Source organism: Esox lucius, chromosome 21 (assembly GCF_011004845.1).
Source record: "Esox lucius isolate fEsoLuc1 chromosome 21, fEsoLuc1.pri, whole genome shotgun sequence".
Taxonomy (NCBI): Eukaryota; Metazoa; Chordata; class Actinopteri; order Esociformes; family Esocidae; genus Esox; species Esox lucius.
In genome coordinates this window covers 4,896,772-4,968,860 of record NC_047589.1, presented here as the reverse complement: position 1 = coordinate 4,968,860, position 72,089 = coordinate 4,896,772, and the positions used below count along the sequence as shown (strand labels likewise).

Genomic DNA, 72,089 nt, shown 5'->3' with positions numbered 1-72,089 from the left:
TGGCACATTGTTCTTTTGTTGTCCTTGTTCTTATCGACCAAAAGGCCTCTCTGCCTTGATCTTGATGCTGTAGAAACTTTGACAGAAACACAGTCTCATCTTCTTCTATAGCGAGCCTCTATGTGCCCCAAATCTGTTGCTGTTGGGCACAAGGCTCAAAGTGCAATTCTAAGTTGTGTTCTGTCTCACTGTTGATTGGAGATGTGTTCCAGACTTAACAAGGAGGTCAGGCCTTCTGCATTTTCTCCAGCAAAATGTCCATTATGCCATGGATCTGTTTCTGGGACTCAGAAGGTGCCAAAGGGAAAGGTTGCAGGAGGTTTCACTTCACATTTTTGTTCCCAATTTGTTTCCATGCATTGAGCTAGAGGTCTGCAACACAGTCCTTACAGGAGAAAGTTTACAGGTTCTCCTGTTCCCTAATTTAAAGGCTACCTCAATACTAAATGAATACTTATTTAATAATGGAATGTGGGATTGAATGTCAGAACTACCAGAGTTGTGTAAAGTTATCACAAGTGATTGTCATGGTTGTGGTAGGACACAGGCGCAGAGTCAAAATGGTGGAAGTAATCCATGGGTTTTATTCAAAAAAGAAACAAATCAAAAGCAGCAACCAGTGATGTAGGGCCAACACGAAACCGAACCATACCGGGTGTGGCCACACATAGAACATAATTAGGGTCCCCAATTGGAGGCAACGATCTACACCTGCCTCCAATTGGGGAGACCAAAAGGATTAGAGGTGGCTAAAAGGCACCACCTTCTGTCCTGTCCTGACTATGGCCCCAGCCCAGTGCAGAGATGGCTAGGGGCATAGCCAGGACGTGACAGTGATTTACAATTATTTTCAACAGTGGACACAGATTGACATGTTTGGTAGCAGAACAAGTTACAGCAGCAGTATGATGCGTCTGAGCAGCCTCCTTCGTCGTTTTGTCTGCTGGGGTTACCTACGGACACCCTGATGTTGCCACTTTCATGCATGGGGCATTTTGATAATAGCAAGATGTAAGATTCTAGCAAGCTATAGCTTCTATAAAGTCTCCAACCTGTAGAGTCATACGTGTACCAGGAGAGTTAAGCATATGGACCTGGTACCACATCGACCCTGTTAAATGTTGTTTACAACTCAATTTAAATAACCTAGACAAGAGAGCTAATGACAAAGGCTGTACAGGCTTGGACTAGTCATGAATTTTTTTTAAAAATTACCTATTTTTTTTAAACACTCCAAAACAGAAACGTTATCCTTTGTTTCTCATAAAACCAAAACAATCATAAAACCAAAACAATGTTTAAATATGTGAGAAAGCATGTCTTTTTCCTGATATACTTTTGTTAGAGGACACAACACAGAGTACTGCTTTGCCAAATATGTGCCATTTTCTTTCCTTGCTTGGAAACTGCACAAAGGTCAATGGTTGGACATGTGGTGTTCATTACCCCACACATCCCCCATACATTTTGTCCATACATTCCTGTATGGGTCCAAGGAACATAGGGAGGGTGGAACATACATTGCTCTTATATGATTGGAAGACAGCCAATGTGCTATAGGTTTGTCTAGTATATATATATGCTGTTAAAGACAAAGACATTTGGAGAAGCACAGAGACATCTGGAAAGACCACGAAGAGAGAGATCGGAAGAAGGCAGAACATCTAAGAAAGACATGTACTATATTTTGTGAATAAACAACAAGGAACGCTTCTCCCCCTGACTTGGGTCCTTATTGTTCTACAAAAGAGCCATAAGCCAACAGTTGGTGCCGAGACCCGGATAGGTTGGGTTCTGAGATCAAATTCATCAAACATCCATCGTTGATCAAGAGGAGAAGATTGCTGACGGTGCACACCCATTTGGGAGTTGGTTTCCTCATCCTCTGACAGTGGTTAGTGAGTCAGAATCTACACCTTTTAAAGAACCAATGGTCAGGTTATATGTTGTGATAGTACATGCAATTGAGTGATATGTATCCAAGTACACTATCTGTAGTGTGAAATCTTCCCTGTTGTGATGGGAAGTGCTTACTAGACTGAGTAGTAAGTGACACATGTGTAAAGTCCTAATATAGGCCACTGTTTAGTGCAAAGCTTCGTTATTCATCTAGGAGTCCTTGTTATTTGGATAGCAGGTTGACACGTGTGTAGTAATTGCAATAATAATCTTGTACAAGTAAGGTGAAGAAAAGAAATGACGTCTTTAATTGAAAAAACTACATTAGAAAAAAAGGGGACTGCAGCCCCGACTAATATTACAATTGATGAAATTACTAAATCATTAGCTGATGACATAAAAAAAAAGCCTGAAATTAGATGAGTGTCTCCAGGAGATATTGAAAAAATATGCCATTGTTCCAGGAAAAGATAATTTATGGAATCTTTCTGATATACAGAAAACATGAGGAAAAATTCAGAGAATGTCTGATGGATTACAAAAAACACGCTGGTCGTTGATTGTATTATCAGAGATTAGGAAAAGGAATGATACATTTCTTAAAGATAACCATGAAAAAGCTGTGAGAAAGGAGAAAGAAAATGTTAGGGCGTTGGCTGAACAGAAGCAGAAAAAGGAGGAGGAACTGAACAAGCTGAAAGGAGAGAGAGTGGACAAAGCGGCTCCTCCCTCAGTTAAAATAACCCCCTCCTCATTGTACCCTCAAGCTGAAATGAAAAAAGCAGCCAAGGCATCAGGTATCTGGGATCCGACATGGAGTGACCTCCCTGGCTGGGACTCTTTAGACTCAGATGATGATTCTAATGATGACGAAATAAATGTCAGGCCTCTGAAGTCCAAGTTAGTGAGACCAGACAAAGGGGGAAAGAAGGTTTTAATGACCTATCATAACCCTGCTGAACCAAAACAACTTGATGAATGGTCTAAACATTTAAAACATCCCCGTGAAGTGGGAATGAAGACATGGGATGCTATTAAACGCTACAAGACAATCTACAATTTGCATCCCATGGATGGAGTGCAACTCCTTGGGTTTGTTCTGACAAACCGTGAATCCATTCTGTTACAAGACAAGGTTGTTACTGCATTAGGTGAGGACGGCCAAGATAACAGAAGTGGATGGAAGGCAGTACAGGCATATGTCAAAGACTTGACCAATGTCACCACAAATTGGGGAGAGATAACCAGATGTGTTCAAAAGCCAAAGGAATCATTCTTAGATTTTGAAGAACGATTTAGGGCTGTTGTGATCAGACACAGTGGTTTACCTGGAGTGGAGGATGATGATGCGCTCACTGACATAAAAAATGGCGCTATTCTTCATCAATTGATGCAATCCATACATGAAGATCTGAGAAAAACATATGTTGCTACTACTAAAAACTGGGATAAAGCTACATATGGAGAAACAGCTGATGCTTTAGCAAGACTGGATAGAGACATGAATCAACACAATGTCACTAGGCCACCTGTCATCAGATTGATGCAGGTAGAAAACGTATCTAAAGCAATTCAAAACCGACCAAGTAAGATACAAGGAGTGTGTTACTACTGTGGAATCCCTGGCCACAGGGAACAGGATTGTTATAAGAAGAACAAAAGGGCCAAGACCGGGTCAAACAGAAACCAAGGTACTTGGAAAAAGGACAACAATCCTAATGACACAATGCTAATGCAAAAATTTTAAGAACTCTCTCATGAGCAACAGCAAAGGTTGCTGGAAGCGGTGGAGGGAAACTAACAGACCCCCTCTTACGGCCCATCTCTGCTGGAGTACACATGAAGTCTGATGGGATATATGTGAATATGCTGGTAAACAACTACCCTATAGATTTTTTAGTGGACACAGGAGCTGAAGTTACTGTGATGCCCACATCCTATGTAAAACACATACATCCTGTGTACAACGGCAAGAAGATGAGAGCTACGGGTGTGGGAGGGGGGAAAACGGACATGCAACAAACAGAACCATTATCATTTTCTATTGGTCCAATGACGATTGATGCTGAGATATGGATTGGTCCGTTTGATCAGCCTATCTTGGGCCTTGATGTTATCATGAAACTGGACTCCACATTGGACATCAATGAAGGAAAGGTGACATGGCGAATCAAAAAGGTTGAAACAACAAATTTGAAAGACCACCCTATATGGACCACCAAAAAGAATGAGTGTGGTAAATTGGATATGAACCCTGTACGCCTTATAGGTGAAGCACCGCCTTGCACAAAACAATACCCTATCAGTAAAGGAGCCATGGCTGCAACCAAGGTAGTTATTGGAGATTTACATAACATGGGTGTTGTGGAAAAGACACATTCTGCATCAAATAGCCCGGTCTGGCCGGTGAAAAAACCAACAGGTGCATGGCGTGTGACTGTAGACTACAGGAACGCAAATGAAACCATTTCCAAACTCACCCCACTGGTGGCAGACACATCTACTATTTTCACCTCACTGTCGTCTGAACACTCAGTTTTTTCTGTGATTGACATGGCTAATGGCTTTTGGTCAGTACCATTACATCCTGATGTCAGACCGTGGCTTGCCTTTACTGTAGACGGTCAGCAGTATCAATGGACACGCCTACCGCAGGGTCTACACAATAGCCCCTCCATATACCATCAGGCGTTGCGGAAGCATCTACAAGACTTGCCTCCAATGTCCTCAGTTGTCATACAATATGTGGACGACATCCTATTGGCATCTGAAGATGAGATGACACATGCACGGGACCTCCGAACACTGCTGGACCATCTACATGCAAAAGGTCACAAGGCCAGCCCTGACAAAGCACAAATCATGCAGCCACAGGTCACCTATTTAGGGCAGCTAGTCTCACAGGGGAAGCGGGAAATGACTCAAAGTCGCACTGCGGCCATCCAAGCTGCAAAGGAACCCACTACCATTAAAGATGTACGTTCTTTCATGGGCCTGTGTAACTACAACAGATGTTGGGTGGATTCGTTTGCTGAAATAGCACAACCCCTCAATGATCTCCTGAAGGGTGACCCTGACTCAAAGGATCCAGTTCAGTTCACAGAACAACAGAAAGATGCCTTTGTCAAACTCAAGATGGCACTGTCGTCAGTACCTGCTCTGGGCATTCCTGACTCAGGACAGCCATTCACCCTTTTTGTGGCTGAAAAAGATGGCTACATGACATCAGTTCTGACACAAGACCATGGAGATCGCCAAAAGCCTGTGGGTTACTACTCTAAGAAATTGGATGATGTAGCCTTAGGCTGGGGTCCTTGTCTGAGAGCTATGCAGGCCACCTACATTGCTGTATCCCTGGTATCACCTCTTGTTCTTGACCAACAGCTTATCATCAAATGCCCACATGCTGTGCACACTCTCTTGACTATGAACCGAGCTGCACAGGTTACAGCTGCACGCTGGAACAAATGGTCCACAGTCTTAGAGGCGCCTAATATCAGCATACAACGTGGTACACCTTCTAATCCTGCCACCTTGATGCTCCCGCCTGATTCCACATTGCTTGAACACGACTGTTGTGAGTTGGTTTTGGACCAGCTCTGTGATGAATTCACGAAAGTCCATCCTCTTGTGAATCCTGAATTTGTTTTCTATACTGACGGTTCCAGCATTGTGGAGGGGGGAGAGAGGAAGGCCGGATGGGCAGTTACTACATCAAGTGATGTAGTGGCATCTGGTGTTTTACCAGTAGGAACATCAGCACAAGTTGCAGAGCTAGTGGCTCTGACAGAAGCATGTAAACAGGCTGAAGGGAAAACAGCAAACATCTACACTGATTCAAGGTATGCATTTGGCGTCACACATGATTTTGGAAAAATCTGGAAGAATAGAGGATTCATGACATCACTGGGGGCTCCCGTGAAGAATGGACCAGAAGTAATGGCACTACTGGAAGCTCTCCAGTTACCAGTTCAAGTTGCAATCATGAAAACAAAAGCACATGGCAAGATTCTCACAGAAGAGAACAAAGGCAATGATCTGGCGGATAGGGCTGCGAAGGCAGCTGCCAAGCGGACACCACTATCACCCAGACTCATGAGAAGATATACAGTGGACACTCTCCAGCACATCAAAGAAATGCAGAACAATGCACCAAAAGATGAAGTATGGGAATGGATGTCTGCAGGATGCAAACTCAACAAAGAAGGTGTGTGGAAATACAACCTTAGGTGGGTAGCACCAAACGCACTCCTCCCATACCTAATAACTCAGATTCACTCTTTGGGACATGTTGGCGTTGACAAAATAATCTACCGTTTCGTTGGAAAATGGTGGAACCCTGGTGTGCGGAAGGAAGCTGAAACTATCGTAGCAAACTGCAACATCTGTATGGGAAACAATACAAAGGGAAAAGTGAAAGCTCAGACACGTCGGGCACCTGCCCCGCCAGGACCCTTCAGACACTTACAGCTTGACTACATTACTCTGCCTAAGAGTAAAGGATTTGAAGACGTGTTGGTAATTGTTGACCGTTTCTCACGATGGGTGGAGGCTTATCCTACCAAGAAAGGGACAGCACAGCACACCGCAAAAGTACTGATTCGTGAAATAATTCCCAGATGGGGATTACCGGAACGATTGGACTCTGATCAAGGAACTCACTTTACTGGGAAAGTGTGTCAGGAGGTAGCCCGCCTCCTGGGCATAGACTGGCGACTACATTGCCCTTACCATCCACAATCAAGTGGTCATGTGGAACGCCAAAACCAGGTTGTGAAGAGCAGATTAGCAAAAATGCATCAAGAAGGAATAGCGTGGCCTGATGCGCTGCCTACCGTCTTGTGCAGTATAAGAGCTACACACAACAAGACTACAGGGTTAAGTCCGTTTGAGGTTGTCACAGGCAGGCCTATGTCACTACCAGGCACGCTAGACCTGAGAAAAGCAGATATACACATCATGAGTGATACTATGCTTAATTACTGTATGCAACTGTCAGAATCAGTAGCAGAGGCAGACAAACAGGTCAAGGAAGCGTGGGGAACAACCCCCGAGGGGGGACATGATGTAGTGCCAGGACAATGGGTAATGATAAAGAAACACCTTACAGAGACATTAGGAGCAAAGTGGGAAGGCCCTTACCAAGTTTTACTTGTCACTAGATCAGCAGTGAAGGTACAGGGTAAACCAAGGTGGATACATGTTACTCATTGCAAAGTGGTACAACATGACGAAGAGCAGAGCCTTGAGACTACAGAACCGGTTGCAATAGGCAACCGGGGGCCCATCTCGGGTGAAGATGCATAGAAAGGGATCAGAATCTGATACATTTTTATGCAACCACTGCAACCGTCATTTAGCTAAATTGAGGCTGATTATCAACCTTTTTCATAGAAACACCCATACTCTCACTTTCTCTCTTTGTTCTTTTTGCAGGTTATGCAGATTATCTACCTGACCCTACGACAACACTAACTGTATCCTGGTCTTTCCTGACTCTACACAGATAAAGTGACATATGGGATCAGCATCAAGACCATCCTAATTGACCAATGGACAGGAAGAAGGATTCTTCACAATTGTTATGTGCCAAATAGAACCATTGTGATTGATATTTGTGTTGGATTACATACTAGTTAGGAATTAGTTAGCCACTAGGGAAGTAGATTCTTACACTACTGAGGTATATAGATCACGATGTTCATGTTAATTGTTTCTTTGTGTTTCCTGGTGGTACAGTGTGGTGGTGCTCTAGTCCCAAACATTGATGCACATAGACACGAGGATGGCCATCATGGTATTAATACATTTTTGGCCCTTTCCCTACGATTTGCCAGGACGATTAACCTGAGTAGTTGTTGGATTTGTACCCATACACCGTTCACTGCTAAAGGAGGTATTCCCTTAGGAGTCATTCCATTCAATCAGTCTGAGATGTTAGGGATCTGGAGAGACCTCAGTTGGTTTACATTTTCTGTATGCAATAATTGGGGTGTTAATGACAGCTACTTGCACTCTCGTGGACCAAATTCTTCTGACCCCTGCTGGAGGGAACCTAAACAATCTGGATGCATTTTCGTCCAGGATCATGTAACATCTTTAGGTGTGCCTGTGAAATCATGGCGTCATAGTTACATGCCAGCCTTTGATAGAAACAGCCCTGATTTCTGGCGTCGTCCGCCACATATAGTAGTTACTAATCCACCTAGGGGATGGTTGTGTATACAGCGAGAACAATCCAAAAGCCTAATGGACCAATATTCGAATGCTTTTGTGTTTGTAGGTCGAAGTTATTGCAACCAAACAGCGGATCTCTCTATATGTGATGGTACTACTATCCCTGAGTGTTTGATGTATGCCAATATAACCCTCAAGAATGGCACTGAATCTGTATTTTATGCTAACACCTTAGGCAACTTAATAACTACGGGTATGATTGCTCCTAATGGAACTCATTTCATTTGTGGCCCCAATGCCTATCCATGGCTCCCACCTTTATGGCGAGGATCATGTTATTTGGGTTATGTAATTCCACATGTGAGACTGAGTACAGATTCTCCCTTTAAAACACGACATTCACGAGCTATTACAGAAACTGAAAGGTTTTTTGCTATTGCATTCCCTCCCTATGGCACAGCCATGTTGGCGAGAGAAGTTATTAGTATGGCTAGCTCTTTGGAGGCTTTAGCTAACATGACCTCTGAAAGTCTGAAATTGCAGTCAGCTGAAATGGTTGCCCTTCGTACTGTTGCAATGCAAAAAAGACTTGCTCTTGATTACATATTGTCAGCTCAGGGGGGAACCTGTGCAGTTATCGGGACTGAGTGTTGTACCTACATACCTGATAACTCTGAAGAACTGACTGATTTGGCTGGTAAGATCCGTGAGGAAGGTGCTAAATACAATAATTGCAATCCTGATGATTTAGGTTTTTCTACATGGTTGTCATCTATTTTTGGTAAATTGGGAGGTTCTCTGCTGACCATGATTATGCCAGTGGTGGTTGTAGTGTTGGTCTTTTTTATCTTAATAACACTTGCCAAGTGTGCTGTCGACAGGTGTCTGTCACTCAAAGTAAGGCGCATGATCCCACGGGACCTACACGAGTACAGGCCGTGCCCGTATCAGCTCCAGTGTGTCCAAGGTGGCTGTGATACCTGTGCTGACCAACAACGTTCTCCCTCACAGGATTGTGTTGTAAAGGACAAGAGTACCATCACACCCACCGTCTATCTCTAATTTTAATATGCATATATAGGTAACCACAAGTGTACCTCTTACGTCATTAGGATGTGAGATGAATTAGCTCGCTTTACTATTTGTATTATTAGTAACTGTTTTCTTATTTTTACATGGGTAGTGTTCTTATTCTTTACAGACTTGTTGTTATGACATGTAAATGTAGTGCTTTAATGTCATAGGGGGGAATTGTGAGAAAGCATGTCTTTTTCCTGATATACTTTTGTTAGAGGACACAACACAGAGTACTGCTTTGCCAAATATGTGCCATTTTCTTTCCTTGCTTGGAAACTGCACAAAGGTCAATGGTTGGACATGTGGTGTTCATTACCCCACACATCCCCCATACATTTTGTCCATACATTCCTGTATGGGTCCAAGGAACATAGGGAGGGTGGAACATACATTGCTCTTATATGATTGGAAGACAGCCAATGTGCTATAGGTTTGTCTAGTATATATATATGCTGTTAGCATATATATTTGGAGAAGCACAGAGACATCTGGAAAGACCACGAAGAGAGAGATCGGAAGAAGGCAGAACATCTAAGAAAGACATGTACTATATTTTGTGAATAAACAACAAGGAACGCTTCTCCCCCTGACTTGGGTCCTTATTGTTCTACAAAAGAGCCATAAGCCAACAAATATGTATAATATGTTAAAACAAACAATATTAAAAATAAAAGAGATCTGTGCGTGAGAACCAGCATATGTGGTGTAAGTATGGCAATTGCCACTCTGGTGTTTCTTTGAAGATTACAGACAAACTTAGCAAAATATAATGCATACTCAATATTGCACACTATTTTATCCAATGTATTTGTTGTCTATACTGAACCTCCTTCAAATAGCCAACAGGTGTCGCCAAAGAGGAATAGAGAGCAGTGACGTAATTTAGATGTCCGGCTATACCATTACAAGCCTGAATGGTTTAAATTCATAATAATTAGTCACATACACCTTTTGCTATAATTTTCAACAGAACACAAAAATAAATAACACAAATGTGGTGGTGCGATAAAAAGGCATGCAACCCAATCATTTGTTTTATTGGGCACACACATTCTCATTCTCACACACATCCAGTCTCCAACTGCGCACAAACAAAACATTCTTTGCTCACTTGCTCACACAAAAACATTCATTCAAGGTCGACCAATCATACTTCTGTTTAACAGTTTAGAGATTTTTAGTTCCCAAACCTAACATTTTTAGGTATCCTCAACTTAGTGTATCTTTGGATAGGGTTCCTCACCTAGTGTTTTTGGTTATCATCAACATAGCGTATCTTTGGATAGGGTTCCTCACCTAGCGTTTTTGGGTATCCTCAACATAGCGTATCTTTGGATAGGGTTCCTCACCTAGCGTTTTTGGGTATCCTCAACATAGCGTATCTTTGGATAGGGTTCCTCACCTAGCATTTTTGGGTATCCTCAACTTAGTGTGTCTTTGGATAATCTAATTTGAATTAGTTAATTTAGTTTGTATTTTAGGACCATCCTTGGTTTGGCACATAGGGATTTGCCTGCGAGGGGACTCTTAACCATTGAGCTTCTTTGGCAGTTCAGCTGCATTCAGAGACATTCAGAGACAGTAACTGGGCTGCGTTCAAGGGCCCCGTTTAACACCCACGGACCAGGTGGTTCTACCTGGGGCATTTGCCTGACGCTGATACAGGAGAGGGTGTGTTCACGCCACACTATTCATCAAAGCACAAAAATGAGAATGTATCTAATGGCAGTACCAGCAAAAAATATCAAATCTTGCCGCAAGAGAATCTGCAACAGAATCTTCACACATTCATTTAAGCAATGCCCCTTTTAGTCTCTATAGAAGGAACAGCTGATCTTAGAACAGAGTCATGGAAAAATACATAAATAGGGAATAAGATTTATGTTAGACCCCAATATACTGTATCTTTGTTAGACATTATGGTAATGTCTGAGCTAACAACATTGATAGAAATCATATGTTATAGCACTTAAACCAAAAACAGACTATATTTATTCAGTTTTCAGCATATTATATAATTATTGTCTTGATGATTAGTGGGTTTACAGAATTGAATGTTAGGTGAACATTTGAGGAGAAATATCACCAGATTGTAATGGACTCTCAGTTTTGATGATCTACATGAATAATGGTTGATGAGAAGACCAGAATCTTATTTGCATAGTGATGATGCTCTGTATAGACAGCACATGATTCAGTGATCTGGGAGTGTTTATAACCCTGTGAGTTTAACACTTCATGACTGAGATCTGTCCTTCATGACAACTGAACCCACAACAACCATGACATTTGTAACCATCTTTATCTGGACACTTGCTTTCTGCTTCAAGGGTAAGATTTTTTTACATGTATTGTTATAATTCAATCTACACAAAGGAAACATTTTCAGGACAATGTTTTTCTGTATTTTATTTTCTAATATTGATATATTTATTTCATTTTACAGAATCCAGAGGTCAGGTCATTGTGACTCTGACTCCTATAGTTGAAGCTGTTCTCCCGGGAAAGACAGTCTCTCTGAAATGTAGAACCAGCAGTAATGTGGATGGTAATTGTACCAATGGACAGTCGTGGGGCCATCAGTGTCTATCCTGGTACCAACAGAAACCAGGACAAAACCCCAAACTCATGATCCTCCAAGGAAACACACTCCATTCTGGGACCCCATCTTGATTCAGTGGGAGTGGGCCTGGGAGATCATATTTTCTCCATCATCATTATCATCATTGTAGTCATTATTATATACAAATATTGTAATTCTTAGTTATTTTAATCAATTAAATATATAACAGTAAGTTGCTAGCTGGGGATGATGTGGTCATAAGAGGGCCAGATTGGACATATAGCCATGACACCAGGATTTACACCCCTACTCTTAGGATAAATGCTGCAAAATCTTTAGAGAATCAAGACACCTATGACAAAGTGAGCGCCCAAGCAGGCCAATATCTTCTTCAGTGCTTTTGTGTTTTGATCTTCATTTCACCATCCAGGGACCAACCAGGACCGACTCTGTTTAGCTTCATATACAAAACATCATTGGGATGCAGGGTCCTATGTTGTTGTCATCATCATCATGGTTGTGACTTGTTACATTTGTCATGTTATGAAAGTGCATCAACCAAGTCACTGAAAGTATTGAAACACACATTATCAGTGTACATGAGTGAAGGTGATCATCTAGCATTTAATGAACTGTTATCATGAACAGGTTACTAGTCACAGTTGATGAGGCAGGACACAAGCGCAGAGAGAACAGGGACATTTAATATAATAATTTGAACTATAACCAAAGGAAACAAGACTAAAAGACTGAAAAAGAAAGTGTACACCAAACAAAGACAGACCAGACACACTGGGAATGGAGGAACTTACATAGGAACAGTGGTTATGGAAACAGGTGAGGGTGATTAACAACAGAACAGGTGTCTGTGATCCAAACCAGGGAGAGAGGGCACTGGATATCACTGGCACGACAAGCCTACTATGCCAGGATGTGACATTATGCTGGTCTGAACACAATACACATGTACAGTATATACACTGTCTAATATGAAGGATAATACACATTACTGTAATGTATTACTTAGTGGCGTATCTGGTATGTCTCCATCCCTAAATCCACCACAGAGGTTAAAAGCAGTCCCTCACATCTGGACCCATTGAGGAGATTTCAGAAGTTGAACATTCACAACTGTTGGACTGGTGGCTGTGGGAGTGAAACTAAGATTTACATAGACAGGGTTGGGTGGTTCTACATGTCCCAGAATAGAGCAGCACTGTCACCAGATGTTCACCCTGTTCCCAGGAGGTTGGAGGTAGAGAAAACTGTCACTATCTTTAAGTTGTGATATGAGTTATAAAATACATATAGCTAAATGCAGGTGTGATCATCACACTTTTGAGAGACCAAGATATTGAATAATTGTTCTTATTGTTCTACTTTAATTCTATTCAGTCTTATCTTTTATTCAAGCATATCAAAAACATTCAGAAATTGATGAATGCAAAGAGTACATGTCAACATGTGGCCAGACATCTGCTGTTAATCTGTGAAAATGTTTGTATCTTCCAGGTAAGGACATAAACAATAAGCTAAGACATATGAACTTGGATTTATTATTATTTATTTGTCATTCAATATTTGCAGATAAAGTACATTTGAATTCAATGAAACAACATACATTTTCTACTAAGGGAAATCTTTATTTTCATCTATTCATCAATGCATAAATTGTGACCATTTTATATATATTGTTTTAGTATGAACAATTTATTGATGAGAATGAGGTTCCACATGAGAACATGAATAGTAAGACATTTAACTATTCAAATAAACCACATCTGGCTTTATTATTCAATATTTGCAAAAAATATATATAATTCAATTCAACAAAAGACAACAACTTATATTTCCTACAAAGGGAAATCTTTATTTTCATCAAAGCATAAAATCAAATGTGTGTTATAATAGTACAAGCAGACCATATCATATCTATCAAATGTCCATCTACAGAGAGGATGGACACATGAACTCATGCAAAGCTCACTGTTAGTCTACATGAAAGTGATCAATAAGACAAAACATCTGATGTCAAAACAGAGTAAAAGCCAAAGAACCAGCTGCCTCTCTTCACAGGGTTATGTGACAGACAGGTCCTAACCAGAACAGTCATCCCTCCTCAGGGTCTTGATGACTGGAGTCTGGGAGCTCTTCTGGGCTTCACAGGTCACCTCTCCCACCTTGTTCCACTCCTGGGCAGTGAGAGTCAGGGTGCTGCTCCAGCTGTACAGACCATCCTTCTCCAGGACCCCGGAACTGGACTTCTGATTCTTGTTGTTCCCGTCCACTTTCCAACTCAAGGTCCAGTCTGAGGGGAAGCCCTTGCTTGCCAGACACATCAGTGTGGCTGTTGTTGTACTGGACAGCTCCTCACTTGAGGGGGGCAGGATTGTCAGGGTGGGAGCAGTGTTACCTGGGGGGAAAAAACACAAACTTCATCAACTAACAGCTAAAATACAGCTCCGGAAAAAATTAAGGGACCACTACACCTTTTTCTTTCTTTTCGAAAAAAGTCGAAAAGGAAGGTTTTGAGTGAGGAATAGAAGTGTTAAAATTAAAAGGCCACTGCAAACTGAAAGCTTCTGTTCCTCACGCAAGACTTTCCTTTTCAACTTTTTTGTAAAGGAAAGAAAAAGGTGTAGAGGTTTTTCGGAGCTGTATTTATTAAAGCAATACACATTTATTCAAGATTATAATTGGTGAATGGTAAGAGCATATGTCATGAAATGATTACTATACAAAGCAGATATATGAAACATGCAAGTATACAATTATTTATTTTACTCCCTAACTATTGAGTCCCTTTCACAAATGAACTATAACTTCAATTACCAACAGATTACGTTTTTAAGGCTTCAATAATACAAATCAGACCCAAATATACTAACAAATTATCATTTTCAAACATTGTATTGATTATTATTTGATAGAAATGCTAAATTCAAAGCAAAATACAAAAAAAGATCTCCAATTCTATGATTACAGCTTACAGCTCATGGAAATAAAAAATCAAGTATCTCAAAATATTAGAATAAAAAATGTACACTACAGAAATGCCGACCTGAGTATAGCTCAAATCAGCTAATTCACTCAAAACACCTGCAAAGGTTTTTTAATTTAGACACTCAATACTTGGTCAGGGCTCCTTTTGCACTGATTACTGCATCAATGCGGCGGTGCCTCCTCTGGTCACTCGTGTGGAGTCTAGTCGTGCTCTGGAGTGGAAACTCTGGAGATCTTTCCCAGAGAAGTACGACTGTAATCTGTGGGTTCCTTCTCCAGTGTGAGTTGTATTTCGGGGACCAGCCGATATCCGACTATGAGAAGGAGACCGTGATAATCACCCTTCTCACTGGGCGCACCCTACGGCACCTTGGGACAGTGGTTCCGGAGATTTGAGGGTGTTTCCCGGTTCATGGCCCAGTTTTGTTCCGTATTCGATCATCCCGCAGAGGGCAGGGATGGGGGCGAGCAGCTTCTGCATCTGAGGCAGAGTAACAGCACGGCCTCGGGAATATGCCCTCGCGTTTCTGATGTAGGCGGTGTCCAGCAGATGGAACGAACTGGCTCTTCATACAGCGAAAGCATTAATCTGGACACCTTCATCGCATGAGTGATCCCTTTTGATGGGCAGCTCCGGGACCGGGACTGCCTGGTGTGTTCCCATATCATGCCCCCTCTGGTGGAACCGGAGCCTATGGAGCTGGGAATCACCAGACCTGGCAGAGGAGAGAGAACACCGGTGTATTCAGGGGCTGTGCCTGTTCTGCAGGGAGAAAGGGCATGGAGAAGGGGGGCTCCTTGGCCCAGACACAGAGCAGGAAAGGGGACAGTACCCAAACTGAGCTACTCGGCACCATACTTGCCTTGCATTTAAGCGACATAGCCAGCCTGTTCTTATACCCACTTTGTCTGTCCGATGGTTCTTTCTCTCACCCAGCAACAGCCCTATTTTACTCCAGAGCCACAGGGAGCTTCATAGACCAGTCTCATGTTACTGCCGTTTGAGGTCCTCAATTCCCATTCAAGCACTGGATGGTCGTCCTGTGGGATCTGGTTCCATAACCCACGTGACCCGCCCTGTCACTCTTACCATCAACGGCTGCCGTCGAGAGAGACTGTCATCCTGGGCCTTCTGTGGCTTCAAAAGCACGACCCCACCATCAACTGGAGTAAGCGGAAGGTTCTGGGATGGTCAACGAGGTGCCAGAATGCCTGCCTGGCCGTCATGTGTGGAGCTACGTTGGTGGAAAGCCCAGTGGGCGCCCTCCCATTGAACATCCCACCTGAGTACGCGGACCTGAGCAGGGTGTTCTCCAGCAAAAAGGCCAGGTGTCTTCCTCTCCAAACCTCCTTGGACTGTGCCATTGACTTCCTCCTAGAGACCGCGCCGCCCATGAACAAGATACATCCACACTCCTTGGCCGAGAACAAAGTGTGGAGACGCTGGAGCAGGGGTACATTTGTCACTACTCTTCCTCTGCTTCAGCCAGCATCTATTTTGTGAAGAAGAAGGACGGGGGGCTAAGGCCTAGAGAGGACTGAACTCAATTACTGTGAAGTACCGCTATTCCATGTCCCTCGTTCAGTTGGCCATGGAACAGTTAAGGGGTGCGCACGTCTTCACTAATATCGATCTCTGGAGCACATACAATCTCATGCGTATCTGGGATGGAGACGAGTGGAAAACGGCATTCAGCACTATGAATACCTGGTGATATTGTACAGGCTAGCCAATGCGCTGGCGGTGCTCCAGGCTTTTCTCAATGAAGTGTTCCAGAAAAGTAATTACTAGAATCATATGGCTGACTTTAGCTAATATGTAGGCATTCTAACAAAGAAATTGGTACACTGTGTTCTTATGGCGATCACAGCCTGCATGAGGACTGTTACGCACACCTCCCGAAGGAGAGAGTGCAACACCCTGCTACACGTAAAGCACTCTAGGACTTGACAGAATGGGTATGGGGTCGTGGGTGCGAGTATGGACGACAGAGGCAGGATTACCGTTCACAGGACTATTTAATTAACGTAACGGTAATTCAGGAAAAAGGGGCTGGACAGAACCAAAGCAAAGAACATAAAAGTAAACCCAAACCCTCTAACCCTACCTTACCTGCCAAACAGAGATCTAACCTAACTAGCACCACTTGCGCCGGTGCTCTAACCAAACTACAGGGGGTGGTCTGCCCAGGTCTTACCTAGTGGTTTTAGACAGATTAAAGCTACGGGAGGTGTATGCCCCAGGGCCTCTTGCACAATGGCTTTCCCCTTCCCCCTGGAAACAAATGAAAAAGATTTTAATACAAACAATTGCCACAACACACAATGCACTTAAAGAGTCGAACACAAAAACTTGCCACAACACACAATGTACTTAATCATTAATCACAAACGTTCTTTCTACCTCACAGACTCAAAGCAACTGCAGGTGTGACTCTCCCGTGAGATACCAGAACTGTGGCTTATATGCAGGCTAAACCAGCTGTAACCACTGACGAGCTGGCGTAGGGGCTCTCCAATCAGCCCAAAACCGACCAATCAGCTGCAACCGGCGATCAGGAAGCCAATTAGCCTGCAACCACCACATAGAACACCAAGGGACAAAAACACATACGTAGATTTGCACCAAAACTGACCACCATTACGTGCGTCTTTAAATGGAGAATCCAACTCTTCCTTTGTTTGTAGGTCTAAAGTCCTTTTTGCCCACTCAGAAACGACACTTCTAGTATGCCATAACGCCTGAAAACATGACCTCTATGATGTAAGAATAATGGGTTAGGGTTATGATGCGCGTGAAAGCCACTGGCCAATAATAGCGATTACCAATGTAGTTTTTGTTCCATTTATGCAAGATAGCTCTTTGTTTTCAACCCAAAACATTTCAGAGCATATATTTGACCGTCACCAACGTGCTGAGGAATGGATATTTGTCCAGGAAAGGTTGTTATCTGACAACGACAATGACCATTCAGCTCAGACAGGTGACTGTATGAAGACCCATCCGGATTACAAGTATGTCGCTATTTATGATTTATAGCACCATATTATGTTGTTTATATTGTAAATATGATATAAAACATTTCTTCTGTTAACATAATATGGGGATGTTCTCTGGCATTTGGAAAAAATTTGAGTATCTTATTGATTTTAAAAGTAAAAGTAAATACAAACTGCGCTACCGGTCCTATGCTGCCAGCTGGTGGCCGTTGGGTGTCATTACATCAAAACAGAATGAAGTGTCTCTGTCAAAGTAATGAAATACGATTTGATATCAAAGGCACACATATTTTTTTAATTGTATTATTAATTCTCTCATTAGTTACACCCTAAAACAATGAAATATGACAGTAATGACATTGTGGTAACAGCAAATTCCATTGAAACTAAACATTATTGATTCAAAAAAAGATTATTAAACCATATCGCAGAAATGTTCTCTGTAGAACATTGTTTTTGCCTGTCCAACATTAATTCTATAACAGGTATCATGAAGTATTATATTTCTGTGTAATCATTACCCACTCAGCTACAATAAAAACATATAAAAACAGACTTCTGGGACACCATTTAGAAAATGTATGTGTAGGACCCAAAATGTCCAAGTAGTAAAATCTGTCAGAAAATCCCTTAGTACTGAAGGGGGCCAGGAGGGTTAATGTGACTTAATGACAAACTAGTATCACATCATCATCATCACTTTCTTCCGCTTATCCGGGGCCGGGTCGCGGGGGCAGCAGTCTAAGCAGGGATGCCCAGACTTCCCTCTCCCCAGACACTTCCTCCAGCTCTTCCGGGGGGACACCGAGGCGTTCCCAGGCCAGCCGGGAGACATAGTCCCTCCAGCGTGTCCTAGGTCTTCCCCGGGGTCTCCTCCCGGTGGGACGGGACCGGAACACCTTCCCAGGAAGGCGTTCCGGAGGCATCCGAAACAGATGCCCAAGCCACCTCAGCTGACCCCTCTCGATGTGGAGGAGCAGCGGCTCTACTCCGAGCTCCTCCCGGGTGACCGAGCTTCTCACCCTATCTCTAAGGGATCGCCCAGCCACCCTGCGGAGAAAGCTCATTTCGGCCGCCTGTATCCGGGATCTTGTCCTTTCGGTCATGACCCAAAGCTCATGACCATAGGTGAGAGTAGGAACGTAGATTGACTGGTAAATCGAGAGCTTCGCCTTGCGGCTCAGCTCTTTCTTCACCACGACAGACCGATACATCAACCGCATTACTGCAGAAGCTGCACCGATCCGTCTGTCAATCTCCCGTTCCATCCTTCCCTCACTCGTGAACAGGACCCCTAGATACTTAAACTCCTCCACTTGAGGCAGGCACTCTCCAGCAACCTGAAGTGGGCAAGCCACCCTTTTCCGACTGAGGACCATGGCCTCGGATTTGGAGGTACTGATTTTCATCCCCACCGCTTCACACTCGGCTGCAAACCGTCCAAGTGCATGCTGAAGGTCCTGGCTTGAAGGGGCCAACACGACACATCATCTGCAAAGAGCAGAGACGAAATCGTGTGGTCCCCAAACCTGACACCCTCCGGCCCCTGGCTGCGCCTAGAAATTCTGTCCATAAAAATGACGAACAGAACCGGTGACAAAGGGCAGCCCTGCCGGAGTCCAACATGCACAGGGAACAAGTCTGACTTACTGCCGGCAATGCGGACCAAGCTCCTGCTTCGGTCGTACAGGGACCTGACAGCCCTTAGCAAGGGACCCAGGACCCCATATTCCCGAAGCACCCTCCACAGGATGCCACGAGGGACACAGTCGAATGCCTTCTCCAAATCCACAAAACACATGTGGATTGGTTGGGCAAACTCCCATGAACCTTCCATCACCCTGTAGAGGGTATAGAGCTGGTCCAGTGTTCCACGGCCTGGACGAAAACCACACTGTTCCTCCTGAATCCGAGGTTCTACTATCGGCCGTATTCTCCTCTCCAGAACCCTGGCATAGACTTTCCCGGGGAGGCTGAGAAGTGTGATCCCCCTATAGTTGGAACACACCCTCCGGTCCCCCTTCTTAAAAAGAGGGACCACCACCCCGGTCTGCCATCCCAGAGGCACTTTCCCCGACTGCCACGCGATGTTGCACAGGCGTGTCAACCAAGACAGCCCCACAACATCCAGAGACTTGAGGTACTCAGGGCGGATCTCATCCACCCCCGGTGCCTTGCCACCGAGGAGTTTCTTAACCACCTCTGTGACTTCAGCCCGGGTGATGGACGAGTCCACCTCTGAGCCCTCATCCTCTGCTTCCTCAATGGAAGACGTGACGGCGGGATTGAGGAGATCCTCGAAGTACTCCTTCCACCGCCCGACGACATCCCCAGTTGAGGTCAACAGCTGCCCACCTCTACTGTAAACAGCGTTGGTAGGGCACTGTTTCCCTCTCCTGAGGCGCCGGATGGTTTGCCAGAATCTCTTCGAGGCCAGCCGATAGTCCTTCTCCATGGCCTCACCGAACTCCTCCCAGGCCCGAGTTTTTGCCTCCACAACCACCCGGGCTGCAGTCCGCTTGGCCTGTCGGTACCCGTCAGCTGCCTCAGGAGTCCCACAAGCCAACCAGGCCTGATAGGACTCCTTCTTCAGCTTGACGGCATCCCTTACTTCTGGTGTCCACCACCGGGTTCGGGGATTGCCGCCTCGACAGGCACCGGAGACCTTACGGCCACAGCTCTGAGCGGCCGCTTCGACAATGGCGGTGGAGAACATGGTCTACTCGGACTCAATATCTCCAACCTCCCTCGGGATCCAGTCGAAGCTCTGCCGGAGGTGGGAGTTAAAGATCTCTCTGACAGGAGACTCGGCCAGACGTTCCAGTACGCTTGGGCCTGCCGAGTCTGTCCAGCTTCCTCCCCCGCCATCGGATCCAACTCACAACCAGGTGGTGATCAGTTGACAGCTCCGCCCCTCTCTTCACCCGAGTGTCCAAGACATACGGCCGCATGTCAGATGAAACGACAACAAAGTCGATCATCGACCTGCGGCCTAGGGTGTCCTGGTGCCACGTGCACTGATGGACACCCTTATGCTTGAACATGGTGTTCGTTATGGACAAACTGTGACTAGCACAGAAGTCCAAGAACTGAACACCACTCGGGTTCAGATCAGGGGGGCCATTCCTCCCAATCACGCCCCTCCAGGTGTCACTGTCGTTGCCCACGTGGGCGTTGAAGTCCCCCAGTAGAACGATAGAGTCCCCAGTCGGAGCACTTTCCAGCACCCCTCCCAGAGACTCCAAGAAGGTCGGGTACTCTGCACTACGGTTCGGCCCGTAGGCACAAACAACAGTGAGAGACCTATCCCCGACCCGTAGGCGCAGGGAAACGACCCTCTCGTTCACCGGGGTAAACTCCAACACATGGCGGCAGAGCTGGGGAGCTATAAGCAAACCCACACCAGCCCGCCGCCTCTCACCTTGGGCAACTCCAGAGTGGTGAAGAGTCCATCCTCTCTCAAGGAGTGTGGTTCCAGAGCCCAAGCCGTGCGTAGAGGTGATCCCGACTACTTCTAGTCGGAACCTCTCAACCTCACGCACAATCTCAGGCTCCTTCCCCGCCAGCGAGGTGACGTTCCACGTCCCTAGAGCTAGTTTCCGTGTCCAGGGATCGGGTTGTCTAGGCCCCCGCCTTCGACTGCCGCCCGATCCTCTCTGCACCGGCCCCTTATGGTCCCTCCTGTGGGTGGTGAGCCCACGGGAGGGCGGCCCCATGTCGCTCGTTCGGGCTGGGCCCGGCCGGGCCCCATGGGGAAAGGCCCGGCCACCAGGCGCTCGTGAACGAGCCCCAACCCCGGGCCTGGCACCAGGGTGGGGCCCCGGCTGCGCCATGCCGGGCGACGTCACAGAACACAAGTTAGTTTTCATCATTAAGGGGTTTTTTGAACCGCTCTTAGTCTGACCCGTCGCCTAGGACCTGTTTGCCTTGGGAGACCCTACCAGGGGCATATAGCCCCAGACAACATAGCTCCTAGGGTCACTCGGGTACTCAAACCCCTCCACCACGTTAAGGTAGCAGTTCAAGGAGGGGGTATGCAAAGTGTAAATGCGAATACAATTTTTAACGCAAACCCTCTGGTCTTTGTTCGTGACAGAAATTGTTGTGTTTCCACACAGAGGCAGAGAGGAGGTGACATGCAACAATGTTTATTATGGGATAGGCAGTCTCGTAGTTGGCAGGCAGGCAGGCAAAGTTCAGACAATGGGTTAGATTATTGGGGTATAGAGGAATAGGCTGGTTTGAGGTCGGGGTCAGGCAAAGGTCGTAATGGGTGATCCAAAAGGCAGAAGTACCGGAGGGCAGAGTCAGGGACAGAAGGGGATCAGTACTGGGAAGGCAGAGCAGAAAACAGGTAACAGGTAACATGGGAAAACAAACGCTGGAAATACATGAAAAGACAAAACGATCTGGCAGCAGGCCAACAGAAAACACAGACATAAACAGACAAGGGTAACGGAACATAGACGCCCCCTGGTGGGGGGTGGAGACAATAATGAGACAAGTGAAACAAATCAGGGTGTGACAATGGTGGAAAAATCTGTCTGCCTGTCTTTGAAAAAACATAATTAATCCCTGAGTGCCTGATGTGGAACGCCCTCTCAAATTTGCTTGGGCTGTAGTTAAAGAACAGGGCTATTCATCTCAAGCACTTCTGGTTTTCATCCTTTTGCTTAGGATTGGGAATAAGTGACACCACTCCAACCTGAGGACAGGAGTATCCCATCTCTGAAAGTGACTGGGTTTGACCACTTTGTATTGGTTTAACTGGATTTTGGGCTGTTTTATAGATACTACAATTGCATTAGAATTATCAAAGATAGCAGTTCTCCAGGAATTTTTGATTTTGCCAGAGCTGAGATGCATACAGAGAAGCTGAGCAAAAAGCATGAAAGAACGTTTACTTACAAAGAACTTACTTTGGTTCATAACCAAAGTTGTGGGGATTGGATAGCTAACCTAAGGAAAGACCAAATGATTGGTCCTGAAAAATTGTCCGCCAATACGCTAGGTATGGCACCATAGGGTAGGGTAATTATTGCATGACCTTTTGGTCCTGTATTTCAGACCCTAGATAAACCTCTATAACACATTAAAATTCCAATAATATCTTATGACAAGACATATAGGGTGAATGTTAAACAGTAATTGAGTACATATAAGTTAATTGCTTTACTATTTAATGAAGGAGTAAACATGGAATTAAAATGTGTCAGTTATTTCACTATTAATATTACTGGTCTCCATGGATACATCCAAAGGGTGACCCTTTATCCATCTGGGAGGGATTTAGCAATTTTGTTGTCCATAAGATCCTGAGTTGGATCAAACATGGTGGCCACTGATCTCGGATCAGTGTGATAAAATATAAAATACTGACTGTACCTGAAAAAATATTATAAGAAGAAACTATCCTGATAATAACTATAAAAATGAGTCATTCACATTTGCTTTAATTTGCAGTAATCAGACAAATTATTTGAACTCATCTGGTTTGAGCTAAACATAGCCTACTGAACTTGCAATATTGTTTCAACTACCTATTTTCCACAGTCCCAAGAATACTATTTTAATGGAGAAATGAAATCCGATAAATTAATGTTACAAGACTAGATGCTTAGGACTGGATTTGGAAAGATATTACTCACTATTGCAATGTATAGTATTTACCTGGGCTTAATGTTAATAAACATAGCAGTGTATAGTATTTACCTGTGCTTAATGTTAATAAACATAGCAATGTATAGTATTTACCTGGGCTTAATGTTAATAAACATAGCAGTGGATAGTATTTACCAGGGCTTAATGTAAATAAACATAGCAGTGGATAATATTTACCTGGGCTTAATGTTAATAAACATAGCAGTGTATAGTATTTACCTGGGTTTAATGTTAATAAACATAGCAATGTATAGTATTTACCTGGGCTTAATGTTAATAAACATAGCAGTGGATAGTATTTACCAGGGCTTAATGTAAATAAACATAGCAGTGGATATCATTTACCTGGGCTTAATGTTAATAAACATAGCAGTGGATAGTATTTACCAGGGCTTAATGTTAATAAACATAGCAGTGGATAATATTTACCAGGGCTTAATGTAAATAAATATAGCAGTGGATAATATTTACCAGGGCTTAATGTTCTCTCACTGTGGGTCTGTCTTTCTTTCTCTCTACCTTCTATTTGGCTCAAGGTGTTAGAAATCGGCGGTTTCGTATAGTGGTCAAATAATGTAGAACCCGTATCAAATCGAGGGAGAAGTTCGCTCACGTTTATTGGAAAATTGCAGCACAGATGTCATTCGGTGAACGTTCCATTACCTTCTCACTGTAATGTTGGTTACCAGCTAGCCTATACATTAAGGGCGTTTTTAACTCAGACCATGTCTTTAAAGTCAACCCCCCATGCCATATGACCATCGTAAACATTCCTACAGAGTGATAAACAGAGAGGTTTCTGTTAGAGAGATAATCTAAACAGAGAGGTTTCTGTTGTTCTCATTATCTAGGCACATGCACTTTGAATGAAACATACATTCATATGGTAATTGTTAATGCTCAGATTCCACAAAGGTCATCAGGCCATGCATCTTTTGTCATGCTTAGATTAATTATTTGTTTATGTCAAGTACTGTATTAGAATGTGAGCAGTATTGCCTTGTTTAATGTTATTTTCAAATGTTGAAAATAGATTACTTTACAGATATTCATGTACTACGAAATCTTTTCTATGTAAGACGAAACTAATTGATCAGTATATTTACTGAATAATGGTGAATGGAGAAAATACCAGAATCTTATTTGCATAGTGATGATGCTCTGTATAGACAGCACATGATTCAGTGATCTGGGAGTGTTTATAACCCTGTGAGTTTAACACTTCATGACTGAGAGCTGTCCTTCATGACAACTGAACCCACAACAACCATGACTTTTATAACCATCTTCATCTGGACACTTGTCCTCTTCATCAAAGGTAATATTTATTAAATGCAATGTTGAAAAATTATTTAATCTACAGAAAGGAATGATATATGGTAATGCTATTATGTATATTATGTACAATGTGTTACTGTGTTTTATTCCATTAATAAGGGTGTCCTTATTTTATTTTCCAGAATCCAGAGGACAGTTCATTCTGACTCAGTCACCTGCAGTTCAATCTGTTATAACAGGAAAATCAGTTACTATGAACTGTAAAGTCAGCAGTAATGTGTATAACAATGATTATCTAGCCTGGTACCAACAGAAACCTGGAGGAGCTCCTAAACTCATAATTTACCGTGCTAACACACTTCAATCAGGGACTCCATCTAGATTCAGTGGCAGTGGATCTGGGAGTGACTTCACTCTGACCATCAGTGGAGTCCAGGGTGAAGATGCAGGAGATTACTACTGTCACGGTTACCACTACTTCAATAGTAAAGATGTGTTCACACAGTGATACAGAGCTGTACAAAAACCTCCCTCAGTCAGACTGCACAGTGACTGAACTGTTACAGCTGGGACCTACTGCAGGTGTTGAGGGGGAAGAGACAGTGACATGGAACACTGGTCAGTAGAGGAAGTCAACTTTGAATAATGTTAGAAAATATAATAAGATCACATGTTCTCCATCATCATCATAGTCAGGGCACAGACCTATATTGTGGGGTTTAAATTACCAATAAGGGCTACCCAGATATGCCAGCAGCCATTCACCCGTCAGCTTCTACACACACATCAGTTTCCACAATCTGCATCACATAGATGGACGACACATGTCTGCCTGTGTGAATGACACCTGCAGGTAGAATGGGGGCACCGATGTACTAGAAGGGCCAGGGGCTCAAGCACCCCTTGGGGTCTATCTGTGCACGTGTCTGGGGGACAGAGAAAATTACATGGAACACTGGTCAGTAAAGGTCACCTTTGAACAAGGTTAGAAAGCAACATACACATCACATATTCTCCATCATAATCATTATTATAATTATTGTCCTTATTGTCTTATACCATTTACAAAATATTGTAATTTAGCTATAGCTCATATTCACAGTGTCTTACATGGGAGAGGGAGTTCAAAGCAGACAATATACACTCACCTAAAGGATTATAAGGAACACCTGTTCAATTTCTCATTAATGCAATTATCTAATCAACCAATCACATGGCAGTTGCTTCAATGCATTTAGGGGTGTGGTCCTGGTCAAGACAATCTCCTGAACTCCAAACTGAATGTCAGAATGGGAAAGAAAGGTGATTTAAGCAATTTTGAGCGTGGCATGGTTGTTGGTGCCAGACGGGCCGGTCTGAGTATTTCACAATCTGCTCAGTTACTGGGATTTTCACGCACAACCATTTCTAGGGTTAACAAAGAATGGTGTGAAAAGGGAAAAACATCCAGTATGCGGCAGTCCTGTGGGGGCGTAAATGCCTTGTTGATGCTAGAGGTCAGAGGAGAATGGGCCGACTGATTCAAGCTGATAGAAGAGCAACTTTGACTGAAATAACCACTCGTTACAACCAAGGTATGCAGCAAAGCATTTGCTGCAATCCAGCATTTGCTGGAAGAATGTTGCCTGGTCTGATGAGTCTCGATTTCTGTTGAGACATTCAGATGGTAGAGTCAGAATTTGGCGTAAACAGAATGAGAACATGGATCCATCATGCCTTGTTACCACTGTGCAGGCTGCTGGTGGTGGTGTAATGGTGTGGGGGATTCTTGGAACACTTTAGGCCCCTTAGTGCCAATTGGGCATCGTTTAAATGCCACGGCCTACCTGAGCATTGTTTCTCACCATGTCCATCCCTTTATGACCACCATGTACCCATCCTCTGATGGCTACTTCCAGCAGGATAATGCACCATGTCACAAAGCTCGAATAATTTCAAATTGGTTTATTGAACATGACAATGAGTTCACTGTACTGAAATGGCCCCCACAGTCACCAGATCTCAACCCAATAGAGCATCTTTGGGATGTGGTGGAATAGGAGCTTCGTGCCCTGGATGTGCATCCCAAAAATCTCCATCAACTGCAAGATGCTATCCTATCAATATGGGCCAACATTTCTAAAGAATGCTTTCAGCACCTTGTTGAATCAATGCCACCTAGAATTTAGGCAGTTCTGAAGGCGAAAGGGGTCAAACACAGTATTTGTATGGTGTTCCTAATAATCCTTTAGGTGAGTGTATATTTTCTGTAACAAGAGGAAGTTGGTAGCTGGGGATGATGTGGTGAAAATAGGGCCAGATTGGACATTTAGTCATGACACCAGGGTTAACACCCCTACTCTTAGGTGCTGCAAGATCTTTAGTGACCACAGAGTCAGGACACTATTTTACTCTTCCATATGACAGTGAACTCCCTAGCAGGCCAATGTCTTCTTCAGTGCTTTTGTGTTTTGGAATTTGATCTTCAGACTAGATAGAAGAATGCCTCTTACTGGCCCTCCATCTCTTCTTTCAGCAACATCTCATCTTCCATCCAGGGACCAACCAGGACCGACTCTGTTTAGCGTCATATACAAACCATCAGTGGGATGCATGGTCCTATGTTGTTGTCGTCATCATCATTAGGGTTGTAACTTGTTACATTTGTCATGTTCTGAAAGTGTATCTACAAAGTTAATGAATATCCCCATATCCAAGTATTGATGTGATCATCTAGCATTAAATTAACTGTCTTCATGAACAGATTACAGACCATGAATACAACCTGATCCTGGATTGAAACATAAGACATGTCCAGTACATACACTAATATGAAGGATGTTGAAGTGTATGAATGTATGCTTATTTATGTTTAGATAACAAAAGAACATCTGTTTATTTGTACACAGGAAGTCACGTTCATGCATGACAGTTTGACAGTAATTAGCCAATGGGCTTTCAGTAATTCTGTCCTCTGTGTCTATAAAGCTGAGGTAAGACCGGGAAGAAATTTGAGATGAGATGAGATTGAGTTCATTAGACAGTGTGTATGTAGACTGAGTCTGTAACATCATGAACAACAGACCATCAAATGCTGCAATAAATAATTGAATGACTCTCTCTTGACAACCGGGTACACAATCATTATTTCACCATGGCTGATTTCTAACGAGGATAATATAAATGTTATCTGAAAAAATTAAGTGATCACTGAACCTTTTTCTTTCATTTACAGAAAAGTGAAATAAACAAAACTGCCATACATGGTTTCAATTCAGAAAGGCTGTACAGAATTGCATTTTAGAAAGGAGCACACATTCAGACAAATGCAGTTTCATGAAGACAAGATGCAAGCGTAACTATAGACTTGTTTTTACCTGATTGTAGAGCCAGCTGTGCCCTCAGCTCGACCTTCTCTTCAGTCAGCCGCTTGATCTTCTCCAATTGTTTGAAAGTAACAACAGTTAATTATTCACTCCTAAATATCTGGTTCTTTTACAATCATAACTCAATTCACAGTGTCAGCCATAATATTAATTCTTACCTTCATGTGCCGAGCTAAAACCTCCTCCAACCTCTGCCTTCTTGCCCTTAAAAATAAATTGAAATTGACAAATAAAATTGGAAGCAACATGCTTTAATAACAAGTTATGCATCTGGGTAAAGTGAATGAACCCACACTTACCTATGTGGCCATCCTTTACATGGTGGTGTGGAGTACCTCTCTGGTGCCTTGGAGTCCTGTGCTTGCTCCATCCTAAAAATAAACATAAAAGTTGGTGAACAGGTAAATATGGTGAAACCAAGTAAACATTACTGCCACACAGTCATTCTTCTCTGGGAAAAAAACTACAGAAATGTCATGATCTGAAAGCAATGTTTAGAAAAGAGGTTTAAAAAACCGACAGCATAAGACACACACAGGCCGGCTAATAAAAATGTGGATACACAAAGACACACGACACCTCAGTAACGGAATTGTAACAAGTGCAGGTTTAGCTAGTCTATCTAAATTTACTGTCAAGAGTAACGTTATCCACATGATGTGGATAACGTTACACAAAGAAACATGATTTAGCCAACGTTACGTATCAGTTGATAAAAGCTACAAGGAATAAGCGCATATTCTAACATTCTGTCACACCCTGATGTGTTTCACCTGTTGTCTTGTCCCCGCCCCTCACCAGGTGTTCCCGGTTCCCTATTAGCCCTGTGTATTTAAACCCTGTTCTCTGTTCGGCAGTTGCCAGATCGTCTTGTCGTTTCCAGCGTTTTATGTGTGCATCATCCATTCTACCTGTCCTTCCATTCCCCGGATTACGACCCTTGCCTGTTTTTCGGATTACGAGCCTGCCTGCCCTCTCCTGTACCTTCAACCATCTGACCGCCCGACAACGAACACTGCCTGTCCCCCACTACGAGCCTACCTGCCCTCCCCTTTACTTGTTAAACTGTTGATATGCGAAGAAGCACAACACATCAAAAATTTAGGATAAATGAAGAAACAAAAATAGTAAGCAACCAAACTTGTGGACACACGAAGAAACAAGGGTTACTGTAGGTATTTCAACTCAGGCCAACGCAGTTTTTTTCAAGCTCAGTTTCTATAACTTTTTTTCCTGCCAATGATTTAGAACTTGCGTTCAGTTACCAGTGACTCTGACTAAAGAATTTGAATGTTAATAGAATATTGCAAACAGTCATTGTTTAATACAAAAGTCATTACATTCTGACTCAGTAACCTAACAACACTTAACGCTAGTTATTCATAATAGAACAGAACTCACCATAGCTATGTAGGTGTTCAATAATTTTCAGTCCGATGTCCAAACAAATCTTTATCTTCGTTTGTTTTGGGAGTTGTAGTAAAACAATGTCATAATCAACATGTTGTATTGTCCAATTCAGAGCATATGGCTTATACCTTATAGGAGTTGTTCTTTTTCCTGAACGAGACTTAAAGAACCAAATCACTAAAATGATCAATTGTTCACATTACTAGAACGTTGTATTCCTAGCGCGCAAAAATGGCGATTGTCTTGCCTTATGTGCAATTCCCATTCGCTACAGTGCCATCTACGGACACGGTGGTGTTTAAACACAGTAAAGAACTGTCCTACATGAAGCGATTAAGGTCGAGGCTATAGACGAGTAGTTGAGCCGGTACCATGCGTAAAATGGCCATTGATTCTGGAAAAAGTGATGGTAAGCAATGGCGAGAGACTGCTGTTTCTATGTGTTTACTGTACACGTCTACACTCAACCAGTTTAAATTACTCTGGTTTTGGTTGGTTGGATGTTTGGTAAAAACAGAGAATGTCAGCTGTCTAATAAAATGTTTTCTAGTTATCTACTCGACGCATCTTTCTCAGAACAATGATAGGCAATAGGCCTAACTGGTGTTATATCTTTTTCAAGTTTCAAGGTTTATTTGTCAAATGCACCGAACAACACAGACAGGACGAGTTGCACCAAATAACTTTTACAGGAATTGTTTAATAGATTAGGCAACTATTTCTTAGATAGCTGTAACATGGCGCAGCCTTCAAGATAAACATTATATGAAATGTACCACAATATTTATGGAGAAAATGTGTGTTGGGAAGCACGCTGCCAAAAGATGATTATTTGCATTTGACCCGGCCACATCAACTGCGTCCATACAGGTAGGCCATGTGATTCTGCTTGCTTTGCCTCTCTGAAAGTTGTGTTCATTGGTTATCATTGGCTGCTGATGTCACATACCGGTACTTTAAGCTAATAGTGCAGGTTTATAATCACAGTTTTTCTTTCATTTGCGTTTAAAAAATCCATCACTGGTGGTCCCCGCAGGTTAAGTTGCCGTGAAATACCTACAGTGTGTCTTATTTCTATGCACGTGTTCACAATGCATTCGTGTGCTGGGTGTTTCTGCAACATTTTGACAATGTTCGTTGTGGAGCAAATCATCAGACTACTGCAAAATTAGTTTATGCAGGAAAAGCTACGGATATCTTAATTTTTTATATACAACAATGTCAACAACAGAACACGCTTAAGCACCATTAGATTTTGGGTTATGTTCAGATAAAAAGTATACTTAATACTTGTAAATAGTTTGTCCTCTATTTGCACTTCTGGTTAGATGCAAACTGCATTTTTTTTTGTACTGTACTTGTTCACTGACAATAGATTCAACGTACTGTATTCAACTTATCAACTTACTGTAATTGAACAGTACAAGTACAGTACAACAAAATGCAGTTAGTGAGTGGGGTTTTTGTTATTTTAAATGTCAGTGTATATTCTGCTTTACCAGGTGCCAATCTGAACAAAAGCAAGAGGGTCTACACCAATCAACATTAACAGGCCAGACGTGCGATTGAGAACTCATTTGGTATGACGGTCACAAGGTGGAGAATTCTAGGCAGACCGTCGGAATTCCTACCAGACAAATGTACACGTTGTGAAGGCCTGTGCTGTACTGCACAACTATCTGGCCTATACAGATGCTGCCAACACACCTGCAACTAAGTATATACCACCTAGTTTCAAAGACTCTTTTGTATCGACACTCAGAGTAAGGGACACAGAGACAAAGTTCTCTTTGTACATTATAACCGTTTTATTAATTATTATGCACAGAGACTATTATGAGAGACGCGTCATCCGCTTACACACACATAATCGTCTGCGGAGTCTCTAACTCAATATAGCTCATTCAACTGTATACATCACATAGGAAAAAGGGGTGTGGTAAGATGCTGCCATCTGTCTCATGTCAATCAAACACGTTTCCCTTTGTTCTATCACACAAGTCAAATGCTATCTTCCCCCACCTTATCCTTCCTGCCATAAAGTTTACTGTAGTGTTTACCCAAAGGGGCCAACTGACCTTACTCCCCCCAAGGACCACATTCCTGAGGAACAAAAGACTGACACCCTTCTTCTAGGCAGGAGGACATGGCCCAAATACCTAATAATCCTCTGATATTATACAGACGTGTGTCACAATCAAAGTAAAGATCTACATATCAGCCAAATGGAAAGACAGACATTTCTCGAATGTACCTTAGTTCAAAATTACCATAACACAGGATACGGTGCTGAGGGCTGGCCTACTGGACTCTCAGTGAATTATGGACATACACATTTAAAGAAAACCTCTTTATTTTGTTAAATGTTTGTATGTAAGTGTAACAAAGTATTGCAAACAGTGAAAAGAGCAGACTACAAATATCTTATTTAAAATTCAGAGAAAGTGCACTCAAGTATTTTGTTTAAACATGCACTTTCTCTGCATTTTAATTCAAGGAATAAATAAAATTAAACAATATTGAATCAAATAACTCAAAAGTCCACATCCATGAAGTATGCAAGTTATTTAGTCACTTTGAAACAGATTACTTTAGCCACATCGATGTATTCAAACAGTGTCTTCAGCACTTTCTTTCCCCATCTCAAATAAAAACTGATGGATTTTGAACTTGGCTAGACCTTTTATGTTGTGGCAGTAAACGGATCAGTTCACCTATGGTGTGACAAAATATTGCAATATCATCTTCAAACTCTGAAGTGAGCATGGCATGTCTCTCTTCCCTCTTTTCTGCGCTGATCCAGAAGGTTAAGTCGAGCCGTAGTGTCATCGTTCTTCCTAATTGTATTCAGTGCTCTCTAGGAGGACGAAGAGGAGTCGAGGCAGGATGTACCTAGAAAGACACTTCTAGGTTGTTTTTGGTGGACAGGTCTTTGGTAATTAGACATGGAAGGTTCTAATGGTTGTCTGTTCTCAGACTCAGTGTCAACTGATGCAGCTGGTGAAGTTACATTTGAGTCCAGGTCAGATTCAGGTGACTGTAGGATTGATGAGCTGCTGGTGTACTCCATCTCCAATGACAACACGTTACTATTCAACAGGGCTACTCAAACTGAAGGGAGGAGGGGGACATAACATAAGCTTGAAGTACATGACTACTGAAAATAAACAGGCATATGCCTGCTTTCAAGTAACCTTAAACCTATGCCACAATATCACTGTCGATGTATAAAAGTAATATTTTTATTTAATCATTATCTCTATCTCTTCTCTCTGCTTTCACCTATGCTCTGTTCCAATATGGTCTACTCTCTCCTCTTCCATGTCCCCTGTTGGCTCTCTATTCCATTCTGTCCATCACTATTATTCATATTGTTACGGGCTCTACATTATTTGACCACTGTAAGAAACCGCCGATTTCTAACACTATCAAGACTCTTGTCCCTACACAAAGTATAACCGTTAAGAGATGATAATCATTTTCTCCTAATAAGGTTATTCAGGTTCAAGTTAATACATTGTTCACACATTTACTTAGCATTTAATGTTGGATGAACAACTAGCTAGCATGGAAAAATAGTTCTACTAGTGTTAGCTAGCCAAACTTGCTTTACATAACTAAATCATGGCAAAATAGTACTAGTGTTAGCTAGCCAAACCTGCTTTACCCAAAACGTCTGTTTCTAAAGATACAATTGTGGCAGCAATATTGATAGCTACATCTAAATATAACTACATTTAACTGAGTAGTTAGCAAATTAACACAGCCATGCAAATATACAACAGGTAAAATGAACGCCACAGAATCACTGGAGTATACACTTTTAGTTTGGTTTCTCAGACAACGTGACAAAAATGTACATTTACTCCAAGTCCATGGGGATAACTCAATTGTATTGAGAAAAATGTCAACAAAGTTTAGTTTTTGTTTCCTGTGTTGCTGATAGGAATCTTTAATATTTACTGGCCAGTTAGCCAACTTTGTAGTAGAAGTGATCAACAATGAATTTGCACTCAATTTGAATTTGCCAATTAATAAAACAGAACTTACCTTATGTCCTCACCAAAATTGGAGCTGGTTTCACTGTGTTTTAGGTGCCCGGGAGAGCAAAGAAAGCATTATATAAAATGGATGTGCTTTTTTTCCCTCATGCATCTCCACTTTTACTCTTCAATTTCTTCTTTAGTCCTACATATTTGTCCCTCATCAGTTTCCACCTTTTCTGGCAAGTTGCTGGCACTTCACCCAGACTTTCTCCTATCAAAAATACCTCGATTTGAGCCATACCTCCAGACTCCATTGTTGTTTCGTCTTTGTTGATACAGGAAGTCAAATTCGGGCCATCCAACCAATCATTGTTTGTGCGGCTCTGCGGATCACGTACGCGTAGCTACGCGTTTTTACATTTTTGGGCTGGCGCGGGTAGCCTATGCTGTGAAGGCTTTTGCGGCTTTCTGCGGATCCTACACAGAAGCGTTTGACATTGAAGTATAAATCAGCCTTGAGGCAGTGTAACAACACGGCCTCGGAATATGCCCTCACGTTTTCCGACAGTAGCGGTGTCCAGCAGATGGATGAACCGGCTATTCGGACAGCCTTCCGCAAAGGGTTGCGGACAGAGGTCCAGTTGGAGCTGGCGAACGTAAGCGGTAATCAGGACGCGTTCATCGCCTGAGCGATCCATTTTGATGGGCAGCTCCGGGACCGGGCCGTCTGGTGTGTTACCATATCATGCCCCCTCTGGTAGAACTGGAGCCTGATCAGCCCTGATTGACTCCAGAGCAGCAGGGAGTTTCTTAGACCAGTCTCTGGTTACTGCACAACCATTGCCAATGCACCATTTGAGGTCCTCGATTCCCATTCAAGCACTGGGTGGTCGTCCTGTGGGGTCCGGCTCCATAACCCACGTGACCCGCCCTGTCACTCTTACCATCAACAGCTGCCATCAAGAGAGACTGGAACTACTGGTGCTATTGTCCTCCCTACATCCCGTCATCCTGGGCCTTCCGTGGCTTCAAAAGCACAACCCCACCATCACCTGGAGTAAGAGGAAGGTTCTGGGATGGTTGACGAGTTGCCGGAAAACCTGCATGGCTGTCACGTGTGGAGGGCGCCCCCCCAGTGAACATCCCACCTGAGTATGCAGACTTGAGCAGGGTGTTCTCCAGCAAAAAGGCCAGGTGTGTCCCTCCCCATCTCTCCTGGGACCAAGGCCGCTTTAATGCACAGGCTTACCTGGGCTGAAGCCCAGGGGCCTCCCAAGTTCAGGGGCCTCCCATGTTCAGGTTCATGATTAGCTGAAAAGGTCATATTGTTTTGTAACTTGTCAGGTTTTCTGTTAATCACTCTAATTGCACGTTACATGGCTGCTGATTGATCCAAATTAGGAGTGACCCCCGTGGGCTTACCTATCAGAATGTCTATAGTTAGTTTTGGGGTGTGTCCCTCTATGATTGAGTGACATTAAGTGGAAAATGTCAGGGAGGACGTTTGAGAGTGGTGCCCAGAAAAGAAAAGAAAGAAAAATATTAAGAAGGAGATCTACTAAAGAGCATCCCAAAGCTCACCAGATTTTTTAAACCAGCTGCTACTGAAGATGGACCCAGGACCGGAGGAAGATCGCAATCCCACTTATCAGAGGGAGCGGAGGAGGTGCAGACCACGCAGGTGGATGTAGCTGGAGAGGAGCAGGGGAAAAGTGAGCAGCACGTCTGCAGTGGAGTTACTGAAATTTTGAAGAAAACTCCATACAGTGTTTCCAAACACAGACATAGCTCGACTGCAATTCCTTACTATGCCAGTGACCAACGCGAGCGGAGAACGGTCCTTCTCCAAACTAAACTGGGCTTGGTGAAAAATAGACTGCGATCAAGCAAGTCATCTCACACTGATGTCTATTGAGCATGACATCCTTCGTGATTTGGATTTTAAGGACATAATTAGGGCCTTTTCTTCAAAGAAGACCAGATGAAAGCACTTCTATAAAGGTAAGAAAGTGTAGTATTTATAGCTTATGCAGGTTTTAAATTGTTGTGGTTGTGCATTGTTTTAAGAGAAATCCACATTTATACTGCAAACCTTTCATCTTTTTGGTACCTGGCATTAGGCCATGTTGCTATCCATGGTGCTGAATGGAGTGTGTTTCTGTGTTTATGCATGTGATTGGTTCACAGGGCCCGCTGAGGCCAGAGAAGAGGCTCCTACTTTGATCTGTTGCTGTTCTTTGCTTATGCTGTTATCAGTTATTATCAATATTTGTGCAGACAGGTGATGGTTGGTGATGTTTTTCATAATATCGTTTGAAATCATACTTTTACACATTTTGTTTTTATTATCACCATAAGTTGCTGTGTGTGGTTGTTATATAAAGTGTCTTGCTCAAGTGGGCTCAGTGATATGTTAATGACAATATTATGGTGTTTTCTGGCTCAAAGAGGGAAAACTCACTGTTGTATGTCTCGAAAGAAACTAATGCATTTTGTGATGTAGATGATCTAGATATTACACTTTTTTTTAAAAATGAGACTCTATAAATCGAGGGGATGGGGGACCTACAAAACCTCTCAGCCCCAGGGCCTAACATTAGGTTAAGGCAGCCCTGCCTGGGACTGTGCCATTGACCTCCTCAGAGACCGTGCCACCCATGAACAGGATCTATCCACTCTCCGTGGCCGAGAACGAAGCTATGGAGACCTATGTAAAAGAGATGCTGGAGCAGAGGTACATTTGTCACTACTCTTCCCCTGCTTCAGCTAGCTTCTTTTTTGTGAAGGAGAATGACAGGGGCTAAGGCTGTATATAGACCATTACTGTGTACTGCTATCCCATGTCCCTTGTTCCGTCTGCCATAGAACAGTTAAGGGGTGCGTGCGTCTTCACTAAGCTTGACCTCTGGAGCGCATACAATCTTCTGCGTATCTGCGAAGGAGACAAGTGGAAGACGACATTCAGCATGGCGTCGGGCCACTACGAATACCTGGTGATGCCGTACAGGATAGCCAATGTGCAGTTTGTGTTTCAGGCTTTTCTCCACAAACACCATCTGTAAGTAAAAGTGGAGGACTGTGTGTTTCACACCCCCCACCGTTTCCTTCCTTGGATACCACATTGGTCCAGAGGGCATACAGAAAGAGGAGCTGAAGGTGAAATCATGGCCAGTCTCGAAGACCATCAAAGAACTCCATAGTTTCATCAGGTTTGCCAACTTTTACCGCTGGTTCATCTGGGACTTCAGCACCATCACGGCACCACTCGCTAGAACCTCCAGGCCATTTTACCCCCTATTAACGCCACAGCCACACCGCGTCATTAGCATACGAATGGTCCCTATTAGCATGGACATTCTCCTCCACACTATCCACCAGCTCTGCAAAAAATTAAGAGACCACTCCTAATCTTTCTTAAATCAAAATCTCTAAATGTATGGCAGCCATTCCATTCCAGTGTCTGTTAAATTCCAACACAGGGGCACCTCATTTTACTCAATGAGGTACTTATTACCTGAACCAAATCTAATTTAACAAGGAAAAGTATAAAATACACTGCTGTGGTCATCACTATCTTCTTGCAATAGGACCAGCTGGATGGCAGAATCAGTGCAAGTAGTACCTCAATGGTCATTTGAATAAAAAAGAACTATTCAGCATGACAAAACAGTTGAAAATAACAGCTTTGAGTGTGGAAAAGGGTTAAATTCTGGCTTTACTGGCAGAGGGATACAGTGAGCGTCAGATTGCTTCCCTCCTGAAAATTTCAAAGACAGCGGTTCATAAGAACAAGGTCAAGCAACAGACAACAAAGCTACAGACTGGCAGAGGGGGAAAACAACTGTCCACTGACTGAGATGACCGTAAAGTCATGTGAATGTCACACAACACCTGTGGGATGACATCAAGTGACCTACAAAAACAATGGCAAACAGCAGCTGGGGTGAAGTGCACTGCGAGGATTTTTCTAAACAGGCTCCTAGGGGCAGGGCTGAAGTTGTGCAAAGCTAGAAAAAAGCTCTTCATCAATGAGTGGCAAAGAAGAACCAGGCTGAAGTTTGCAAAAGACCATAAGGATTGGATTGTAGAGAAATGGAGTGTGATGGAAATTCCATCGATCAGAACTTTCTAAGGAGTAAGTACAGAGGAAAAATTATCTTGGCACAATTAATAGTTTATTTGCAAATAGAGAGACACCATATTACATACCATAGCCTACGCCTTCCAAACAACTTTATATTATACCTTCAGCAACTTCCATACGTTACCTCATCCATATTTCTCCAATCTGCCCAGTAGGCCATGCATCCGTCACCGAATGAAAACACCATTAACCGGAAAACCTAATAACTCCCAAAGATACATTTGTTCACATGTACAAACACCACAGTAATTTTTACCGGTCCATAGCACGTACGAAGGGGGGTCAAAAATGAAAACCTAAGTGTGGCGAAAAGCCGGATCCAGAGCGTACACCATGGGGTCAACATGCTGCCATCAGTCCCCCTGGTACCTTGATTAATGTGCCCAGCATGTGTCAATAAGCTCGTCAGCCCTTTTGCGAGATACTCCTTACACTGGTGTTTTATACAGTGGTCCAACCACCGTACTGTTAACAGTTTTCTCTTAAGGTCTGACTGTATTGTACACTTACCTCCTGAGTTAAAAATTTCAGCTTGGGTACCTGTACTGGTGAATCCCGAAAATCATGTAAGACATTGACTAGAGGAAAAGGCCTAGTTTGTTGCTCTTAAATTTAGACTGTCTTTTTCACTATCTGTAAAGTAATCTATTTTCAACATTTGATAATAACATTAAACAAGGCAGTACTGCTCACATTCCAATACAGTACTTGACATAAACAAAGCATTAATCTAAGCATGACACAAAATTCATGGCCTGATGACCTTGAGTGAGAGAAGGGGTACTTTCACCGACACCATTCACAGGAAGAGAGAGTGAGGTAGACTTGCCTTTATAAACCTCAGAAAGAAGTTTGTAGTCAAACCTGAGTTGGTCACATAGTCCATATAGAGGATGTGATCCCAGACTCTACTTCATAGAGGTGACAGAACAGGAGATGGTAAGAGACCCTGAGCCAAACACAAAAGGACACCTTCACTCACCTAAAGGATTATTAGGAACCTGTTCAATTTCTTATTAATGCAATGATCTAATCAACCAATCACATGGCAGTTGCTTCAATGCATTTAGGGGTGTGGTCCTGGTCAAGACAATCTCCTGAACTCCAAACTGAATGTCAGAATGGGAAAGAAAGGTGATTTAAGCAGTTTTGAGCGTGGCATGGTTGTTGGTGCCAGATGGGCCGGTCTGAGTATTTCACAATCTGCTCAGTTACTGGGATTTTCACGCACAACCATTTCTAGGGTTTACAAAGAATGTTGTGAAAAGGGAAAAACATCCAGTATGCGGCAGTCCTGTGGGCGAAAATGCCTTGTTGATGCTAGAGGTCAGAGGAGAATGGGCTGACTGATTCAAGCTGATAGAATAGCAACTTTGACTGAAATAACCACTCGTTACAACCGAGGTATGCAGCAAAGCATTTGTGAAGCCACAACACGCACAACCTTGAGGCGGATGGGCTACATCAGCAGAAGACCCCACCGGGTACCACTCATCTCCACTACAAATAGGAAAAAGAGGCTACAATTTGCACGAGTTCACCAAAATTGGACAGTTGAAGACTGGAAGAATGTTGCCTGGTCTGATGAGTCTCGATTTCTGTTGACACATTCAGATGGTAGAGTCAGAATTTGGCGTAAACCGAATGAGAACATTGATCCATTATGCCTTGTTACCACTGTGCAGGCTGCTGGTGGTGGTGTAATGGTGTGGGGGATGTTTTCTTGGCACACTTTAGGCCCCTTAGTGCCAATTGGGCATCGTTTAAATGCCACGGCCTACCTGAGCATTGTTTCTGACCATGTCCATCCCTTTATGACCACCATGTACCCATCCTCTGATGGCTACTTCCAGCAGGATAATGCACCATGTCACAAAGCTTGAATCATTTCCCCAGGTGACCGAGCTTAAATCTCTAAGGGATCGCCCAGCCACCCTGTGGAGAAAGCTCATTTCCGCATGTATCCGGGATCTTGTCCTTTCTGTCATGACCCCAAGCTCATGACCATAGGTGAGAGTAGGAACGTAGATTGACCGGTAAATCGAGAGCTTCACCTTGCGGCTCAGCTCTTTCTTCACCACGACAGACCGATAGATCGACCGCATTACTGCAGAAGCTGCACCGATCCGTGTGTCAATCTCCCGTTCCATCCTTCCCTCACTCGTGAACAAGACCCCTAGATACTTAAACTCCTCCACTTGAAGCAGGCACTCTCCACCAACCTGATGTGGGCAAGCCACCCTTTTCCGACAGAGGACCATGGCCTTGGATTTGGAGGTACTGTTTCTCATCGTCCCAGTGCATGCTGAAGGTCCTGGTTTGAAGGGGCCAACACGACAACATCATCCGCAAAGAGCAGAGACGAAATTGTGTGGACCCCAAACCTGACACCCTCCCGCCCCTGGCTGCGCCTAGAAATTCTGTCCATAAATTCTACTGAACAACTATGGGTGTTATGACAGAAACCAGTGATTTGACAAACCAATCTGAACTCAGTCCACCACCACAGCGATGGTGGTTTTCCCCTCTGCAGGTGGAAGGTCTGTGATGAAGTCCACTGACAGGTGTGACCAAGGCCACTGAGGTACTGGGAGGGGGTGGAGCTTCCCCACTGGAGCCCTTCACCACCCCTTAGACTGTGCACACCGAGCACGACAAAACGTAGTGCCACACAGTCCTCCACATTCCAGGACTTCGCCCTGAGGGCCTCCAGGGTCCCATGTTTTGTGCACCAGGTCACCAACCGGCTCTGCACCAGCTGGGGGACACAACGCCAGTGTGGGATCCAGTCTCCCTGCCTTCTGAATGTCTGTGTCAATATCCCAGGAGACAGGACCCACGATGCAAGAGGGCGTGTCTCTGGGTAGTTCATCCACACGGTCGTGGAGGAGGGAGAGTGCAACTGGAAGTGATCTGGAAGCGCTCGAAGAATAGAGCCCATTGGGTCTGGCGGAGGGTGAGGCGCCACGCTGCTCTGATGTACTCAAGGCTCCTGTGGTCTGTTAGGACAGTGGAGAGGAAATACAACGTCTCCCAGGCCCCTCTAGCCAGTTTCCACTCCTCCAGTGATAACTTCACCACCAGTAGCTCTCGGTCACCCAGGTCGTAGTTCCTCTCCACAGCAGACAGTTTGTTGGAATATGAGGTACAGGGGTGTAGCCGGGGGGGGGTTTCTGTGGTGTTGGGAGAGGACCGCCCCCACCCCGACCTCCGACACATCCACCTCCACAGTGAGGGGGTCTGGATGTTTCAGGAGGGGTGCCATTGTGACCCAGTTCTTAAGATGGAGGAACACCCTCTCCACGTCTGGGGTCCAGTGGAGGTGTTGAAGTTCGTCTTTTAACAACGATGTAAGTGGTGCCGTAATGGTGCTGAAGTCCCTGATGAACCGGCAGTAAAAGTTGGCAAACCCGATGAATACACTTCGAGAATGGAAGACCATCAAAGAACCATCGCTTCTACATTCAGCTCCTCCATCCATACGCCCTCTGGAGGAATGTGGTATCCAAGGAAGGAAACGGTGGTGGTGTGTGTTGTGAGTATGTTGGAGAGTAAATCAAGATGTCATCTATATACACTACTACGTACCTCTCCAACATATCCTGGAACACTTCATTGAGAAAACCCTGGAACACCGCCAGCTCATTGGCTGGCCTGTATGGCATCACAGGTATTCGTAGTGGCCCAACGCTGTGCTGAATGCTGTTTTCCACTCGTCTCCATCCCAGATACGTATGAGATTGTATGTGCTCCAGAGGTGAAGACGTTCTATGGCCAATGGAAAGAGGGACATGGGATAGCGGTACTTCACAGTAATGGAGTTCAGTCCTCTCTAGTCTATACAAGGCCTCAGCCCCCCGTCCTTCTTCACAAAATAGAAGCTGGCTGAAGCAGGGGAAGAGTAGCGACGAATGTACACCTGCTCTCCCAGGGAGACACCTGGCCTTTTTGCTGGAGAACACCCTGTTAAGCAAGGCAAGCTTTCCAGTACCTCATCGACCATCCAAGAACCTTTCCGCTTACTCCAGGTGATGATGGGGTTGTGCTTTTGAAGCCACCGAAGGCCACGGAACAGCACCAGTAGTTCCAGTCTCTCTCGATGGCAGCCGTTGCTGGTAAGAGTGACAGGGCAGGTCACGTGGGTTATGGAGCCGGACCCCACAGGACGACCACCCAGTGCTTGTATGGGAATTGAGGACCTCAAACGGCGCAACAGCAACGGTAGGGCAGTAACCAGAGACTGGTCGATGAAGCTCCCTGCAGCTCTGGAGTCAATCAGGGCTGTTATGGGGTGAGAGAAAGAACCATCAGACAGAACAATTTGGTAGCAGAGCTGGCTATGTCGCTTAAATGCAAGGCAAGCACGGTTCCAAGTTGCTCAGTCTGGGTACTCACCCCTTTCCTGCTCTGTGTCTGGGCCAAGGAGCCCCCCTTCTCCATGCCCTCTCTCCCTGCAGAACAGACACAGCCCCTGACTACTCCAGCGTTCTCTCTCCTCTGACGGGTCTGGTGATTCCCAGCTCCATAGGCTCTGGTTCCACCAAAAGGGGTCGCTCGCCCCCATCCCTGCCCTCTGCCGGATGGTCGAATACGGAACAAAACTGGGCCATGAACCGGGAAACACCCTCAAATCTCCGGAACCACTGTCCCAAGGTGCCGTAGCCCATTCAAGGGTGCGCCCAGTGAGAAGGGTGATTATCACGGTCTCCTTCTCATAGTCGGATATCGGCTGGTCCCCGAAATACAACTCACATTGGAGAAGGAACCCACAGATTACAGTCGTACTTCTCTGGGAAAGATCTCCAGAGTTTCCTCTCCAGAGCACGACTAGACTCCACACGAGTGACCAGAGGAGGCACCGCCGCATTGATGCAGTAATCAGTGCAAAAGGAGCCCTGACTAAGTATTGAGTGCCTTAATTAACATACTTAGGAAACCTTTGCAGGTGTTTTGAGTTAATTAGCTGATTTGAGCTATACTCAGGTCGGCATTTCTGTAGTGTACTAGTGTATTAGTTTTATTCTAATATTTTGAGATACTGGATTTTTGATTTCCATGAGCTGTAAGCTGTTATCATCAAGATTGGAACAAAAAATGCTTGAAATGTTTCACTTGATGTGTAATGAATCTAGAATATATGAAGGTGTCACTTTTTGATTTGAATCAAGGAAAACAATGAACTTTTCCACAATATTCTAATTATTTGAGATGTGACTGTATATGTCATCCAAGGCCCAGAATTCTGTCTCTGTGTCTGCAGGAGTCTGAATATACTGACATTTACATTCTGAAAATAGAATGAACACAGTCACATGAAAGACATTTAAAATCATGAATAAAAACATTAATGCTACTATATAAATTACTTTGTGTTGAAGTAACTACTTGAAAACAAAAAGCAAGTGTCCAGATGAAGATGGCTATGAAGGTCTTGGGTGTTGTGGGTTCAGTTGTCATGAAGGACAGATCTCAGTCATGAAGTGTTCAACTCACAGGGTTATAAACACTATAAGAGCCTCTTGGTAAACAGGTGATATTCTATTAAGGTCAGTAATATATTTTAAATTGTATGACTCACAATAAGATTTGTATTCTGTTGATCAAATATAACTGGTCACTTAAGACTGGCCTCTATTATAAGTTCCTCAAATGAATCAGCTACTTCTCTAAATGTATGCTGGTATGATTCTTCTGGTAGTGTTGTCTGTCCTCTGTGACTTTACCTCCACTATTAAATCAGAGATCAACATATTTAATAAAGGAATATATAACATGGATCACAATTATCATGGCTGTTCTCTTTATGGACCATATGGAGGAATACAAACACGGAATCTAATAATGGACTGTACCTACAGGATAGAGGAATACCAGATAAACAGTAGAAGAAACAAATATAAATCTGGATTAAAATATATATTTCCTTTTATAGAAACAGTCCATATGAAGTGTCCTTTCTATCTGGGAAGATATTAAATTATATTTGTGTTAAATGTGATTCTACATGAGTGATCTTCACTGTTACAGCTGTATCATCACAGAGAGGTTTTTGTATGAGCAGTAATAGGGATTGTATCACTGTGGTGGACTTTTGGTAGCGGCACCAGACTTGATGTTGGAAGTAAGTAAACAAGACAATTAACTTCTTTATTTACCTTTTGATATTTGTTCCATGTTTTGGTCTTGTTTTTTTTAATTCGGCCTTGATATTGAAGATTTAAAAATGTTTCATTGATCTAGAATATTTACAATTGCTTATTATAATGAGGCACATTTAAATATGAATGTTATTCAATCTACTTAATTTGATCAAAATTTACATGCATTGTTTTAAAAATATGGAATCAGCTTACAGTTGTATGAATAAACATACTGTACAGATGTGGATATGATTTAAAAGATTGGTTTTTGTTCAGTGTTAGGGAAGGCAAAATATAAAGAATTAATTGCAAATTTGGAAGTTGATGAGGTTTTTGACCCCATCATCTGTGTTAATAATATAGTCAATTTCATTATTTGAAACTCAGTCTAAAGACATTCAGCTTGTCTAATGAGCAGGAGGTTTTTGTATGAGCAGTAATAGGGATTGTATCACTGTGGTTGACTTTTGGTAGCGGCACCAGACTTGATGTTGGAAGTAAGTAACAAGGTCTTTATATTTGTTCATGATTAAAAGGTTTTAGGTTTCTCACTTTGTGTGAGAAAATATGTTCACATTTTAGAATTGGAGAACTTTTTTTTCTATTGAATTTAGCATTTCTATTAAATAATAATAAATACAATGTTTGAAAATGATAAATTGTTAGTTTCTTTGGGTCTGATTTGTATTATTGAAGCCTTAAAAACATAATGTGTCTTATTGAATTTATAGTTGTTTTGTGAAAGGGACTCAATGTCTTAAGGAGTAAAATAAATAATTGTACACTTGCATGTTTCATAAATATGCTTTGTATAGTAATCATTTCATGACATATGCTCTTACCTTTCATCAATTATAATCTTAAATTAATGTGTATTACTTTAATAAATACAGCTCCGAAAAAAATTAAGAGACCACTGCACCTTTTTCTTTCCTTTCCAAAAAAGTTTAAAAGGAAAGTTTTGAGTGAGGAACAGAAGTGTTCAATTTGCAGTGGTCTCTTAATTTTAACCCTTCTATTCCTCACTCAAAAACTTCCTTTTAGACTTTTTTGGAAAAGAAAGAAAAAGGTGCAGTGGTCTCCTAATTTTTTTATATGTATTTTAGCCGTTAGTGAAGTTGATGTGTTCTTTTTCCCCCCAGGTAACACTGCTCCCACCCTGACCATCCTGCCCCCCTCTAGTGAGGAGCTGTCCAGTACAACAACAGCCACACTGATGTGTCTGGCCAACAAGGGCTTCCCCTCAGACTGGACCTTGAGTTGGAAAGTGGACGGGAACAACAAGAATCAGAAGTCCAGTTCCGGGGTCCTGGAGAAGAATGGTCTATACAGCTGGAGCAGCACCCTGACTCTCACTGCCCAGGAGTGGAACAAGGTGGGAGAGGTGACCTGTGAAGCCCAGAAGAGCTCCCAGACTCCAGTCATCAAGACCCTGAGGAGGGATGACTGTTCTGGTTAGGACCTGTCTGTCACATTACCCTGTGAAGAGAGGCAGCTGGTTCTTTTGCTTTTACTCTGTTTTGACATCAGATGTTTTGTCTTATTGATCATTTTCATCTAGACTAACAGTGAGCTTTGCATGGGTTAATGTGTCCATCCTCTCTGTAGATGGACATTTGATAGATATGATATGGTCTGCTTGTACTGTTATAACACACATTTGCTTTTATGCGTTGATGAAAATAAAGATTTCCCTTTGTAGGAAATATAAGTTGTTGTCTTTCATTAAATTCAAGTATATTTTATTTGCAAATATTGAATGAGAATTAAAAAATAATAAAATAGCCAGATGTGGTTTATTTGAAAAGTTAAATGTCATAGCTTATTATTCATGTTCTTATTGGGAACCTCATTGTCATCAATAAATTGTTCATACTAACACATTATATATAAAATGGTCACAATTTATGCATTGATGAATAGATGAAAATAAAGATTTCCCTTAGTAGAAGATGTATGTTATTTCATTGAATTAAAATGTACTTTATCTCCAAATATTGAATGACAAATAAATAATAATAAATCCAAGTTCATATGTCTTAGCTTATTGTTTATGTCCTTACCTGGAAGATACAAACATTTTCACAGCAGATGTCTGGCCACATGTTGACATGTACTCTTTGCATTAATCTATTTCTGAATGTTTTTGATATTCTTGAATAAAGGACATGACTGAATAGACTTATAGTAGAACAATAAGAACAATTAATCACTACCTTGGTCTCTCAAAAGTGTGATAATCACACCTGCATTTAGCTATATGTATTTTATAACTCATATCACAACTTAAAGATAGTGACAGTTTTCTCTACCTCCAACCTCCTGGGAACAGGGTGAACATCTAGTGACAGTGCTGCTCTATTCTGGGACCAGCAGAACCACCCAACCCTGTCTATGTAAATCTTAGTTTCACTCCCACAGCCACTAGTCCAACAGTTGAGAATGTTCAGCTTCTGAAATCCCCTCAATGGGTCCAGATGTGAGGGACTGATTTTAACCTCTGTGGTGGATTTAGGGATGGAGACATACCAGATACGCCACTAAGTAATACATTACAGATAACATGTGTCCTTCATATTAAACAGTGTATATACTGTACATGTGTCTTGTGTTCAGACCAGCACAATGTCACATCCTGGCATTGCAGGCTTGTCGTGCCAGTGAGATCCAAAGCCCTCTCTCCCTCGTTTGGATCATGGACACCTGTTCTGTTGTTAATCACCCTCACCTGTTTCCATAATCATTGTTCCTATGTAAGTTCCTCCATTCCCAGTGTGTCATGTTTCCTTTGGTTATAGTTCAAATTATTTTATTAAATGTCCCTGTTCTCTATGCGCTTGTGTCCTGCCTCATCAACTGTGACTAGTAAACTGTTCATGACAGTTCATTAAATGCTAGATGATGACCTTCACTCATGTAGGCTGATAATGTGTGTTTCAATACTTTCATTAACTTTGTAGATACACTTTCAGAACATGACAAATGTATCACGTCACAACCATGATGATGATGACAACAACATAGGACCCTGCATCGCACTGATGGTTTGTATATGAAGCTAAACAGAGTCGGTCCTGGTTGGTCCCTGGATGGAAGATGAGATGTTGCTGAAAGGAGAGTTAAAGGACCAGTAAGGGGCAGTCTTCTATCTGCTATGAAGATCAAAACACAAAAGCACTGAAGAAGATATTGGCCTGTGTGGGCGCTTACTTTTTCATGGGAGAGTAAAATGGTGTCTTGGCTCTAAAGATTTTGCAGCATTTATCCTAAGAGTAGGGGTGTAAATCCTGGTGTCATGGCTACATGTCCAATTTGGCCCTCTTATGACCACATCATCCCCAGCTAGCAATTTACTGTTAAATATTTAATTGATTAAAATAACTAAAAATTACAATATTTGTATATAATAATGACTAAATGATGATAATTATGATGGAGAAAATATGATCTCCCAGGTCTACTCCCACTGAATCTAGATGGGGTCCCAGAATGGAGTGTGTTTCCTGGGAGGATCATGAGTTTGGGGTTTTGTCCTGGTTTCTGTTGGTACCAGGATAGACACTGATGGCCCCATGACTGTCCATTGGTACAATTACCATCCACATTACTGCTGGTTCTACATTTCAGAGAGACTGTCTGTCCTGGGAGAACAGCTTCAACTGCAGGAGTCTGAGTCAGAGTGTACTGACCTCTGGATTCTGAAACAGAGAGGAAAACAAAGTTGTACATCATCAGGTAATAAAAACATATTGTATTTGAGTTCACTTAATGTACTTTTCATTATAGAAAATGTAAATCAAATATTATATCAAAAATATTTTAGATTTTTTAAAATAAGTAATGAATAATTCTGAATATAAATAATAACATTACTGTGTGTTCTTTCTTCATGTTGATGTTATACATTTTTTAAAAATACATTTCAAAATGTTAACCTTGAAAGCAGAATCCAAGTGTCCAAATGAAGATGGTTATAAAGGTCATGGTTATTGATGGTTCAGTCATGAAAGCCAGCTCTCAGTCATGAAGTGTTAAACTCACAGGGTTATAAACACTCCCAGATCACTGAATCATGTGCTGTCTATACAGAACATCATCACTATGCAAATAAAATTCTGGTCTTCTCTTCATTCACCAACATTTTGATAAATATAGACAATAAAGATCCCTGGAAACATCTATTACCATAAATATCTTTGTCAAAGGACATAGTCACTTTGAGGGCAGTCTGTCTGAGGGAGGTTTTTGTACGGCTCTGTATCACTGTGTGAACACCCAGACACTGTTGAGATAATGTAAACTCTGACAGTAGTAATCTCCTGCATCTTCAGCCTGGAGGGGTAAGGTAACTACGGTGTTTACTGGAAGGTAGGGGGGTCGGGGCTGGGTAGGAAGGTCCAGAGGGGAATCTGGGGATGCGGTAAAGCGGAGGTCCAGGGCAGGGAAGCAGGACTGAGGAGACGAGGGACTGGAGAGCAGCACTGGGTGAGTGGTGGCAAGTATAGGGAGACCCAGGATGGGAAGTAGAGGGCATATGCAGGGGCAAATGTAACAGATATATCCAGTAGTGTGCATTATCAGTCCGACAGTTGAGAATGTTCAGCTTCTGAAATCCCTTTGACAGGTCTAGATCTGCTGGAGTGGAATGGTTTTAATCTCCATGGTGAATTCAGAGAAGGATACCTCCACCACTACATAATTATGCCACTAAATAATTCATTACTGATAATGTGTATTATCCTCGTTAGAAATCAGCCATTTCATATAGTGGTTGAAATAATGATTGCATACCTGGTCGTCAAGGGAGAGTAATTAAATTATTTATTGCAGCATTTGATGGTCTGTTGTTCATGATGTTACAGACTCGGTCTCCATACACAATGTCTAATGAACTCAATCTCATCTCAAAGAACTTCCGGTCTTACCTCAGCTTTATAAAAATAGAGGACAGAATTACTGTAAGCCCATTGGCTAATTACTGTCACGTTTTGAATGAACATGACTTCCTGTGTACAGATAAACAGATTATTTTGTTATCTAAACATAAATAAGCATATACTCAACACACTTAAGCATATACTGAATACACTTCAACATCCTTCATATTAGTGTATGTACTGCACATGTCTTATGTTTCAGTCCAGAATCAGGTTGTATTCATGGTTCATGAAGACAGTTAATTTAATGCTAGATGATCACGTCAATACTTGGATATGGGGATTTGATTTGAGGGGCTGATGCTTCTGTAACCTCAACTTCACTCATATAGACTGATAATGTGTTTTTTGATACTTTCATTAACTTTGTGGATGCACTTTTATAACATGACAAATGTAAAAAGTCACAACCATGATGATGATGACAACAACATAGGACCCTGCATCCCACTGATGGTTTGTATTTAATGCTAAAAAGAGTCGTTCCTGGTTGGTCCCTGGATGAAAGATGAGATGCTGCTGAAAGTTGTGTTAAAGGACCAGTAAGGGGCACTCTCCTATCTGGTCTGAAGATCAAATCCCAAAACACAAAAGCACTGAAGAAGTGTGATGGCAATTTCATCAATCAAATCTTTTAAAGGAGTAAGGACAGAGACAAAATTCTCTTGCACAATTAACAGTTTATTTGCAAATAGAGAGACGCGTCAAACGCTTCCTGAATAATCATCCGAGGAGTCTCTAACTTAATACATGACAATCATCAGTACTTATAGTGGAAATAGTGTTGTGTTTACCTAAAGAAGCCAATTGCTCCTACTTCCCCCCAAGGGCCACATTCCTAAGAAACAAAAGGACTGACACCCTTCTAGGTCTAGGCATAGGAACATGGTCAGAGTACCTAGTGATGCTCTGATATTATACAGACATGTGTGTCACAATCAAAGTAAAGATTTATATACCAGGCAATAGAAAGACAGACATTTCTCAAATGTACCTTAGTTCAAAATTTCCATAACAGAAGACATTGGCCTGCTAGGGAGTTCACTGTCATATGGGAGAGTAAAATAGTGTCCTGACTCTGTGGTCATTAAAGATCCTGCAGCACCGAAGAGTAGGAGTGTTATCCCTGGTGTCATGACTAAATATCCAATCTGGCCCTGTTTTCACCACATCATCCCCAGCTTCCAACTTCCTCTTGTTACTGAAAATAAACTCCCTCTTCCATGTATGTACAGTGGATATAAAAAGTATACGGGCCCTGTTAAAATGCCAGGTTTTTGTGATGTAAAAGAATGAGACAAAGATAAATCATGTCACATCCAAATCCACAAAAGCATAGGTTCACCAGAAGAAGATTAACGTTTTGGAATGGCCCAGCTAGGGCCCAGACCTGAATCCAATTGATTTGAAGAGGGCTGTGCACAGAAGATGTCCTCGCAATGACAGATTTGGTGTGCTTTTGCAAAGAAGAATGGGCAAATATTGCCACGTGAAGATGTGCCATGCTAATATACTCCTACCCAAAAAGACTGAGTTCTGTAATAAAATCAAAAGGTGCTTCAACAAAGTATTAGTTTAACCTACTAATTTTGATTGATCATAAACCTGATATCATCAAGCCTGATAATATAGCCAGTCCTACTTATCTAGTAATCTGAATGTTAATTTATTTAAAATTAGTAGGCTAGTATGACTAACACATTTAATCTGTCATCAATTTTTTGCGAAACTATCTCCATCACCTTGTCAGTTGCGGTAGTATTGCCCTGTTTGGTGACGACTCCTTTAAGGTCTTCATAAAGTCCCATCAGCAGTGTTTGTTCGCTTCTTTTTTGCGACATAGTATCTTCACTGCTTGTGTTTTCCGTGCGTGTGTACAATGCAAGCTTGTTTAAGCCTGGTTTGAGTTAACTTTGTCAAGACATGGCTAAATTGTGTTCATGGAAAGGCTTGAGCCTAAGCGGAAGTTGCGGTTTTTCAAGTCGGCTTTTTCATTAGCGGCGTTGATGGAATACCCCCAGGCAGTGGGATGCAGGGTTCTATGTTGTCGTCATCATCATCATGGTTGTGACTTGTTACATTTGTCATGTCCTAAAAGTAGATCAGCCAAGTTACTGAAAGTATTGAAACACACCTTATAAGTGTCCATGAGTGAAGGTGATCATCTTGCATTTAATGAACTGTCGTCATGAGCAGGTTACTAGTCACAGTTTATGAGGCAGGGGACACAGTGCTGAGAGATTGGGTACATTTAATAAAAGAACTTAGCTATAACCAAAGGAAACAAGAAAAAAAAAGTGTACACCAAACAGAGACAGACCAGACACACTGAGAATGGAGGAACTTACATAGGAACAGTGATTATGGAAACAGGTGAGGGTGATTGACAACAGAACAGGTGTCTGTGATCCAAACCAGGGAGAGAGGGCATTGGATCTCACTGGCACGACAAGCCTGCTATGCCAGGATGTGACATTATGCTGGTCTGAAACACAAGACACATGTACAGTATATACACTGTCTAATATGAAGGATAATACACGTTATATGTAATTAATTACTAAGTGGCGTATCTGGTATGTCTCCAACCCTAAATCCACCACAGAGGTGTGGAATCTGAGCATTAACAATTACAATATGAATGTACGTTTCATTGGAAGTGAATGTGCCTAGATAATGAGAACAACAGAAACCTCTCTGTTTAGATTATCTCCCTGTAGGTTGTGCTCTAATGACTAAAGGAATGTTTACGATGGCCATTTGGCATGGGGGTTACTGTCTTGGAAACCTGATAAGTAGACACACCCTTCAATGTATATATATCAGCTTGTAACCAACATTACAGTGAGAAGAAGATAGAACGTTTACCAAATGACATCTGTGCTGCAATTTTCCAATAAACGTGAGCAAACTTCTCCCTCGATTTAATACGGGTTCTACATTATTTGACCACTATACGAAACCGCCGATTTCTAACAGAGGTTAAAAGCAGTCCCTCACATCTGGACCAGTTGAGGGGATTTCAGAAGCTGAACAGTCACAACTGTTGGACTGGTGGCTGTGGGAGTGAAACTGAGATTTACATAGACAGGGTTGGGTGGTTCTACATGTCCCAGAATAGAATAAGTTATAAAATACTATTAGCTAAACGCAAGTGTGATTATATTGACTAATTGGTCTTATTGTTCTACTATTCAGTCATGTCTTTTATTCAAGAATATCAGAAACATTCAGAAATAGATGAATACAAAGAGTACATGTCAACATGTGGCCAGACATCTGCTGTTAATCTGTGAACATTTTTGTATCTTCCAGGTAAGGACATAAACAATAAGCTAAGACATATGTTTTCAAATAAACAACATGAATCTGGCTTTTATTATTAATTATTTGTCATTCAATATTTGGAGCACATTTTATTTTAATTCAGTGAAAGACACAACAACATATTTTTTACTACGGGACATCTATATTTATATCTATTTATCAATTTATATCTATTCAACCAATTCATCAAACATTTTAGTATCTTGTGTTTGTATGAACTATTTTTGGATGACAATGAGGTTCCAAATAAGAACATGAATAATAATTAAGACATTTAACTTTTCAAATAAACCACATCTGGCTTTATTATTATTTAATTGTCATTCAATATTTGCAAATAATATATACTTGAATTCAATGAAAGACAACAACTTTTATTTCCTACAAAGGGAAACCTTTATTTTCATCAACGCATAAAAGCAAATTTGTTATAATAGTACAAGCAGACCATATCATATCTATCAAATGTCCATCTACAGAGAGGATGGACACATGAACTCATGCAAAGCTCACTGTTAGTCTACATGAAAGTGATCAATAAGACAAAACATCTGATGTCAAAACAGAGTAAAAGCAAAAGAACCAGCAACCTCTCTTCACAGGGTAATGTGACAGACAGGTCCTAACCAGAACAGTCATCCCTCCTCAGGGTCTTGGTGACTGGAGTCTGGGAGCTCTTCTGGGCTACACAGGTCACCTCTCCCACCTTGTTCCACTCCTGGGCAGTGAGAGTCAGGGTGCTGCTCCAGCTGTACAGACCATCCTTCTCCAGGACTCCGGAACTGGACTTCTGATTCTTGTTGTTCCCATCCACTTTCCAACTCAAGGTCCAGTCTGAGGGGAAGCCCTTGTTGGCCAGACACATCAGTGTGGCTGTTGTTGTACTGGACAGCTCCTCAGTAGAGGGGGGCAGGATGGTCAGGGTGGGAGCAGTGTCACCTGGAACAAAAAGAACACATCAGTTGCATCAAGTAAAGGCTAAAATGTTTATTAAAACAATACTCATTAACTCACGATTATAATTGGTGAATGGTTTGAGCTTACATCTTGAAATTATTACTATACAAAGCAGATTTATGAGACATGAAAGTATACAATTACTTATTTTACTCCCTAGCTATTGAGTCCCGTTCACAAAACAACTATAACTTCAATAACCGACACATTAAGTTTTTAAGGCTCCAATAACACAAATCACGCACAAATAAACTACATACATACATACATATATATTCTTCCGCTTCATCCGGGGCCGGGTCGCGGGGGCAGCAGTCTAAGCAGAGATGCCCAGACTTCCCTCTCCCCAGACACTTCCTCCAGCTCTTCCGGGGGGACACCGAGGCGTTCCCAGGCCAGCCGGGAGACATAGTCCCTCCAGCGTGTCCTAGGTCTTCCCCGGGGTCTCCTCCCGGTGGGACGGGACCGGAACACCTTCCCAGGAAGGCGTTCCGGAGGCATCCGAAACAGATGCCCAAGCCACCTCAGCTGACCCCTCTCGATGTGGAGGAGCAGCGGCTCTACTCTGAGCTCCTCCCGGGTGACCAAGCTTCTCACCCTATCTCTAAGGGAACGCCCAGCCACCCTGCAGAGAAAGCTCATTTCGGCCGCCTGTATCCGGGATCTTGTCCTTTCGGTCATGACCCAAAGCTCATGACCATAGGTGAGAGTAGGAACGTAGATTGACCGGTAAATCGACCGCATTACTGCAGAAGCTGCACCGATCCGTCTGTCAATCTCCCGTTCCATCCTTCCCTCACTCGTGAACAAGACCCCTAGATACTTAAACTCCTCCACTTGAGGCAGGCACTCTCCACCAACCTGAAGTGAGCAAGCCACCCTTTTCCGACAAATAAACTAACAAATTATAATTTTCATACAATTTATTTATTATTATTTGATAGAAATGCTCACTCGAAAGCAAAATAGAAAAAAAGATGAACATAGTTTCTCACACAAAGTGAGAAACCTAAAACCTTTTAATCATGAACAATAATAAAGAAGACCTTGTTACTTACTTCCAACATCAAGTCTGGTGCCGCCACCAAAAGTGTACCACAGTCATACAATCCCTATTACTGCTCATACAAAAACCTCCTGCTCATTAGACAAGCTGAATGTCTTCAGACTGAGGTTCAAATGATCGACTATATTATTAACACTCAAAAACCTAATCTATTAAATTTGCAATGATTTTTTTTATATTTTGACAAAAAATACTGACCAAAAACAATCTTTTAAAACACATCCACATCTGTACAGTATGTTTATTCACTAATTAACATTTAAGCTGATCCCTTTAAAATATCTTTAAAATAATGCAGGTACATTTTGATCAAATTAAGTAGATTGAATAAATTTTATATCTAAATGTGCCTCATTATAATAAGCAATTGTAAATATTCTAGATCAATTAAAAAAAAGGTATTCTCAATATCAAGGCCAAATTAAAAAACATGAACAAAACATGCAACCAATTTCAAAATGTGAATAAAGATGTTAATTGTCTTGTTGACTTACTTCCAACATCAAGTCTGGTGCCACTACCAAAAGTCCTCCACAGTGATACAATCCCTATTACTGCTCATACAAAAACCTCTCTGTGATGATACAGCTGTAACAGTGAACATCACCCATGTAGAATCATATTTAATACAAATATATTTTAATACCTTCCCAGGACACTTCATATGGACAGTTTCTATAAAAGGAAATATATATTTTAATCCAGATATTTATATTTGTTCCTTCTACTGTTTATCTGGTATTCCCCTATCCTGTAGGTACAGTCCAGTATTACATCCGGTGTTTGTATTCCTCCATTTTGCCCATAAAGAAAACATTCTTGGAGATTGTGGTCCATGTTGTATATTCCTTTATTAAAGATTTTGATCTCTGATTTATCAGTGGAGGTAAAGTCACAGAGGACTGACAACACTACCAGAAGAATCATACCAACATACATTTAGAGAAGTAGCTGATTCATTTGAGGAACTTATATCAGAGTCTTGGGTGACCAATTATATTTGATCAGAATACAAATCTAATTGTGAGTCATACAATTTAAAATATATTACTGACCTTAATAGAATATTTCAGTTTTAAGTTATAAAATATCAAAGACATTCTCATAATGGGATCCTACTCACACTGAAATTGATTAGACACAATAATTAGCATGAAGCGTCTACCAAGAGGCTCTTATAGTGTTTATAACCCTGTGAGTATAACACTTCATGACTGAGAGCTTTTTTACACAGGGCCATGTAAGTTTGGATTTTGTTTTCCCTTAGTAACAACAACCCACATTTCAAAACTGCATTTTTGTGTTTACTTATGTTATCTTTGACTAATATTTAAATGTATTTGATGATCTGAAACATTTAAGTGTGACAAACATGAAAACAAATATGATCAGGAATGGGGCAAACAGTTTTTCACACCACTGTAATTTGCTATGGTTGTATCACACACAAAAACAGAGAGCTTTTAATTAAATAAAATCTGTAATGTCCTCATCTACTTTCTAGCCGTGCTGCCTAAAGTATGTCTGAGCTACTAGCTGTGATTGTTTCCCTACCCCTAATTAGTTCAGTGGCGAGAGGAGCGTTCAATTCACTTTTGTTAGCAAATAATGGCAAATACATTTCCGTTAGCTTTGTATTCGCAATCAATATATTCACAAACATAATCGAAATAAAGTGCCTTTGTAGTGAAATGTTGGCTTGAAGTGTAATTCCACCTTGAAGAGAAATGTTTTGTAAGTTTGCTAAATTTTTGAAGATTTTGAACGCTACTTCAATGTTGGTATAGCCTACTCTGCCATATTCAAGCAGCCGGCTCTTTCAAGCAGCTTGATTTTGGTAAAATATTTATAAAATGTTGACACATGCAAGTATCTGGCCATGGATAAAGATAATACCAATTTTGAACGTACTGTGTTCAATAAATTATTCAATGGAAGTCCAAACCTACTGTCCCTAAAATGGCTGACCTGCCAGCCGAATGCCAACACCTCTTCAAGCCAGCCTTCCACTCTACTGGAATGGACTGCTTCGGGCCTTTTCAGATCAAGATGGGTCGGTGGATTGAGAAGTGTCTTACCACAAGAGCTGTTCACCTGGAGACTGTGAGCAGCATTGATGCAGACTCCTTCCTGATGGCCCTGAGGAGATTAATCGCCCTTCGAGGGACACCCATGAAGATATATTCAGACCAGGGAACAAACTTCTGCGGTGCGGAGATAGAGCTTTGTGAAGAATTTAACGACTTATCTCCAGATCTGACAGCACATCTTGCAAAACAGAAGACTGCCTTCCACTTCAACCCTCCTGCAGCACCAGGAGTTTGAAAAGGGAGATCCGTCTGTTAAAACTGCGCTGTACACCACGGTGGGTGCTCAGCATGTGGCCGAAGAAGTGCTTAGGACAGCGCTCACTGAGGTTGAGGGCATCCTCAATTCAAAACCTTTGGGTTACGTTTCTTCAAGTGTTGCCGAGTCCTAAAGGTTCATCCCAGTGCCGATAGTCACGTCAGGTCTGCTGAACTCAAGATTAATGCTAAAACCTAAACAGGTCCTGTTGCCCGACTGGTTGTCCATCCAGTCATTCCAGACAGCAAGTTTGCTCATAGATTTATATCTAGGTCTACTACATGTACAGGTATTAAACTAACAACCACAGGTGTTGTTAGCAAGTTGTACCTGATTGCCCAGTGAGAGCAAACGTCTTCAACATTGTCCCTACTTGCTTCACCTGCTCTTGAAGTGAGTCGCTGTCATCCGAAGCTACAAAATCAAAGGCATATGGTAATTCTGAACCTACATTACACACAAAAAAGTTACATTTAAGAAAGAGTGCACATTCTCACCTGCTTGTGCATTGCATTCCCTCAGGGCTGGGTTCTCCTCCCTCAGAGCTTGGTTTTCATTCTGGAGTCTCTGGAAATCTACATAAAAAAAAAAATACTAAAGGCAATATTTTCAATACTGTTAAAACACTGGACAATAAGACATAGGCCTAGAATATACCTTCATAGCTGAAAACTTTGTGCTGTACACAAGATGCCAGGGGCATCCAAGGGCCAATAACAAAGTGATGACTTTTTCCTATTGATAATCATTGACGTAAAAATATGTTTAGTAATTGCATACATTTAATGAATTGGACTTAAATGTAAAACTTAGTTTAGCGCAACGTATTACAAACCTCCAGCGTTTTCACCCATATGCTGCCAGGGAAAATTGTGTGAAGCTTAGTACTTGACGAGCAGGGGGAACAAACATAACAGCTTTAATTTCACTGCAGAGATTGCATATTCAGTAATGAAACAATAATTGAACTGTGCAAAGCTAATGGAATGTACAACACACCGACACCTTTTATCCAGAAAGTCAAGTGCCCTAATGAAAAACAGATTATGGATAAAAGGATTCCTAATCTTAAATAGAAGCAAAACGTCACAAATAACATCACTTACTTATACTCAAACTCTTGGCTCTGTGAAGTGGAGTCTGGATTACTGGGGAGAAACCTGGTTCTGAGAAAGTGGGAACAGAAATTTGAAAATCTAACAAAAGTTTTTAGTTACAGGATCACAAATTAAGCATCACAGCAATACATTTTACATACCAGCTCTGAAGTCTACAGATGGCTCTACATTTTCCTGGTTTTCTGGAATCGATGCAAATTCTGTAGCATGTAGTGATTCAAGTGAATGTCCTGTTTGTCCCTCTCAACTCTTTTCAATATTATTTTCCTTTTGGCCCAGTAACTAGACAATGCATTTACCTTTAAAGCCAAAACGATTGTCCAACAGTAGGTCTCATGGGTGAAGATACCTTGGCCAGAGCATAACCGGTTATCTGCAAGAAAAGGTGAACAAAACCGGATTGTTAACGTTAGGAATATACAGTAGCTATGCTGTGGGGGGGAAACATTATTAGCCAAATGTGGAACAGTGAAATTGTTAAAAATAAAAATGTATTCATTGAGTGTTGTGATTCTTGTGAACACAGAATTTTCCTCAAACATAAAAAGTACAGCAGTTCAGAGAATTAGAAATCACAATCGCCTTAAATCCAGTACAGTAGCAACTGTTGAAGTCAACACTTCCCCGAGTTGGTTTGTTGGAAAGGAGAATAAAACACCAGGAGTCAGGTCAATTACCGTACCGCATATTCCGTTTATTACAAAAGCTTTTGGAGACACGTGTCGCCGCACAATGTCTAAGGATCAACAGTCAAAACATAATTTTATACTTCAACTACGCCCAAAAGATAGAGGCGTCAAGTTAGCAAACCAAGTGTGCCATTGGCCCAATTCCAGTTCTATACCTTATAAGGATAAATGCAAACATCTTCTTGCCCCCTTCTGGTTTCTGTCTTGTCTGTCAGACTATGTGTGTGTGTCTCTAACCTGTGTCCTGTTTCTCAAAAGACAGACATTGTAATGAACACCAGGACCAGAGTTGTATGGGTCCAATTGCAGAAGTGCAATGGTAGATTTATTGTTTACGTCGCACAAGGGAGTAGGCAAGCACACAAACGATGGAGACAGGCAGAGAGTCGGAAACCAGAATATCAGTCCTTGAAGGTGAAGGCACAGGCAGGGATGAGCAGAGACGCGAAACCGAGAAGCAGGCAAGTAGGTCAGGAAGCCGGGTGATCAATCCGCGGAGGCTATAGTACAGGACGGGAGATACGGCAAGGATATCCAGGGGCAGGCAGGGAGGTCGGTATTCCGGGAAGGCAGTCCGTACAGGTAACGACACAGGTAGGGTAGGCAGGGAGAGACACGACGGGGCGGACGAACAGGTCAAGACGCAGGGTTCTGGAAACGAGGAGAGAGGACGGGACAAGAGGGTAGAGAACACAACAGGCTGGGAATCAACAAAGTAATGAGCGCGCGATAGAATGCTTGGCAGGTCCACTGGGAACAATACCTCACGCTGGAGGGGAGGAAGAGCACAGGTTAAATAGAGGGGTTAACAGGGCACAGGTGTTCAATATTCAGGTGATTGGGATCTGGAGTGTTGGGTGCGTTCATGCGTGCTGGGAAGTGAACTGGTGGCAGGTGCGGAGCGTGGCAGGGAGGAGTCGGACCGGGAGTGACGGGAAGACCTCACAGACATACTAAATCTTTCTCTCCCCGGCAACCGCTTGAACAGGGTTTCCTGTTCTCCTACTTGCACCTTCAGTTTCAACTCAAGTTACAAACACTTAATATTTTGCTTCATTGCTTACAACAGTTCACTAACTTAATCAATATATCTACACAACACAGCACAAAACTTGCTAGCCACAGTGTGTAACAAAGGCAAAACAGCATGTGCTAGATAACACTTACTAGCCACTCTAGCTACTGGACTAGCAGCATACTTGTTCAGGCAACAAACAAAATAATTTAAACAACATATATACATCCTTATTTTTGTAAGAAAACACAAAAAGTTAAACTTAGTCTTTCTAGATGTAAAGCTTTTGCTACCTACTATAGCTCCTTAAAATTCTACATGTACTAGCAACATTGCGTAAACAAGGTTACTTTAGCTAGTTAGGCAAGAACAAAGATGACTACACATTTTAAAGATATAAACTAAAAACAATGTAAACATAATATTGCGTTACACAAAAAGGAAATATGTACTTACTTAAACGATGGTAGTCGATTACTTTGCTAGCTTGCAAACTGCAGGCTGTAGTAATTCGCGATTGAGCGACGAACTGATGCGAATGTGTGTCCAAACCAACATGGCTGGTCGATTTTGAGAGTAGCCTTGTATTTAAAAGCGGCTTGCCGCCAGACGGACGCAGTCCATTAGACCGAGGCAACCGCCAGAGAAAATGAAGCAGTCGGACTGCCGGCTAATCGCCGGCGGCATCTCACAAGAAATGGGAGTGATGTATTCGGCGGCAAACGTTTCATCCCCGCCATCAGGACGCACCTATAGCCAACAGCTTTGGGCCAGCGGCAAAAAGAAGCCGTGGGGATATTTTTTGCTATCTGGGATGGGATGCCCTAAAACCTGACTGGAATTTCTTCCAGATTATGATTTTCATTTAAAAAGGAGGAAAGCTGGGAAAGTATAACTATCTCAAGAACATTTGATAGGAAAGGCAATTTTGAAATGGGACGAAAATTATTAAGGACAGTTAAATGGGTTGGACCACTGCATGTGGACAGTGCCATTGATGAGGCAGCTATTTATTATGTACAATATATTGGGACCAATAGTGTCCAGCACTTCTTTAAAAAGGCGTGAGGGAACTGTGTCCTGGGGGTAGGTAGTAGGCTTCATGTGTGAGACTATGTCTATCACATGTGTAAGAGATACAGGTTCAAACTGGTTAAAAAGAGCAGAATATGTGGCTAAATCAGAGGGGTCATGATCTCGAGGTAAGATGTGAGATCTTATGGCATCTATCTTTCCAGTGAAGAAAGACAGCAAGTCTTTAGAAGTCACTTCAGGAAAACAGTAGCAACTGGATGTAAAGCCTTGTTTATCACACTAAACAAGACTTTATGATTATTTGAGTTGTTAGAGATAATATCTGAGAAATATTTTGCTTTTATTGTTTTAACAGAGAGTTGATATTGAATTAAACAATCTCTCAGAATTTCATATGACATATTGCAAGTTGTCCTTTTTCCATTTCCTCTCTGCTTTTATGCACTCTTGTCTGAGAATATGGGTAACATTATTTAGTCAGGGCTGAGTTCTAGCTTTCGCTCCCCTCTTTTTAAAAGGAGCAACAGAATCCAGGATGTCAGAGCAAGTGGTATTAAACATATGACTAAGCCCTCTGTGCTCAGGCTCGAGGGAGCCTAAATCCTGCTGAAGAGGGGAGAAGCCTTGTAAGGATCTGAGAAGAGTTGGCAGTGGAAGGGTTAAAATAGCGAGAGAAATTACCTGTCAGATTGCATTTAGGGAGTAAGCATGGAAGGGTGGCATTAGGAACAACAGGTTTGTGATCAGACAAACAAATACAATTTGCAAATAGGAAATTTGCAACATTGCAAATAGGAAAACCAAATGACAAAACAAGATCTAGTGTATGGCCAAGCTGGTGAGTAGATTTAAAAAAGTCAACAAGTTGACTTTTTTAGAAGTAGATACAATAGAAGATAGGAAGACTGAGAAATCTTGGATGAAATCCTTTTCGTATTTATGAGGTCTATATACAATCGCACATAGCATTGGACTGGACAGTTCCACCTTGATCAGCTGCATTTCGAAACGTTGGTATGTTTCAAACTGACACAGTGCAACATTTAAAAATATTTTTTTTAAATAACTGCTAATCCTCCACCACAACCAGCGATTCTAGGGGAACTAAAAAAATCACAGTCACTGTGAGAAAAATCACAAAGAGGCCTTTACTCACCGAAGTTAAGCCATGTCTCAGACAAACAAGAAATCTAATTCAAGAGATAAAAATAAATAATTCAGAATAAATGTTTTGTTCAAATAAGAGACCTTACATTTACCAAGGCCATTTCAACAGAGATGTGTTCGGCCAGATGGCATGTAACAGGATCGCCAGGATTCTTTGGAATGGGATTGTAGCCCAATGAACGTAAATTACTTTGACCCGTCGTTACCGTTCATGGTAGATGTGGACGCGTCTGAGACTGGAGTAGGGGTGGTGCTGTCACAACGATCTGGCACGCCTGCCAAGCTCCGCCCCTGCGCTTTCTTCTCGAAAAAGCTGACACCCGCCAAACGGAACTACGACGTTGTGATTTCGAGCTGTTGGCTGTCATCAAGGCCCTTACGGCATGGAGGCACTGGCTCGAGGGGGCTAAACACCCTTTTCTCGTTTGGACTGACCACCGTAACCAGGAGTACAGTTGTGTGAAAAACTGTTTGCCCCCTTCCTGATTTCTTATTGTGTTGCATGTTTGTAACACTTAAATGTTTCAGATCATCAAAGTTAAAGATAACACAAGTAAACACAAAATGCAGTTTTGAAATGAAGGTTGTTATTATTAAGGGGGAAAAAATCCAAACCTACATGGCCCTGTGTGAAAAAGTGTTTGCCCCCCTGTTAAAACATGACTGTGAGTTCAATTTTTCTAGCCACACCCAGGCCTGATTACTGCCAGACCTGTTCTCAGTCAAGAAATCACTGAAATAGGACCTGCCTGACAATGTGAGGTAGACCAAATGATCCTAAAAGCTAGACATCATGCCGAGATCCAAAGAAATTCAGGAACAAATGAGAAAGAAAGTAAATGAGATCTATCAGTCTGGAAAAGGTTATAAAGCCATTTCTATATCCTGAAGGAGAATTTCCGGCCATCTGTTCGTGACCTCAAGCTGAAGCTAACTTGGGTTCTGCAGCAGGACAATGATCCAAAACACACCAGCAAGAAAAACAAAATGAGGAATTTGGAGTAGCCTAGTCAAAGTCCTGACCTGAATCCTATTGAGATGCTGTGGCATGACCTTAAAAAGGCAGGTCATGCTCGGAAACCCTACAATGTGGCTGAATTACAACAATCCTGCCAAGATGAGTGGGCCGAAATTCCTCCATAGCGCTGTAAAAGACTCATTGCAAGTTATCGCAAACGCTTGATTGCAGTGGTTGCTGCTAAGGGTGGCCCAACCAGTTATTAGGTTGTAGGGGGAAATCACTTTTTCACGCAGGGCCATGTAGGTTTGGATTTTGTTTTCCCTTAATAATAACAACCTTCATTTCAAAATTGCATTTTGTGTTTACTTGTGTTATCTTTTACTAATATTTTAATTTGTTTGATGATCTGAAACACTTACGTGTGACAAACATGAAAAGAAATAAGAAATCAGAAAGGGGGCAAACACTTTTTCACACCACTGTATATTTGGGCGGCGAGGAGACTGAACCTTCGCCAGGCAAGGTGGTCCCTGTTCCTACCCAAGTTCACTTTCACTCTGTTATACATTCCAGGCAGCAAGAATGTGAAGGCTGATGCGTTATCTCGACAGCATGACATGGGGGAGAGGCCGGTAGATGATGGCCCCATACTACCGGGGTCCTGCATCGTAGCCCCGGTGGTGTTGGACCTCGATACCGACATTCAGAAGGCGTTGCACACAGACCTTGTGCCTGCGCAGTGTCCTGCTGGTCGCCAATAAGTGCCTGTCTCCGCCCGGGACAAGCTACTGTGCTGGGCGCATACCACCCCCTCCTCCGGTCATCCTGGCATCGGTCGCACGATCAGCTGCCTGGAGGGCAGGTACTGCTGTCCAACCTTGGCCAAGGATGTGAGGGTTTACGTCTCCTCCTGCTCGGTGTGAGCCCAGAGTAAAGCGCCGAGGCGCCTTCCTGCAGGGAAATGAATACCTCTTCTGGTCCCACAATGGCCTTGGTCACACCTATCCATAGATTTTGTCACGAACTTCCCCCCTCTGGGGGCCATACCCAGACAGTGATGGAGTTCAGTGAATACCAATGGCAGGGCAGATGATCTCTGCATCTTTAAGTACCTTCTCTTTCCTACTTGACAGCTAAAAAATCACTTGCTAACAAAATAAAATTGAAGAGAAACACGTAATTGTGGTGTCCGGTTTCCCCATTATTTATGATGCTTCTCTGGCTTCATACAGAGATGTAATTCTAAAAATGGATGCACGGAAAGTTTCAGAAGTCATTGAGATCATGGGTGAGTGATACATGCATAATTTAAAATGAAGTAGATTGCTATTTGAACATTGAAAAGTCATTGACTTGGCATCCACATAAAATGTTTTTAGTAGTGGAGTCACGCAAAAACTAAATACTTATTAATATTTGCAGAGACAGATGTTTCCCCTTTACTGGTTGACGCTGGCATAAATTAGGAAGATACCCAGTGTGCCCTCTAGGGAAGGCTCAGCGACAGCTCGCCAGAGATTGAGCGATTTGCACATTGAGCGAGTGTCTGTCAGTGCAACGTGTCCTCACAGGGCGTGTCCTCAACGGGGGAGTGGTTCACATTCCTGCCCTGGGCACAATATGCCCAGAATTCACTCCTCCACTAACCTCACACTGTTTCAGTGTGTGTTGGGGTTCCAGCAGGCCCTGGCCCCTTGGCACCCAAGCCAGACCGAGGCCCCCACAGTAGACCAATGGTTCCAGCACGCACAGGAGACTTAGAACACAGCACCAGGCGCACCTGTTTATTGTTGTGTGTGATTAGGTTAGGTACATGTCTGTCTGTTGGTTAGGAGGGGGTTGTGGGTTATCGTCTGTCTGTTGGTTAGGAGGGGGTTGTGGGTTATTGTCTGTCTGTTGGTTAGGAGGGGGTTGTGGGTTATCGTCTGTCTGTTGGTTAGGAGGGAGTTGTGGGTTATTGTCTGTCTGTTGGTTAGGAGGGGGTTGTGGGTTATTGTCTGTCTGTTGGTTAGGAGGGAGTTGTGGGTTATTGTCTGTCTGTTGGTTAGGAGGGGGTTGTGGGTTATCACCTGTCTGTTGGTTAGGAGGGGGTTGTGGGTTATTGTCTGTCTGTTGGTTAGGAGGGGGTTGTGGGTTATTGTCTGTCTGTTGGTTAGGAGGGGGTTGTGGGTTATTGTCTGACTGTTGGTTCGGAGGGGGTTGTGGGATATTGTCGGTCTGTTGGTTAGGAGGGGGTTGTGGGTTATTGTCTGTCTGTTGGTTAGGAGGGGGTTGTGGGTTATTGTCTGTCTGTTGGTTAGGAGGGGGTTGTGGGTTATTGTCTGTTGGTTAGGAGGGGGTTGTGGGTTATTGTCTGTCTGTTGGTTAGGAGGGGGTTGTGGGTTATTGTTTGTTGGCACTGTTCTGTTCATCGTATGTTCATCGTATGTAAATATTTACTGGGAATCCTGTTTTGCCCAGCATTGATTGTGCCTGCCTGATTTAGGCACCCTCCTACGCTTGCTTAGCCTTTAAATAAACGGTTGCAAGCGACCTCCTTGTGTTTGGCTCCTACTTCCTCAGAGAGAATGTGACAGGAATGGAATGGCTGCCATACATGTAGAGATACTGATTTAAGAGGTCTCTTAATTCTTTCCAGAGTTGTATGGAGGAAAAACAGTGGCCGTGTGGTTAATCAGGTTTTGATTGTATCCCCAGCGTAATCTCCTAGTATCCACTGTATCCCCAGGTAAATCTCCTAGTTTCTGTTGTATCCCCAGGTAAATCTGCTAGTTTCCGCTGTATCCCCAGGTAAATCTCCTAGTTTCTGTTGTATCCCCAGGTAAATCTGCTAGTTTCCGCTGTATCCCCAGGTAAATCTCCTAGTTTCCGCTGTATCTCCAGGTAAATCTCCTAGTTTCCGCTGTATCCCCAGGTAAATCTCCTAGTTTCCGCTGTATCCCCAGGTAAATCTGCTAGTTTCCGCTGTATCCCCAGGTAAATCTCCTAGTTTCTGTTGTATCCCCAGGTAAATCTGCTAGTTTCCGCTGTATCTCCAGGTAAATCTCCTAGTTTCCGCTGTATCCCCAGGTAAATCTCCTAGTTTCCGCTGTATCCCCAGGTAAATCTGCTAGTTTCCGCTGTATCCCCAGGTAAATCTCCTGGTTTCTGTTGTATTCCCAGGTAAATCTCCTAGTTTCCGCTGTATCCCCAGGTAAATCTCCTAGTTTCTGTTGTATCCCCAGGTAAATCTCCTAGTTTCCGCTGTATCCCCAGGTAAATCTCCTAGTTTCTGTTGTATCCCCAGGTAAATCTGCTAGTTTCCGCTGTATCCCCAGGTAAATCTGCTAGTTTCCGCTGTATCCCCAGGTAAGTATCAAGTTTGGTTTGCTAGGTTCTGCTACATCAAACAGGTAAAGCTAGAAGTTCTTTCACAGGATCAATATCGGCCACAGGTGGTGTCAAAAAGGGTCACTTCCCTTTTTGATTGTGAACTCTCATGGAATCCCACTCCCTTACAATGAGGGAAAAAGTATTTGATCCCCTGCTGATTTTGTACGTTCGCTGTGTTATAAATGTTATAAATTGATTTGCATTTTATGAGTGAAATAAGTATGTGATCCATTTCTTTCTGAGCCACTGAACCACCCATAGTCTGTGCTTGACATAAGCAGGTAACTGCACTTATTGTTTTTGCAACAATGTTCGTGTAACTTTGCTGGTGCATAACTTGAATTGGAGCTTTCCAGAGCATTTGACTGGTACTTTTCTTCCATATAGCAATGGAGAGTTTGCATAAGTAAATTGTCGATACTTATCTGTTACACATTCATTAGTTTCAAGGTTTATCTGTCAAATGCACCGAACAACACAGCATCATCCTGCACAATGAAATTCTTGTGACATGGCACCCAATAAGAGTTAAGAAGAAGCATAGTACTAGGATCCGCTGTTCCATGATGTTGGTAATTGGAATAAACTTTTCTCACTTCTCTATCCATGAAGGCCAGCGGCATATAATCTCAGACATTCTTCTCCAACTGGTCTTAAAATGCTGTGTGCTCAAATTCACCTAACAAATTGCTAGTAGCATTGTAACGCTACAACATTTGCTAGCCTGTTGTTAAGCATGAATAATGTTGCCAGTCATGTTTCCACCAAAACATGCTCTATAAGCGGAATAGACTAATAAATTAAATGCTGTGAATACATTATACATCTCCTGATTAATGTTTGTAAATAAACATATATTGGTACTGTTATACAAATAATGCATTGGGTTGAATTTGGTAATCATTTTATAAAGACAGGTATTTGTTCGTGGCCAAATACCCATCAGAGAAGCTAGTAACCAAATTTAAGCCTAAACCTCAAAGGACAATACCTTGAAAGGCTTAGATGTGATTCAGTGTTGCCTGCACACCAAGCAGCACTCCAGTTAAGTAGGGAAGATGTGTGTTTTATACAGAACCCTAACATAGAAGGTATTGTACTTGGTGTCTTGATCAAGATCCGAATGTTAGGATGTGGTAGACCAATGGGATCAGAGACCTAAAAATGAAAGGCAACGACCTGTGAAACCCCGGTGTAATGACCCAACTTGGAAAACTCTGACAGTAGTAATCTCCTGCATCTTCAGCCTGGACTCCACTGATTGTCAGAGTGAAGTCACTCCCAGATCCACTGCCACTGAATCTAGATGGAGTCCCAGACTGAAGTATATTAGCAGAGTAAATTAGGAGTTTTGGAGCTCCTCCAGGTTTCTGTTGGTACCAGGCTAGACACTGACGGTCATATGATGACTGACCATTCCAACAAGTACCATGCACATTACTGCTGTTTCTACATTTCAGAGAGACTGTCTGTCCTGGGAGAACAGCTTCAACTGCAGGAGTCTGAGTCACAGTGTACTGACCTCTGGATTGTGAAACTAGATTTTTGTTCACTTAAATGTACTTTTCATTACAGAGAAATTAAATCTAATGTTCCTCACCCTTGAAGCAGAGGGCAAGTGTCCAGATGAAGATGGTTACAACATCAAGTGTTAAACTCACAGGGTTATAAACACTCCCAGATCACTGAATCATGTGTTTTCTATACAGAGCATCATCATTATGCAAAAAAGAGGTGTTGATTTTTGAACAGGCTGCAGGTGATGGGGATCTGCTCTGCCTCCAGCGCACCTGTACACACCTGTTTCCACCTGTATCCACTAACATAACAGACACATAGAGAGGGAAAGAGCACTGGGGGAGTGGTAGCAGGTTTAGGGAGACAACTGTCTCCACTCACACAATCACACACATAGAAAGGAAAGAGCACTGGGTGAGTGGTGGCAGGTTTGGGGTGTTGAAACTCAACAAATTCCTCTCTGCAATACGATTTACGATCAAAAGTCTTCAAACGTAGATAGCAGTTGGTTATGTCGAATTTGGTTGCACGGGAGCAAGTCAACAGCACGTCAGAATCAGAAGATATACTAACTGCAGGATGAGTTTCTCTCAGTCTTACGGTTACATTGGCCTTATATACTCTTGACCAAAAGGTTGATTCTTTGTTACAAAAGGTGTGAAAACTCAGAACTGACGCCAAATTCTAATGCCATTTTTCTTTGTGTTCCCCAACAATGAAACAAAGAAACCGGCACTCACACATTTACATTTATTCAATTAGTTTAATCCCAAGACTAAACTCTTGGGGGTGGTTTGAGAGTTCAAATTAAATCAGGACTAGGCTAATTCTACTTAATCCAGACTAAAAAACGGCTTTCTGAGACATTGCTTAACTTGAGATTAACTAGTTCTAGACTAGGGAGTTGAATACTAGGGTAAATAAGAACTAACCAGTAACTCTTTGTGAAGCCTGATTAGATTAATGACACGCACTTGGTGCTGACCTGAGAATGCTTCGAAAACCAGGGATGGACCTTTCAGAAACATTAGCATTTTGTGGAACTGGAGTAAGTCACCCAACCAAACAATGGACAAAGGTAAAAGAAAACATTCAAAGAATTTCAGTGACTTACTCCAAATTGTGAAGCAAATTGTGTCAGCATGATTCATCAACAGAAAACAAGAAAAAGAATGCTTGAATTTCCATTTCTAATTAATTCAACTCAAATGAAAAAAGTAAGCAAAAGGACCATTCAACAACTTCAGGTAAGATACTGGTAAGGTAAGATACTGTATTTAAGATACTTTTACAAATCAGTCACTCTGAAATGTTAGTTTTTTTGTGATATAAATATGTAACAAACAATATCATACATATATTGCCTTGTCTTTCAACGATCCTGTGGAAAAACATAAAAATACACTTCAAGAAGACAAATGCAGTTGCTCGTGGTGGTGACTGGTGGGGGACCCCCAGAAAGACCAGAGGCCGATGACCTGGGAGACTTGTTGACTGCAATCATTGATTGCTAGAAACCCTTGGAAGGAATCCCTGATGATGATCATTTGGACAGTTCAGATGGGGAACCGTTCCAATCCTCATTTGGTAGGACATGTTCATTCAAGATGTGCCATCCTCAGACTACAGGGAATATGTAATGTTGGCAGCCATCTCTTGCATTCCCATAACCATAAATGTGATTAACTCAACTCTTGAAATACTGTTCTCTAATGCAGCAATACAATATTTCAGATGATCATCAGAGCTTGGAGGGCCTAAGACAGAATGAAGGTCAACCCACTACATCGGTCAGCCCCTTAAAAAAATAAAAATAATTATCAATCCATGGCAATTGTTGTCTTCAATCATTTGAGGTATCTTTGTTGTGAGAAGTGCTGCAAAGCAAATGCATCTCTGCTTGCTAGTCCATATCTGTCATTGTCTGCCTCAACCATGGGAATATCTGGGTCATCTTCATCTTCCGTTTGAGGATCTGGGCAGCCATGCTGTTTGAGGTAATTGTGAAGCACTGCTGTTGCAATTATGACAATACAGCATCTTCTTGGTTCAAAGCACAATGTGTTTCTGAGACACTGGAAACAACTCTTCCATACACCAAACATGCGCTCCACTACACCTCGTGCGGATATGAGCTTGGTATCGCTGCTGCTCAGGTTGAATTGCATGAAGGTAGGGGGTGAACAAGAAGTTGGTCTGTGCATACCCACTGTCACCAAGTATAATTCCACTATGTTGTCCTCCTTTAAACTGAGCATACGAAGAGGAAAATCCTTGAGTCATGAGTTGCACCTTTCCAACGTTGAAGGTTAATTTAACATGGGAGGTTAATGTAATGCTAGATGATCACATCAAAACATGAATATGGGGATTTCATTTGAGGGGCTTATGTTTCTGTTACCTCAACTTCACTCATATAGACTTTGTAGATGCACTTTCAGAACATGACAAATGCAACAAGTCACAACCATGATGATGATGACAACAACATAGAACCCTGCATCCCACTGATGAAGTTTGTTTATGAAGCTAAACAGAGTCGGTCCTGGTTGGTCCCTGGATGGAAGATGAGATGCTGCTGAAAGTAGAGTTAAAGTACCAGTAAGGGGCACTCTTCTATCGGGTCTGAAGATCAAAACACAAAAGCACTGAAGAAGACCTTGGCCCGCTAGGGAGTTCACTGTCATATGGGAGAGTAAAATAGTGTCCTGACTCTGGGGTCATTAAAGATCTTGCAGCACCTAAGAGTAGAGGTGTTAACCCTGATGTCATGACTAAATGTCCAATCTGGCCCTGTTTTCACCACATCATCCCCAGCTACCAACTTCCTCTTGTTACAGAAAATGTATGTTCTGCTTTGAACTCCCTCTTCCATGTAAGACACGCTGAATAGGACCTATAGCTAAATTACAATATTTTGTAAAAGTTAAAAGACAAGAGGTGCTTGAGCCCCTGGTCCTTCTTGTACATCGGTGCCCCCATTCTACCTGCAGGTGTCATTCACTCAGACAGACATGTGTCGTCCATCTACGTGATGCACTTTGAAACTGATGTGTGTGTAGAAGCTGACGGGTAAATGGCTGCTGGCATATCTGGGGACCACTTATTGGTCATTTAAGCCCCGTTATATAGGTCTGTGCCCTGACTACGATGATGATGGAGAACATGTGATCTTATTATATTTTCTAATATTTTTTAAAGTTGACTTCCTCTACTGACCAGTGTTCCATGTCACTGTCTCTTCCCCCTCAACACCTGCAGTAGGTCCCAGCTGTAACAGTTCAGTCACTGAGCAGTCTGACTGAGGGAGGTTTTTGTACGGCTCTGTATCACTGTGTGAACACTGCACCACTGTGATAACTCTGACAGTAGTAATCTCCTGCATCTTCACCCTGGACTCCACTGATGGTCAGAGTGAAGTCACTCCCAGATCCACTGCCACTGAATCTAGATGGAACCCCAGACTGAAGTGTGTTAGCATAGTAAATTAGGAGTTTAGGAGCTCCTCCAAGTTTCTGTTGGTACCAGGCTAGATAATTGTTGTTATACACATTACTGCTGACTTTACAGTTCATAGTAACTGAATTTCCTGTTGTAACAGATTGAACTACAGGTGACTGAGTCAGAATGTACTGTCCTCTGGATTCTGTAAAATAAAATAAGGACACCCATATTAATGGAATAAAACACAGTAACACATTGTACATAATATACATAATAGCATTGCAATACATCATTCCTTTCTATAGATTACATAATCTCTCAACATTAGATTCAATAAATCTTACCTTTGAAAAATAGGACAAGTGTCCAGATGAAGATGGTTATAAAAGTCATGGTTGTTCTGGGTTCAGTTGTCATGAAGGACAGCTCTCAGTCATGAAGTGTTAAACTCACAGGCTTATAAACACTCCAAGATCACTGAATCATGTGCTGTCTATACAGACATCATCACTATGCAAATAAGATTCTGGTCTTTTCTCCATTCACCATTATTAAATAAATATACACCAAGTAGATCCATCACATTAGTCTTACATGGAAATGATGTCATAGGACTGTAAAGTAATCTATTTTCAACATTTGATGATAAACAAGGCAATACTGCTCACATTCTAATACAGTTCTTGACATAAACAAAGCATTAATTTAACCATGAAACAAGATACATGGCCTGATGACCTTGAACCAAATAGAAGTTAGAGAGAAAGAAAGACTGACCCAGAGTGAAAGAAGGGGTACTTTTATTGTTCAGAGAAAGATGCGTCGTGTAGATAATTAAAATGTTATATGACTCTGCTAATATTATTGAAATTTTAGCCTCCTCTGTTTAAACCAAACATCCAACCAACCAAAACCAGAGACATTTTAACCAGCGCTTCCTCCGTCACTAAACTGGTTATGCGCCTCCACCTTTGCTCATGATGATCACAAACACAACTGAGGCGCGCAATTCATATTTTGGTTCAAATAACAACGTTTTTATAACATTAAATAATAAACTCAAACATGCAACGTGTCATAATTATTTCACGCACCTATTCTTTTTCAATGGAAGTAATCCAAAAGTAATCATAATTTCATTGTCATCTAATTACAATATATTTGTTGGTAACGTAACGGATTACAGTTACTATTTTTTTGTAACGGAATACTTGTAATCCATTACTCCCCAAATATGCACATACATGTATATTATTATTATTGTTATCAGGATAGTTTCTTCTTATAATATTATTTCATGTCCAGTCAGTATTTTATATTTTATCACACTGATCCGAGATCTGTGGCCACCACCATGATTAGACAGCATGATTATTGCACAGGTGTGCCTTAGGCTCGCCACAATAAAAGGCCACTCTAAAATTTGCAGTTTCA

At 42.3% G+C, this 72,089-nt stretch overlaps 1 protein-coding gene and 2 gene segments (V, D, J or C); 1 reads left to right on the top strand and 2 right to left on the bottom strand.

Annotated features, from left to right (window-relative positions):
• Positions 1–13,586: 13,586 nt before the first annotated feature.
• On the bottom strand, positions 13,587–71,101 carry LOC105010039. The segment is given in 4 exon segments: positions 13,587–14,129; positions 54,485–54,520; positions 70,552–70,857; positions 71,000–71,101. Coding segments are annotated over 4 exon segments (732 nt in total).
• Positions 41,078–42,727, bottom strand: LOC117593616. Its single transcript, XM_034289338.1, has 2 exons — positions 41,959–42,727; positions 41,078–41,844 (listed from the first exon to the last, which is right to left on the bottom strand). Exons 1-2 carry the CDS (start codon positions 42,428–42,430, stop codon positions 41,396–41,398), a joined length of 921 nt encoding a protein of 306 aa, XP_034145229.1. The 5' UTR covers positions 42,431–42,727; the 3' UTR covers positions 41,078–41,395.
• Positions 44,104–45,414, top strand: LOC117593624. The segment is given in 2 exon segments: positions 44,104–44,200; positions 44,846–45,414. A coding segment is annotated over 1 exon segment (243 nt).
• Positions 71,102–72,089: the final 988 nt, after the last annotated feature.

Excerpts from the sequence above, each read along its gene's own strand:
- LOC117593616 (XM_034289338.1), bottom strand. The coding sequence starts at position 42,430 with ATGCGGCGGTGCCTCCTCTGGTCACTCGTGTGGAGTCTAGTCGTGCTC. Across the intron at positions 41,845-41,958 it reads AGACACAGAGCAGGAAAGGG|CCCTGATTGACTCCAGAGCT; the intron begins GTGAGTACCCAG and ends ACCCCATAACAG.